This window comes from Manis pentadactyla, chromosome 14, assembly GCF_030020395.1.
Source record: "Manis pentadactyla isolate mManPen7 chromosome 14, mManPen7.hap1, whole genome shotgun sequence".
Taxonomy (NCBI): domain Eukaryota; kingdom Metazoa; phylum Chordata; class Mammalia; order Pholidota; family Manidae; genus Manis; species Manis pentadactyla.
This window is the reverse complement of record NC_080032.1, coordinates 68,687,991-68,760,079: the sequence shown is the minus strand read 5'-3', so window position 1 is coordinate 68,760,079 and position 72,089 is coordinate 68,687,991. Positions and strand designations below refer to the sequence as shown.

The following is a 72,089-nucleotide window of genomic DNA, read 5'->3' as shown; positions in this document are numbered from 1 at the left end:
TCATTGTTTACTGCCATTTTTCTTGTCTGAGAGGAAGCATAGCAGAGTCATTAAGAGAAAGAGCTCTACAGCCTTACTCTTGGTTTGAAATTCCAGCTCTGCCCTCTGCTAGCTCTGTGACCTCAGGCAGGTTATTTTCCTTTTCTGTGCCCTCAGTTTCCTCATGTACAGAATGAAGATAATTCTAGTTTCTACCTTACAATGCTGTAAGAATTAAATGAATACTTATAAAGTGCTTAAAACTGTCTCAACAAACAATACTTGCTAAATAAATGTTACTGTTATTATTATTAACATAATTTTATTATTATTGTCTATCTTCCTGTATTAGAACATAAGTTCCAGGAAAACAGGAAACTTGTCTCTTTGTTCACCTGTGTATCTTCCGCGTATAGAACAGTGCGTGGCACATAATAGGTGCTGAGTAAGTATTTGTTGAATGAATGAATGATTGATGCACTATGAAGTGGAGAAATGAAGTAATAATGACAAGGTGCTGACACCATTACAGAAAACACCCTTGGTTTTTGTTCCAGTGGCCTTTATCAGCTCTGAATTAATGACCCTGATTCATTTAACATCTAGCCCACCACCTAATCTTTTGATAACCAACCATGATTAAATAACCACTCCTGTAATTTCATTAACAGCAACGTATCATCAGTCCATGAAATTTAAAGCTTTGACTTAATGGTCTGAAAATATTAATAAGAAATAAGAAACTTAAAGTGTTAATAAGTATTAAGTAAAAAGTTTATGTAAGTGATTTTAAAGTACTAATAAGAAAACTACAAAACTTTTGGCTTAAATGTTTTGATAGTATTAGAAAAAGAAACTAAAATTAAGTTTACTAAAAACTTAAAATTCATCCTATCAGCTGCCTTTGCTGGCAAAAATCTTATATAACCTCCCAAGAATTCTCATTTTAAACCCATTAATACAATAATCTATTTGAGCCCTTAATTCTCCTGCTAATCCTTTTATACTCTTAATTTTTTATTCCCACTCTGCAATATGATTTCCCACATTCCCCTTTGCTCAAGTCCACACCCCCTTCCATCCACTTTCCCTCCTGACCCTCTTTCCCGGGAGTCGATGATGCTCTGACTTCTCTGGGAAAAGAAGCTCTTCAGCAAGGACTACTTATCTCCCCCAGGCAAACCTACCAAGCTGCCTCTGAGTTTGCTCAAACCCTTAGTTTTCCCTGTGTGGAGACCCCAAACCGTCTCCTCTGTTCTCTGGGTTCCAAGTTCTCTGGCTTTCCTAGTGACTGGCGTCTGCTGTATTTCCTGTCTTTCATTGTCTGTGAATCCATCCCCTTCAGATCATTCTTACCAGCTTTTGGATATGCTGTAGTATATCTTAGCCTTAAAAAATGCTCCTTCAAAAAGAAAAAAAGAAAAAAAAATTTTGCCTAAACATGCCTACAATGCCTTCACAAAAGAGAATGAATGAATCATTAGGCAACTGTCAAAAAAAATGCTCCTTTATTTTAGTATGACACCATTACTATTTTAATAAATGTAAAAAAGGATGTTTTATATAATAGCTGTGATTACAAAACTGATTATTCTTATGGCAGAATGTAGGAATTCCAGCTTCAGTGCTTATACAAACACTGTGTATAGTTGAATTAAACATCCAAAAGAAAAAAAAAAACTATAAAAATTTAAAAAGGAACTTTAAGAGACTATTTGTACAACCTAGGGTTTGTAAAGACCTTTCAATCAAGGCAAGACACCTAAGAGCTATAAGAGAAGTAACTTAAAATTTTTATCTATATAAAAACTTAATTTTACAGCAGAAGATCCCCAAATTAAGTCAAAAGATAAATATTCAATTAGATGAATGCTGTTATGCCTATAACATATAAAACTTTACTACTAGTAGTACTATTACTAATAGTAATACACATAACAAATACAGCCCAGTAAAAAAATAGGCAAAGAATATAAAGAAGCCATTCAGAAACAGCAATTCCAAATAGACAAGCATAAGACATTCAACTTCCCTATTATGAAAATGAAAGTAAACTAACAATGAATTACCACATTACAGCATCAAATTGGCAATAATTCTTTTAAATTAATAATATTATTGAATGGGATTGGGAGAAAGGAGGATAGAGTCAGACAGTGGGAAGGCATTGGCTCCCCATTCCCCTTACAGTAAAAGTCAAAGGACTCACACTAACCTACAAGACTCTCCCATCTAGTTGACTTCCTGTGTTGCTTGTGCCTCCTCTTGGTGGTGTCTGAACATGGCTCCTGTCTTAGGGCCTTTGCACTAGCCATTTCCTCAGCCAAGAATACTCTTACCTGTCTTACTCAAGTCTTTGTTCAAATCAGGTCAACCAACCATGACAGCCCTATTTAAAGTTTCAGCCATCCTCTACCTTGGTCCCCAACCTCCTGCACTCCTTATCTCCCTTAACCTGTTCTACTTTTCTTTTTTGTGTAGCACATATCATCCATGATCCTGTATACTATGATCCTTATTCAATCCTATATAAATTTGTTTTATTATTTCTTTCTCTGTCCCATACAGAATATAAATTCTACAAATGCAAGAATCTTTGTATTGCCCAGTGATGTAAGCCAAGCATCTGAGACAGTTGCCTGGCACCAATAGGTGCCCATAACGGTTTTCAAATGAGTGAATGAGTGAATGAATGAGTTTAACAGGAAAAAGTCACCTTTTTAAGTAAAAAGTTATTGTCTTAATCTTTTATATTATAAAGGAAATAAATAACTAACATTCTCCTAGTCTGAAATTCAGATTTGCAGTGAAGATATACCCAGACACAGAAAGAAGATTTCTTTTCAGGAAAGAATCTCTAATGAAAGTCGTGTGATTATTAGGCTCTATACATACGATCAAAATTCTAATTCAGCCAGCCCCACCCTGAATCCAGTCACAACTCTAATTTAATCCACTTCCCTCCTCTTCTAATTGAATCACTTTCTCCAATTCTGGTAAACCCTTTCATTACAAAGTTACCAGCCCACAAAATGTAAACATTTTGCTTGAGGCTTTTAGTAAGAAAATGGAGGAAAAAAACTCAATGCTCACAAGTTAGAAATTACACTTAAAGTAGTATAAATGATAGCATCTGTTCTATTTTTAACCTAAAAATGATTAATTTTCTAATATAAAAAGCTGGTGCTTTAATCTATTTTGATAAGTGATAACAATAGAAAAGTGAAGTAGCTTGCCTTCTACCAACAAATCTGTATTTTAATAGAAGATACTTTGGGAACCAGAGAGATGATTTCCTGGGAACAGCCTCAAAATGAAATTTGCTGCTGGTCCAGGCTAGATTACTAGATAATATTATGATTTAACCACCTCTTACCCAATCCAAGCACAAAGCTACCTATCACTTGCTGGCCACTCCATTATTACTAAGACATTTAAAAGCAAGCATATTAAAAAAACAGTTAAAATGAAAGAACTAAATATAGAAAATAAAGGGATAGAAAAAGACGTACCAGGCAAATACTAAAAAACAACAAAAAACTTTGTGTAGCAAATTAATTATCAAAAGTATTCTTTTAGTAGCATTAACAAGGACATTTGTGGGGCATCTTATTGCATTCCAAAGAAAAATCTAGGAAAACATTAAATCATGAACATGTATGTAACTAACTGCATGGTCTGGAAAAATTTGAAGCAATAATAAAGAATTAAAAGAATTAAAAAAAAAATTAAAAAGCAATAATAAAAGAATTAAAAAAGAATTAACAGAATTAAAACAGACAAATCTGTCATGGTGGGAAATTTTTTTAATGGCAATCTCTCCCAGATTAAACAAATTAACAACATTGATGCATTGTGTGCATAGATATGTATGCTTACTGTGTTTATATTTGCATATATATTTATATGTCACATTTATATATGTATATAAAATCCTTCAACTAAGAGAAATACACATTCTTTTAAAAAATGTTGGACATTCATAAAATTAACTGTAAAGCCCCCAAATAAATTTCAATAAATGCCTATGTATTCATTTCTAAATGATAAATAGTCTAATTTTTGAACTTTATATAAATGTTCAAAATGTTAATATAAATAAATCATATGCTTTCTTTTATGTTTTGCTTTTATATAGCTGTTGTATACTATATAGAATTTAATTGGGCAAAAATACACAGTATACTGGGCTGTTTATACTCTGCACCCTGATTCCCAACACCAAGCTACCCCCATGAGGACATCTGGGCCCAACAGCTTGGGAGGAAGAATGATTATTTATTAACTTAAAAACTATTTCCAGTTTATTCCAGAGTTGTTACTTTTTTCAATGATGTCAATTAAATTTTAAAATTTAGCTTCCTTTTAATATCATGTATTTTCCTAAAATACTATGTTACTGTACCTTTTTTCTTATTCCTGCTTTTTCACTTATTCCTACCACATATGCTTTTTCCCTCTTGACTAGCTTTGCTTTTGCAGGGGTCTATCTTTTTGGATCTATTTACCACTAAGCTTTTACAAATACTAACCAATTCATTAATTTCTAATCTTAATGTCACTTATTCCTTCCACCAGCTTTTCTTAGATTTATATTATTTGTTCTTTCTAATTCTACAATAAAGTGCTCAATTAAAACAAAATACACAGTATAATTTATTCTAATAATTATGTTTCCAGTATGGTGATATTACAAATAATGACACTAGTACATTTTTGTAAATGTGTGGAGGTGCATGGGTATACATTTCATTTATATATCCCATCAGCAGGTTGAGTTCTCCTTGTTCTGTAATCTCACCACACTTGATATTGTCCAACTTTTCAATTCTAGGTAATCTGGTGGGTTTATAGTGATACCTTATGGAGGTCTTAGTTTGCTTTTCCTTCATTGCCTATCAGTTTATTTATGTTTATTGTTCACTTGAATTTCTTCTTTTGGGTGGGATATCTGTTTAAGTCTTTCTACTGAATTATCTTCTTTTTAGATTGATTTCTATGAGTTCTTAATACTTTGGGCACCTGTTCTCTGTCACTTATTTGTACTACATATATATTTTCTACTTCTTGGTTTTTCTTTTTGGTATATTTTGATCTACAAAACCAATAATATTAGGGTAATTCAGTTTATCAGTCTTTTCCTTTTTGCTTAGTGCATGGTATTTCTTAAGAAATTCTTGCCTACTTTGAGGTTACATTGGTATTGTCAGATACTATCTTCTGAAGGGTTTATAGTCATGCCTTTCACAGGCCCATCAGAAATTCATTCTATGCATGGTGTGATGGAGGTTCTTGGAATAATCCTGTGAAGCAAGCCTGGCCTTGTCCCTCTCTTCTGAGTGCTGGGCTCTTCTTGGCCCTTTGCGCTTAAATATAAAATCTTAAAGGTCATGTTTTACAAAATTACTTTTGGGATTTTGATTGGGATAACTGAATCTCAATTTAAGAAGAAATTGACAGTTCTACAATATTGAGTCTTCAAATTATTAACAGGTTATGTCTTTACATTTATTTAGGTATTCTTCAATTGCTTCTAAGTAAATTTATATTATTATTTGTATAGAAATCTTATAAATTTTTGTTAGCTTTAGCCTTAGGTGCTGCTCAATTTTTAATGCTTTAATAAGTGGCCTCTTTCTTAATTTGATTGTCCAATTGTTTGTTGCTGATATATGTAAGTATAATTTTTTTTTATATTCTATTTTAAATGCGGAGACCTTGCTAAACTCTCTTATTAATTAAAATAGTTAATTCAGAACTCTGAATTTTTTAGGTAGACAGTCATATCTATGAATAAGGATAGCTTTCTCTCTCCTTCCCAGTCTTTTTCCCACTTCTTTTTTCCCCTTGCTGCCTTGACAGGACATCCAGTGAGATCATAGACTTCCTTGTCTTCTTCCTGATCTTAGCAGGAAAGCTCTCAAATTTTCATTGTTCAGTATGATTTTTACTGAAGGTTTTGGGTCAGTGCATTTTATTCAATTAAAATTTCCCCCCCCAAAATTTTTAGTTTGCTAAATGGATAATGAATTTTATCAAACACTTCTCGGCGTATAATGAGATTCTCTTTTAGTCTGTTTGCATGTATTATTATATTAACTGCCAACTAACCTTTCAATCCTGAAATAAACCCATCTTGATCATGATGAATATATTGCAGGAATCTGTTTCCTCAGATTCTATTTAGGACTTCTGCACCTATGTCCCTAAGTGAGATGGGCCCATTATTTTCCTTCCTCATAGTGTCTTTATTTGAGACTTCTTTAATAAAGTTTATATTATAGAACATGTTGGAAAATACTTTCTCTTCTATGAGAAAATTTGTCTAAGCTTGGAAGTATTTCTTCCTCAAATGTTTGGTTAAATTTGCTGGGCCTAGGTTTTCTTTGTTTAGAGAGTTTCGACTAGCACTTTAGTTTCCTTGATGGTTATACTCAGTGTTCTATTTTTTCTTTAGTCAATTTTGCTGTTGTTTTCTAAGAATTTACTTATTTCACCTGAATTTTAAAATATATTGGCTTAAACTTGTCACACTATACTTACTAAGTTTTTGTTTACATGTGCAGCATCTGTAGTGATGATGCTTTATCTTTTCTGGTATTAGTGTGACTTTGATCTCCGGTCTTTCCCATTTTCACCAGAAGTTTGTCAAATTTGACTTTTCAAAAAGCCAACTTTTACTTTTGTTCCTCTCTATTTCATCAATCCTGGTATTGTTTTTATTATTTTCTTTCTTCTACTTTCTTTGCTGTATTCTTTTTCTAACTTCTAGAGAAGTTAGATGCTTAATCCATATAATTTTCCAGCCTCCAATCTTTTAGATATTTATTTAAGCCTATAAATCTCTTTTACTATTACTTACCAACATCTCACAGGTTTCAGATCATAGAATTTTCACTCTCATTTAAGTATTTCCTAATTTCCATTTTTACTTCTTTCTAGTTAAAGTTTTTAGAATGCATTTTTAATTTTACAAAATTGGGGATTTTTCCAGTTATCTTTTTAAAAGTAATTTATAACTTTATTTAGTGGTCAGAGAACCTGCTTTCTAACCTCTTACATTTGTTAAAACTTGTTTTATGGCCACAGTTTTATAGTCAATTTTGTAAAATTTATGAAGTACTTGAAAAAATTCGATTCTGCAGTACAGAAATTCAATATATGTCCATTAGGTCAATTTTTATATTGCATTGCTCAAATATTCTATGTTGTTTTTCAACACAGTGCTCTAGTCCTGATTTACGTCTGATTTCCCTTGGTCCCTGTTCGTCTCAAAAGTGTGTTTTAAAGTGATAATTGATAGGATGTAACTTAATGTTAAAGTTTAGAGCCACTCTTGTTAAAGTTCGAAATGAGGATATAATTTCTACTAAGTCAACATTCAACATTTTATTGGAGATTATATCTAATCATATAAGACTGCCATTCCTGCCCAGCTACAGAAAGAAATAAAGAAAAAGAATAAGGGCTATGACTACTGGAAAAGAAGAGGTAATAATTTTTATTTTTTTTTTCAGAAAATATCATCTATATGAAAACCTTTGAATCAATGGTCAAGCTAGCAAACTAATAGGAAATAAGTATAAGGTTTGGAAAGAGATATAAGATCAACAAATAATAAAAATTAATAGAAAAAGTGTTTATTTATGAAGCACTCAAAAATTATAAAATTCCTAAGAATGTATCTAAAGAAACATACATTATTATGGGCAAAATTCTGAAACTTTATAAATACATATAAAATCTGAACAAATGGAGGAATATACCAATTAATTGATGGGCATGCCCAATATGGGAGCTATGTCCACCCCAAATTTATTTTAACTTTATGCAATTTCAATTCAGATCAACAGGATTTTTATGGAACTTAACAAATTTATTCTAAAAATGAATACTGACGTTTAGCTCTACTAATTCTAAATATGAAGACATGGGGACTTGCCTTACCAAGTACCAATACTAGTGTAAAGCTACAATAATTAAAACTATAGTTTTGGCACAGAAATGGGCAAATTAGTGGATTTAAATGGAGAGTCTAGAAAGAGATCCATGCTTATATTTGAACTTGGCATATAAGAGTGGTTTTCCAACTCGGTGGTAGACAATTAGCTTTATACCAAAAATCCTAACAACCATACAGCTCCCTACCTCCCAACAACAATACAATTCTAAATGGGTGAAACAAATAAAGATGAAATACAAAGAAAAAAATGAAAATGAATCTTTGTGACTTCATGAAAGAGTGGATTACTTAAACAGGAAGGGAACAAATCACAATGGAAAAGATGAATAAATGATTATGCTTTATTTTTCAAAATAATTAAGACACCATAAATTATTTGCTACAGTAGAATAGATAATTAGTATCCCAAATATTTAGAAAATTTTATAAATCAGAAAAAAACAATTTAACTGAAAAAAATGAGTGAAGTATATAACTAGTAATTTACAAAACTAAAATCCATAAAAGGCCATTAAATCTATGAAAAAGCACATCACCAGGAAACAGGCAACATATTAATATAAAAGGAGATAAATTATTTTGCCAATCCAATCACCAACTAAAAATTTGACATCAAGTACATCTGGGGGTGTGGAGAAAGAAACTCTCCTTCTCTGCTAGTGAATATGTTAATTAAGAAAATCACTAGGTAAAGCAACGTGACATTGAATAACAATATACAAAATGTAATTTGTATTATTCTACACTACCTAAAATATACGGTAGTATAATTTCTATACCACATAAAAATAATGCTTAGGAAGATCTACCTTAGGTAAATTATCACACATAATTACAAGGACAGATATAAAAACGTTTTTAATGCAGCATTATTTATGGTAGAACACTGGTACTAATCTAAATACTCCCCAATAGAGAAATACATCAATAAAATATATTCTTATGACAGACTACATATGTAGGTATATATAGGTATATATAAATATATCTTGAATCTGTTAGTGTTGAATTTAAAAATTGCACAAGTGTTAGCATATTTGGTATAAAATCATTTATATAAAATAAAAATAGATGCACAAAACAAGACTCTGTATTAGTATATAATGCACATGCACACAAAAACATCCACAGAAAATGCACTAAATCCACGTTGCTAGGGAGGAGAAAGAAATTAGGATTTGGGGTTTGAATCTGAAAGGGACCTCTTCACTTGAAGTATTTATTTCTTCTATTTAAAAGTACTTGCTGCAGGGACATGACCCTTCAGGACGTCTATTCTCACTAGTTCTATTAAGCATTACACTGGAGCTTCTAGTCAGGGCGGTTAGGCAACAAAAAGAAATAAAAGGCATCCAAATTAGGAAGGATAAAACTGTATTGATACATGAAATGATTTGATGTAGAGAAAACCTTAAGGAACCATGAAAAAACTATTAGACCTAATAAACAAGTTCAGTAAGGTTGCAGGATACAAGACCACACTATTCAAAAATCAATTGCTTTCTATACACAATGAAAATTCTGCAAAGTTAATTCCATTCACAATAGCATCAAAAGAATAAATGTTTAGGAATAAACAAAAAAGTACAACACTTCTACTGTAGAAATTATAACATACTGTTAAAGAAGAGCTAAATTAATGGAAAAGCATTCCATATTCATGGATCAGAAGACTTAATATTAAGATGGCAATACTCACCAAATTGATCTATGGGTTCAATGTAATCTCTATTTTCCCTCTGACTCCCCACCCCTAACCCCCAGATATTAAAAGCTGATCTTAAAATTGATATGTAAACATAAAGGACCCAGAACAACCATAACAGTCTTAAAAAAGAATTTAAAAATGTGGATGACTCACATTTCTCCGTTTCAAAACTTTAATATACAAAACTATACAAAGCTACAATAAGACACTGGTATAAGGATAGCTATGTAGTTGAATAGAATAGAATTGAGAATCTGAAATAAACCCTTATATTTGTGGGCAATTGATTTTAACAAAGGTTTCAAGACAACAGTGAAAGAATAGTCCTTTCAATGAATGTTGCTGAAACAATGCATATCTACCTACAGAAGAATTTGGATCTCTACCTCATGCCATTCACAAAAATGAAGTCAAATTGGTTATAGTCCCAAATGTAAGCTAAAACCAGAAAACTCTTAGAAGAAAACACAGGAGTATATCTACATGACCTTCAGCTAGGCAATAATTTCTTAGATAAAACACCAAGAGCACAAGCAATAAAGAAAACTGATAAATTGGACCTCATCAAAATTTAAAACTTGTGCACTTCAAAAGATATAAGAAAGTGAAAAGATTACCCACAGACTGAGAGAAAATATTTGCAAATCACATATTCAACAAAGGACTTCTAACCAGGACATATAAAGACTTCTTGCAACTCAAAAAGACAAATAACTCAAAAAAATGAGCAAAGTATTGGAATAGAAATTTCTTCAAAACATATATATGGCCAAAAAACATAGGGAAAGTGCTCAGCATCATTAGTCATTAAGGAAATGCAAATCAAAACCATAAGACTTCATGCTGACAAGAAGTGCTATAAAAAGAAAAAGACAAAAAGAGAAGTGTTCGTGAGGACATTGAAAAATTGGAACCCTCATATATATTTGCTGGTGGAAATCTAAAATGTTGCAGGCACTTTGGGAAAACGCATAACAGTTTCTCAAAATGTTAAACACACGGTTGCACAATTCCATTCCTAGGTATCTACACAGGAATAAATGTCCACTTAGAGATTTGTACATGAATGTTCATAACAGTATCATTCATAATAGCCAAAAGAAAAGCTAAGAAGGAACACAACTGTGTCCACAGACTCCAAAAGGCTTAGGACTTCATGGTACTAGCTACCTCTGGATGTGGAAGGAGGCTAAGGAAGATTTGTTGAAAGTCTAAGAAGCAGTTGGAGCCTCAGACACCCTCGCATTCTCTAGTAGCAGGATAAACTGCTCCTCTCTCATCTTGATGGAAAACCGAGTTTCATTTCCTAGAGCAAGTGGAAAAGGTAGTCTCTGAACTGAGAATTTCCAGGAACCACAGGCAGTGTAGTTGTCATCGGGAAAACAAATTGATTTGGTGAGTTTCACAAGTTGGATATTGGAAATTTCAGGATCTTTTTCCATGTGGTGGGGAAGCCAGGCCTGTCCCTTCCAGGAAGAAGATTGCAAGATCCTTCACTGTTGCATATGACCAGCTCTTAGAGATGCCAGTGTCAGCGTTTCACCCAGGACACAGCCCAGCCAGACCACCACTCAGGGAAGCATAATCACCAAACCTATCCAAACACCCAGTTTTGAATCAGCTTCTTTTTGTGCTATACTCATATGTGAACCAACTACTAAGGATCATCAGATATTTGAGGAAAGCCTTAAATCTGAAAGATAGAAAACAAAATGAAAAAAATATAAAAATAAATTTCAAAGAAACAGACCATGCAGGGGGAAAAAACACTTCAAAGCCATTGACATTTTAGTATTTTCAGAAAGATTAAAGCAGTGCACCTGTGAAACAACAGGACAATAAGACTGGGGGGAAAAGGGTGGGGGAAGGTACACATACACAAAAAAAGTGAAGGGATCAGAAATGACCTGTTGGAAATTAATTTTGATAGGGGAAATGAAAAAGACACAGTTGAAGGAGCTGGGGAAGTAAAGATGAGGTTATTTTTCAAAAGAGAGAGTGTAATGATAAAGGGATAGAAAAGTGGGAGAAGAAAAGACAAAAATTAAGGTCCAGTCCATGAGGTCCAATATCCAAGTAACAGGAGTTAATGTGCATAGGAAAAATGTAGAGGAAGTCATCAAAGAAGTAACTTAAAAAACGTCTTAAAACCAAAGCACCTGAACTTTGAGACTGAAAAAATTTAAGAACACTGGGACAGCAAAAAGCTTCTATAAACAGAGAAAACACACAGCAAATACATCATACATAGAGGCCTGTGGACCAGTTTCATCTTCCTTACTCCTCACACCATACACACAAGACAATAAAACAAAGTAATAAAATAAACCAGTTAAAATGAAAGGTATAATTAAAATCGGAATTAAAGGTAAAATTAATGTATAAAAAGGAAAACACCATGAGGTGATACTTATCTGCCTCTGGACAGGGAAGTAACTTACTGAATATGAAAGACATGAAAGACCTTACAAAGGAAAAGGTGAACAGCACCGTAAGACATTGAAATGTATGTCAAGAACATTTGAAATGAAATAGAATTAGTTATAAACTAAATGGCAAACTGGGAAAAACCTATGAGCTTATATAACAAAGGGCTTATTTTAATATGTAAAGTATTCGTATGAGCAATATTTAAATTGTTGATTATGTAAAATATGTGAAATATGCATATAAGTAATATGTAAAATGTTAGTATAAGTAGATGAGAAAAATGGGTAAAAGATATGAACCAATACATACGATGAAATCCAATGGCTGATAACCAGCATCCTTCATGTAACCCGAGAAAGGTAAATTAAAACTTGAGCTACACTTTTTCGCTTATCAAATTAGGAAAGCTTGCCCCCCTCCCCCAAGTGAAGTTACTCAGTGGTGAGAATATGAAATGACAGATTCTTTCTGAAAAGTTTTGGCAACACGTGTTAGGATCTTAACAGTATTTAAATACTAAAATGCAGTAATTTCATTCCTAATAACCAGTCTAAGGAATTTCATTCATTCAACCAATATTTTACTGTATATACTGTTTTAGGTAGTGAAATACAGGATAAATATAAGTGATTAGTAACAGTCGTGGAAAAGTAAAAACAAAATAACTGTCCAATAAGAGAGGGAAATTGAGACATTTGCCTTAATAAAATAGAATTTATTCAGCCATCAAATATTATGGCTATAAATTATTTTCAATCAATGGTTAAGTAGATTTTCTAACTCGAGAAGAAAGTTTTTGTTGAACAATTTAGATATTGTCAGCAGAGACCGTGGCCAATGCCTGAGGCATTTTGTCAAACAATCCCCATTTGAGATAATAGAATTGAAATATGTACGCAGCATGAAAGACGAAAAGGCTTTCCTGCTATCCTGAAACTGGTGTGCAATCTGGACACTGAAGTGAAAGGGACTTTTAAATTTATTCATGTCACTCCTCACCTTCTCTAGCTGAAAACACTCTCCACCCACACACACATACACACCCACACACATACACCCCCCCACATACACATACACACAAGGAAAGGTTGGAGGAATTTTTTTAAAAGACACAGAGGAAAGACTTTGTAATTTCCAGAGATTCATTAAGTTTAAGAGACCAGGTATTATTTTTTAATCATTCTGATAAGACAATACCTTTCCGCCATTGTAAGAACTGTCAAGTTTCCTTAGATAAAGAATTTCCGTGTTACTGTGGATACCATGGATAAGGATATAATGGGTATCTGCAGTGTAAGTGTATTTATTGATTCTCAACCAGTACCTGTAGCCCAGCTTGAAAGAAGCAAGCAGGCAGTCTCATGGTTACAGCAAGCAGCTGGGATCATAGCGAAGTGACACATTTGGCTGGAATACTGAAGGATGACTGTCTTTGTACCTGGCAAATTCTGAGCAATTTTTTTTTGAGTGCAGTTATATTATTATACGCAATATACACTTACATATGTTATATATACTAGTTATTATATATATATATATATTTGTATTATAACGTTTATTGCTCAATAGCTGAAGACTTATATAGACACACACACACACACACACACACACAATAGATATGAAAGCCATGCCTCATTCTTCCTAGAATCCTTAGAAATGCACAAAGGAAATAATTTAGCTTATAAAACAGATACAAAGTGCTAAACTCAAAGATTATTTCAATTGTATATTCAATATTTCAGTAAGAAATGAGGTCTTGTGTAATATTCAGTCAGCATTTATTATTTCTTAAGGGAAAGGCCCTTAGCATGGTATTTAAGCTTCTGATACTTAGCTCTCCTTCTAAATTGTTCATCCTTCCCATTTCTTTAGAGCAAGTTTTCAAATAGAATGGAAAATTTGATTACATGTTCCCAAGAAACATTTGAAGAATTTATAAAATATCATTACAGAGTTTTTTAAGATTATAAAATTAGGGTGAGTAGGGAGCCTATGACATGATACTATCACAAGGCAATCCCGGCGCAAAGCAGCCAAGGTCTGGCTTGGGTGGTGACAGCTAAGTAGGAGAGGAAAGCAAACTGGGTCCTTGGGGTCTTATACAGGGAAGGGAAGGAGAGCACAGAAGCCTCCCTGTGCTGTGCAAGTGTTCTTGGGGTCTCCCAGTAGACAATCATGGGATCCCCTGACAGCCACTGCCTATAGGCTGGGCAGGGAGATGTAATGGTTGATGAAGGTGAGTAGGATAACTGTTTTACTATTTGTAGAAATAAAGACATCTAAAGGAGGAAATTAGTTTCAGAAGAAAGATGATCAATTTGTACTAAACAAGTTAATTTCAGGGGCTTAGTGGACCTACCTTAGATAAAGAAGGAAAGCAGAAGCTTAGGAGAAAGTCAGTATTAAGGAAAGCTATAACAGTAAGTAATATTAAGGAGAGAAAGTGCAGTACTAAAGAAAGCTATCAACATAAATAGGAAATTTAAAGGGAGAAAGAAAAAGAATTTAGAAGAGAGTTGTTCCTTGTGTGTGTGTGGCAAGGAAAGGAAGTGGAACTAAGGAGGAAGAGGAAGAACCAGGAAGTTAAGGGCAGCATCAGGGAGGTCAGAGGCCTTTTAGGAGCAAGAAGGTGTCTGTGAACCAAGGATGTGCAGAGATCAAGTGTAACCCCTGGAGCGGCATTTGGGAGGAAACAGCTTGATGTTTGTAGTCATCAGTTTCAGTGGAGAAGTGGGGGCAGAACCAGGTGAGAGAGGGGAGGAAATGCGTTTGTGCACGCAAACTATTTTCATGTATGTTTTCAACATGGTTGATGAAATGAAGGTGAGAGGGAAGACGGTAGCTTAAATCAGGAAAGAGACTGATAACTGATGATTCAAGAGAGACAAAGATGACTGTGATATTTAATTGACTGTGTCCTGGAATAAGGGGTAGGTGTTGATTTAAGAAACTTAACAATAGAGATAGCCATGGAGAGAACAGAAAAAGTTCTAGAGATGGAAAGCACAAGCTGTTGAATTAAATATACATTTTTCTACATTTTATTTTCTACTCCACTGATTGGGGGTAATAATATGCCAACCTCATAAACTAGCTGTGAGGTTTCAGTGAGAAATTATATAGAAAGTGCTTAATAAAGAGCCTGGCAAAGTGCTAAGTAAAGGTGAGCTCTAGTCTCTGTAACTGGCTGTGGAAGGAAGCCATTTGTTGGAGCTTACAAGTATTTATTTTTAAAATATGATTTCAGATTTGTTGAGGGTTGGCAGTCCTTTCCCTTTTCTATTTTCTTATAAGAAATCTCAGAGAAAAAAAATCAGGCAAAACACGAATGTTTTGTGGGTTGATAACACTGAAAAGGTGACTCTTGCTGTTCATATTATATAAGGTATAAATTATAGGTGCTAAACAAGAACTACAAGAGGTGGAAGAAGAGATGGTGCTTTGTTGGGTCAGTAAGGGAAGATATGGGATCAAGTGGATGTACTTGAGAAAGGACGGAATTTAAGGACAAAGATGGAAGGGAAATATGGGAGAAATAATGGTGGAAGAGGAGGGCAGTGTAAAGTTGAATAGCATAAAGTAAAAAGGAAATTTTGAAGTCATCAATAAGATAGTTAAAAGATCTCCTTGTGGAGTTGCCAATAGTTGCCAATAAGGTACAGGGGCTGTTACTATTTTACTCTGTGACAGGCAAGCTGATCTTCTGAAATCTTACTGGGGAGACTGCAGGGTGAGGAAGATTAAATGCCTGGACCTCTAAAGGGAATGGGGTTCCCTCCTCCTGGGAGCTCCTCCTCACCCCATTTCCTTGGCCTGACTTTCATCTCCCCATGGCTCTGTGCAGACCCCAGTACCAATGGTGTTTTGTGCCCTGACAACGGTGCTATCTTTACTCCACTACTTTCCCTACCATCCTGGCAGCTTTCCCAGGGAAATCTTTCCATTCCTAAGAAGGCCCTGAAATTTGTAGTGTCTTCAGACCCCATGAAACCTGGATCTGCTCTTGGTTTCTGACAAATTTTCAGAGAATTTGTCCAGAACCAGTAACTCACAAATTCCCAATAATTCTGTAAGGTGACTCCAGGTGGATTCAGAATCTCTAGGAAGTCTCCTCTGATTTCATACACCAACTTAAGATAGGCGTAGGCATGTTTCTCCTCTTAACTGGTGTGTCTTTTATTCCAAGGTCTCTCATTCCTTTGGGGCTGCTTTCTGGGGCAAAGGAAAGGCTTGCTCTCTGTGACCCTTGCCAGTGGCTTTTGTAAGACTATCAAACCAATCCTTGCTGCAGACCTGAGCTCTAGTCTCTGTAACTCTGGCTGTGGAAGGAAGCCATTTGTTGGAGCTTACAAGTATTTATTTTTAAAATATGATTTCAGATTTGTTGAGGGTTGGCAGTCCTTTCCCTTTTCTATTTTCTTATAAGAAATCTCAGAGAAAAAAAATCAGGCAAAACACGAATGTTTTGTGGGTTGATAACACTGAAAAGGATGCCATTTACTAGAACAAGGAAGAGTAGTTCAATTGGAAGAGCTGGTTGGATAGCTGATTGGATTCAGTTGTGATTAGGGATGATGGAAATGGGGTGGGGCTGATTTGATTAGAATTTTGAAGAGACTTATAAATCCTGATCAGCAGTATGTTTCATTTGGAGAGGTTTTCTTGAGAAGAGAGTGTGTTTTCTTGAGAGAAAATAATCCCTAATTTTATCCTAACTACCAGAAGAGACCTCACTGTAAAGATCATATATATTTAAGCCCAGCCTTGAAGGGGTAGGGGAGCTGCCCATGTGTAAAGAGCATCAGGTAGGAGGAGTGCAGGCTCTTCTGAGACACAGCCAGGAAGAGGAGAAAGCCAGGGGAAGGGGTGATGGCGGCCCAGATCACACAGGGACGTTCAGAACATTGGGAGGAGTCTAAGAAGGATGCAGTAAGCATGTCCAAAGTTTAAGGTAAAACAGAATATCTGTAGAGAGGAAGAACTAGGAAATTAGAAGAAAGGACCACTTGAGATCATGCTAATGAGTTTGCTGATGTATCTGTTTTTCTACCTTAAGACAATGTTTCTCTTGTTTCACTGTTAAGGATACTTGCTATTTGTTTTTACACTGAAACATTTTGTTTTACTGTAGAAATTTTTCTGAATGGTTTTCAAGTAAAAAGTTTTCAAATCATGAATGAATGTTCAATTTTGTGAAATCCTTTATTGGTACCTATAAGATGATGTTATTTTTTCATTTCCTTCATTAATATTCTCATTATGTCATTAAATCTTGTGATGTTGAAGCATCCTTGCATTCCTGAGATACAGTCTATTTGGTCACGATGTATTATTCTTTTAGCATATTGTTTTATTGGGTAGATAATATTATATTTAGCAAGCTTTCATTTATGCTTTATTTTCTGTTGTCCTTTTCCAGTTTTGCTATCAGATAAGTATAGCCTCATCTGAGTAGCTTTACAACCTTTTCTATAGCATGAAAGATTTGTATAATCAGCTGTTTTCTTAAAAATTTGCTAGGTTCACTTATAAATGCTGTGTCTCAGGGTTTTTGGGGGGTCATACTTTGATCCAGATTCTTAATTGGGGCATTTGAGCTTTCTTGTTTTTTCTTGGATCCATTTTCTGTGTTTCCTCTCTAGAAAATTGTCTTCTTATCTGTTGAAAATGTTGATGTCAGATGCTCATAAGATTCTGAGATTTAGAAAAATTCTCTACTATATTACTAGATCTGTGCACTGTTTAATTCCTAGTATTGTTTATTTCTACTTTTTATCCTTTCTTATCAGTTATGATCATGGTTTGTTGCATTTCTTAGTCTCTTCAAAAGACATTTTTGGCCACCATCCTTCTGTTTTGTATGTATTATTTTTCATTAATTTCATCTTTATTCTTTCTTATTTACTCCTCCTTCTTCCATTTCCTAGCTTCTTCAATCAAATGTTTAGTTCATTTATCTTCATTCTTCCTTTTTCTTTTAATACAATGAAATATGTCTCTTAGTCTTCAGTGTTTCTCACTCTAAACTGTTTTTAAATAAACATATGGAAATTTGTGAAAATCATAACAGCCGGATGAGAACAATTAGTTATTCTGATAGCTGTGTAACCAGCACCAAGATTCCAAACAAAATATTAACGTTTCTCCAGAGACCCCCTCATGCTCCCACTCAAAACCTCTCTTTCTCAAAGGTAACCACTGCTCTGACTTCTAACACAGATTACTTTACCTCCTTCTTTATATATACTTATATAAAAAGATGAAATTTCATGTAAAATTGGAATAATGGATTTGATATTCTTTAAGGTCTGGATAATATTGCCCAGTATTATGTTTGCAAAATTATCCCTATATGTTCATGTAATTTGCAGTGCTCTATTGTATTCCACTGCAGGACTGTACCACAATGTATTTGTCCATTTTACTGTTGATGGGCATTTGGGTTGTCTCCAGTATTTGCTACTAGAAATAATATTGTTATGAGCATTATTGGAGGTGACTTTCCATGCACAGCTGTAAAGATTACCTAGACAGGTGGTAACAGTTGAATCACAGCACCTGCGTATGTCCTACCTTACACATGCATAAGTTCAATTTTAGTAGATACTGACCAAATAGTTTCCCAAAGTGTGATTTCCATTCCCTTTATGAGGTATGAGAATTCCCATTGTTCTACATCAACACCACATCCTATATTGTCAATCTTATAAAATTTTAGCCTTTCTTTGAGTGTGGGATAATATCCCATGGTGGGATCCCATGCTATTTTATTTGTAGCTCCTGAATAACTTTCTCCAAACATTAATGTTCAAGCTTTTGTATTCTTTCTTCTAGGTTTTAGTTTTAAACACTGTCCTAGAGACAGTACATTTGGAACACCATACACCCAGGACCGGGTGAGTCAGGAGGCCTCAGAGAACAAACCCCAGTGCCAGCTGAGGAACATCACAGAGTTGCACGTTCAGCCTCCTGTATCAGCTTCTGCCCAGAGGGCAGTCGGCTGGTGAATCAGCAAGCCCCAAAACGATCATTTGCATCAAACTCCACAGGTAGTTCTTGCTGACTCAAAGACACTCAAAAACTAATTTTGGAATAACAGCATTTTCCACCATCCTCATCTATCCAGACCATACCTGAAGACTTGAGAGTTTGTACTTCGTTATGGAAGCTATGAAGTCTCAGGCAAACTGTACCCAGAACCCAAGTTGTAGAATCATGACCTTCTACCCAACTGAAGAAGAGTTTAATGATTTTGAGAAATATATTATTTATATGGAATCTCAAGGTGCACACCGAGCAGGTGTGGCCAAGATAATCCCCCCCAAGGGGTGGGAAGCCAGGAAGACCTATGATGACATCAGTGACATCCTAATCCCCACTCTCCTCCAGCAGGCTGTCTCGGGCGGGGCTGGTGTGTTCACTCAGTACTCCAAGAAGAAGAAGGCCATGACGGTCGGGGAGTATCGCTACCTGGCGAACAGTGCTAAATATCAGGCACCACCGCACTCGGATTTTGACAATTTGGAGCGAAAATTCTGGAAAACCCGGCTCTACAGTTCACCGATCTATGGCGCTGACGTCAACGGCTCCTTATTTGATAAAAACACTAAGCCGTGGAACCTCAGACACCTGGGAACCATTCAGGACCTGATGGAGCAGGAGTGCGGGGTGGTCATCGAAGGCGTCAACATGCCCTACCTGTACTTTGGCATGTGGAAGACGTTTGCATGGCACACAGAGGACATGGACTTGTACAGTATCAACTATGTGCACTTCGGGGAGCCCAAAACATGGTACGCGGTGCCCCCAGAGCATGGCTGGTGACTTGAACGCCTGGCCAAGGAGCTCTTCCCGGCCAGTGCCCACAGCTGCGGGGCCTTCCTGCGGCACAAGGTGTCCCTCATGTGGCCCACTGTCCTCAGGGACAACAGGATCCCCTTCAGTTGGGTCACGCAGGAGGCTGGCGAGTTCATAGTGACATTTCCCTATGGCTACCACGCTGGCTTCAACCACGGCTTCAACTGTGCGGAGGCCATCAACTTCGCGATGCTGCGCTAGATTGATTATGGCAAAGCGGCCTCTCAGTGCAGCTGTGGGGAGGCCAGGGTCAGCTTTCCAATGGATGTCTTCGTGCGAACCCTGCGGCCCGAGTGCTACGAGCTCTGGAAGCGTGGGCAGGACCGGGCGGCAGTGAACCACGTTGCGCCCGCAGCCACGGGCAGCCAGGAGCTGGGCACCTGGAAGGAGTTGTGGGCGACCAGGAGAGTCACGCTGGGCTTCCGGGACCTGCCGCCCTGCCGCTTACTGAGCCCTGCTAGGCAGGTGGCCGCGCAGCAAGGGGGCCACCACCGCGCCCCTAGGCTGCCTGTGTCTCGGCACCGCGTGTGGGCCTCTGATCCTACCTTGCAGCTCAGGGTGAGGATGCCGCTTGTCGGTCCCCGGAGCGCAGCTCGGCCCTGCTGACAACCCCGGGTCCATCCGACCTGGGTCTCCACCCAACTGGCAGGCGTGGTCCTGGCCGTTGTCCTCGGGAGCAGGGGACTCAGGAGCTGACTGACGAGGCCCCAGCCAAGAAGTGCCTCTTGCTGAGCACAGCATGCACAGCTCAGGATCCCGATGCTCAGGCCCTGTCTTCGGACGGACCCTCACTAGACAACGCTGCACCGCCGAGCTCTGTGTCCCCGCATTCTGCTCAGGCTTCCGGGTGCTGCTGTGTCCCTGCACCCTAAGCCCAGGGGACGTTTTGGTAGCCCGCTACTCTGACGCATGGAGGCTCCCTAAGACTGGGCACGTGTACACCTCAGAGCCTTCCCAACATGCGGTGCTGCCACGGGACCTGCTGAGTCCGCAGTATTTACGACATACAGCTTATTCTTCCTCCGAGACACCATGACCTCTTTCGACACTGATGATTTCTCTGTTGCCAATGAGGTTTCATGCACTGGATGCTTGTCTCTGCAAATGAGAGCCCACAGACACTGCCAAAGCCTGATCTGCACCTAAACCCCCATTCTCTCAGCCAGCTCTGGGTGCTGCTGCGATTTGGATGAATCCTGGACTTTGGTTCCCCTCTGATCACTTCCCTTCCCTCTTTTCCTCTCCTCCCCACTTTCTTAGAAGACTGGGCCCTTTTGATCAGTTTGGTCTGTAGAGGCTCAGAAAATAATTATGTTTCTGAGTCATTGGTGCCTTTAAAATGTATCACCAGTATTTTTTACAAAAATACATTAAAGGTAACCAAAATGTTAAAATCTGATTTTATTGCTAGTATCGTCTATTAGTCTATAGTCTATAATGAAGGTTATTCTTTTCTGTACTCTTTTTAATAGTTATATCAAAACATTTCAAATAAAACTTATTTTTATGGGGTGGTTATATTGTGTGATGTTGGTGAATGACTTGGGGGGATGCTTGTTGGGTTCTGGCTGGCTGGCTGGAAGGGGGGATTTGGTTTGCCAGCCATATCTAAGGATGACTTGGTGGAAACCACCTGGGAAACTGTACGTGGCCGGGCAGTGCAACCCAAGTTGCCGGGAGAGATGAGCAAGCACAGAACACAAGTGCCATTGTCTTTGCTCTGAGTCTCCACTTCCTTTTGAACACTATGTATTTCACATGGTTAATTCATTGATTCATCCCAATAAGCAAGTCCACTACTAAATGAACATGACAACACCAATTGGCAACATGTGCTGTGAAGAAGTAAAGGGGACGGGATGACAGAGCAGAACGGGCAGGGCTGGCCTTCTGCAGGTGGCCAGGGAAAGTGTCATGGAGCAGGAGACCTTCCTGAGACCCAGTCGGCGAGCAGGAAGGTCCAGAGCTGACTCTCACTTAAAGGAAACAGCAAGTATAATAGACCTCATGTGGAACTTGAAGTTTTTGTTTCCTTGGGTATAGAAAGGAAGCTCGTTTGTGTCTGGGGCAGAGGAAGAGGGAGGGAGGCAGGGTCTGAGGTATATAGGCGCCTGTGGTTCATGTGAAATATTTGTATTTTTTCAACTTGAAATGAGAAGGCATTGGAAATTTAGAACAGCACTTGACATGAAGTGATTTACACATTTAAACAAACATCTTACTTCTGTGGACAAGGTGGACGCAGGAGTAATAGAATATCTTAAGGAATATCAGTGAGAGTTACTTAGACTTATGGATAAGTATTGAAATGCACTGAAGTGGCGAGCTCAGAATCAACTTTGGATATGAAAATTTCTCCTAGGAAATTATTTTTAGTGTGATCGAGGCTAGAAAACATAACCCTCCCATTAATGCAAGCTTGATTTGAGAGCTAATCCCCAATTTTTTGATCAAGCATTTGTCATTTTAAATCTTGCACTAAGAAAGAAAACAAAACCTTCTGAACTTTGCTCTGCCATTTACAGCCTAGATGGAATCACCTCGGCTTTTCAGAGGGTTCCAAAGAGTTGCTGTGAGGCAGAAAGGGGCCAAGTGTGAAACACTGATCTGGGGGTTGCAGGCCACCAATTTTATCTGACCATTAGATGCAAAAACTTCGGATCCAGAAAGGCAATAAGGAGAAAGTGATGGGTCAACTATTTGCACCAGGTTCATTTAAATTAAGAAATTGAGTGTAGCCTCCCAGCAGACAAAGTGACCAATCATCAGGCTGACAATGTTGTAACCTGCAGGAGAGGCAAGAGTGACCACGCTTGTAGAAGGGCTGGGGGTGAGCCACCACAGGCTGCCAGAGTCCTGGCCCTGTTCCCCATATTCACCCTCCTGAGGAGTGGATGCCCATACCCGAACATCTGCCTGTTCCACACCCCTGAAAGGCTGCGTAGCTTATTCCTGCGGCAAGAAGGGGCCCTAGCCCACGACCCTCTTTGCAAATGAGGAGACTGAACCCAGCTCAGAACTGTCACTTCCTTTTATCAGACGGTACAACCTTTGCCCTGAAAGGCAGCTCCAGCAATTTCACTGGACTAAGCATCGCCTTCCAGATGAGCAAAGGCAGGAGCAGGCACACCCACTGTGCAAGATTCCCAGAAGTCTGTGCAGGCCTGGCCCATGTCCAGACCTCACCTGCAGCACTCCTGCGGCCATCTGCAGACCCAGGTTCAGGCCATGGGGTCAGAGGCACTTGGGCAATAGACTCCTGGCCCAGCTCAATGCCTTTCCCTGGGCCCACACATCTTTCCTAGAGCCTCCAGCCTACCATACACTTGGTTCATTCTTTCTGCAATGCTATTCAGCTGCAAGGGAGAGAAGATTGCATGGGCCCACAGCCAGGGATTGGTGACTCAGAGGTGCCCATTCCAGGAGACAGTCTCTTGCCTCATGCCATGTTAGACACCCAGGGCCAGACCCTGGCATCTGCCAGCAGCCCACCCTCAGAGAATGGAAAGCTCTTCCACCCTCACCTCTGCTGTGTAGGTTTTATGTGACACTCGTTCATTATTTTTTTCTGCAAGACCATCTGCTCTGCAGACACTTGGGATTGGTTACAGCCCATCTTCTGGGCAACCCTGTGAAAGCCAACTGGCAGAGTTGATGGGAAATAAAGATGTAGGTATATGCTTTCCACAAGAGATTTTAGAGGTAAGGGCTCAAGAAGGTTGAATGTTATATATGGAAGATATTCCATGCAAATAGAAACCCAGAGTGACCTGGGGTAGCTATACTAGACAAAATGACATTAAGTAAAAGCTTTTATAAAGGAGAAACCAAAACATTATATGTTCGTGATGGGGTCGACTGATCGCGAAAACAAAAGTTACACATTCCCAAAACATCAGCACTCCAAAATTTGTGAGGCTAACTATGATAGCATTTAGAGAGAAACAGAAGGCTCGACAATAAAGTCTGGAGACTTAAATATCCTACTTTCAATAATGGATAGAACAGCTAGACAAAAATATAAGGAAACAGAGATGGGAACAGAGTATGTCAACAACACAATAAACCAATTGTATGGACTTGATAGGTAGAGACTCCACATGACAATAGCCAGATGCACACTTTTCCTCCAGGGGAAGTGAAATTTCTTCAAGATTGATTATATGAAAGGCCACCAAACAAGTCTTAAAATTTAAAACAATGGAATGCATTCAACAATGAAATGAAAAAAAGAAAAACTGTGCATACATCTTGGAGCTGAAAAACACTGGGGTGCACTGAAGAATTCAACAGAGAGCTTCAACAACAAAGTTGACCAAGAAGTAAACTAGAAGATAGTGAATTTGAAATTACCTGGTCATAGGAGCAAAAAGAAAAAGGAATAAAAAAGTGTGAGGAAAGCCTACAAGACTTTGGTGAAATCAACAAAAGAAACAATATATGCGCTATGGGAAACATAGAAGACAGGAAAGAGACAGGGATATAAAGTAAATTTAAAGCAATAGTAGCTAAGCCTTCCAAACACGGAGAATTCAGAAACGGACATCCAGATACATGAGGCCAACAGACCTGAATAGGTTGAAGCCATAAAGGGCCACAATGACACACATGAAATTTAATTGTAAAGAGTCAAAGACAGTAAATGCTGTGAGCCACTGCCACAGTCATCCGTGGCAGAGCTGCAGGGCCTGCCCTCCCCTGGCACCTCCCATCCCTTCCTCCCTCCTCTCCTGCTCTCACTCCTCTGGAGCCAGGACTGCAGCAAGGAGTGTGGTGATGTCCCTTTCTGTCCTTCGCTTCTGCTCTGGGTGGCCCACGATGCTCAGCTCCCCCAGCTCCAGCCCGAGATGAATGCTGAGGCAAAGGCCCAGTTCAACATCCTCCTGGCTACCAACTACTACAGTGGTGCTCACTATAAACAATACCCATCCAGCACAAGCAATGTTTATTCTTATTTTGAATGCCGTGAAAAGAAGACAGAAAACTCCACCATGAGGAAGGTGTAATTCAATGAAACAGTGTTTTATAGGCTGCAGTACATTCCTAATAAGTAATTTAAAGGCAACGTGGTGACCAAAGAGAAATTCTAGGATGCCAAGCAGGTGTGGAGAGCATTTCCAAGATAATTAATGTCTTAAATGAAAAGGGATGCAACTACATTCTTGAGAAATATGATGGTCATATTACAATAGAAATAAAAGCTGTTCCCAAGGGCTCTGTTATTCCCCAAGGAAATGCTCTTTGGGGTGGAAAACACAGATCCAGAGTGTTACTGGCCTGCTACTTGGTTAACCTCAAAGGCACAGACACAGCGGCAGAAAATGCTTGATTAAAAAATACTTTGGAATGAAAGATCCTTTTTCAGGTTATTCTGTTCCAGCAACAGAACACAGTACCATAGCAGCTTGGGGGAAAGACCAGGAAAAAGATATTTTGAACATTAGTAACACAATTTCATCAGTGCCTGTATCTGTGCTCAGATACAGCTGAGACATTTTTTAATGCCTGTGAGAAAATATGGGGTAAAGATCTAAAGACGTTTAATACTGTCAAGAAGTACAGTGGCACCATTAATAATCAGACCTGATTCCGGAAATCCTCTTGACCTCTGTGTGGGTAAAATTATAATATTTCCATAATATCTCACCAGCTTTACTGTATTTGCATATCCTCAGTGGTGGAGAGAAGTTCATCTCCATATCAATGGGTAATTACCTGAGCAACTAAGGGCTTATCTGAACCTGAAAGTTTAGGGAGAGGTCCTTGCTTGCTTGCTTGCTTTTGCCAGAGCAGGAGAAATGGCCCTGGACTGCAGTTTGTAAGCAATAAATGGATTTTAAACTTTATTTCTCCCTTTAACTGATTTCAGTTTTAGAGGTATTTTGTCCCAGGATTTCTTCTCCCTGGACTTACATCTGGCGGTAATTAATGACCACTGGTGGGTGCCTGGGAAGAGGCCGGCCACCCAAACCTCCTCAGGTCTCTCCCTAAAATGCTTCTGCAGGGTAAGCCTCCAGAGGCCACAGTGTCCCAAAGGAGAACACAGAGCCCAAGACTGTCCAACAGGAAGAGACCGCAGCCCACAACTATCCCACAGGAAGGAAACAGATCCCACGACCATCCCACAGGAGGAGCCCAAGGAGGCCATGACCATCCATCCCACAGGAGCGCATGGAGCCCACAACCGTCCCACAGGAAGAGATGGGACCACAGAGCCCACGGAGCCCATGATGGTCCCTCACAGATAGACATCAGTGCCCGAGGCTGTCCCACAGACCCAGACACCCTGCAGCCTTTTCCTGTTCCCATTCTTTGTCCCAGCTCTCTTCATGTTACCATTGCTGCTCTTGTGCATCTGGTGCTGCAAGAAGGTGAGGGAGCCACACCCACACAGCCCTGAGCCCAAGTTCTCCAGCACCCCTCAGGCACCCGGACACCTGCCCACCCCGGGATCCTGCTGTAAGGTCACCTGGCCAAATGCTTAGGTACAGGTGCTGCCCTCCCATCCCTGGGCCCACACAGCCTGGATGCTGAGGAGCTCTGTACCTCAGGCTTGCCTCAAGGACGTGGCCTGTGAGATGCCCTGGCCACTGAGGAGAAGTGACCCAGGCTCTGAGACGGGGCTGCCTCCCAGAAGCCAGTGTTCTGAGGGACTCAGGTGGACAAAGTCTGGGGAGAGACCTCTACTGTGGAGGGAAAAAGAGACCCTGAAGGGGAAAAAATGTCCCCAAAGTACAGTCAGGTGTCCCAGGATTCCTCTCCTCTGGGGCAGCTGTGCCTGTAAAACCAACGTGGTGTCTGCCCATCACTAGAGCCTTGTCATTCCTCCCCAGTCACTACACAGGGCCAGGTTGTGCAGGGCCCCGTGCTGGGCATGGGGACAGAAATGAACCGGCTGCATTCCTGCCACAGCAGCTCCAGGTCTGGTGTCCCGAATGGCCTTGGTCTCAGGGTCCTGAGGGTAAAATGTCACCTTCGTGGCGTGTGGGAAGGGCGCTGCCTGAGCAGAGCAATAACAGTCCAGAGGCTTGCCCAGGGAAGGGTGGGCGCCGAGGCTTGGCTAGCTGGGCTCCCAAGGGCACATGCGGAAGAGCTGCAGGAGGAATGACACCCCGGAGGTGTGAAAGGGCAGCCCCAGCAAGAAGCCGGCAGGTCCCAGGTCTCCAAAGTAAGGGTGCTGAGGACAGGAAGCCAGGGTGCTGGGTGGACTTCCCTGAGGGCTGTGCACTGGGGGTGCTTCAGGGTGTGGAGAGCGGAGGGGAGAGAAGAGAAGGAAGGGAAGGGGGGGTCTCTTGTCTTCATAAGATGTAAAGAATGCTGATGAAAACCACCCTGTGGGACATGTGTGCCAGGACCAGACACCCCAGCCTGAATGTCTCCCCAGGGACTGACAGGGGGATGTGGACTCAGGTCAGGCAGGTGGGGCCGGCTGGCCACAGACCCACATGAAGTAAGCACTCAGATGGACACCCAAAGCCCTGTTCTGTCCCTCTGCTACAGAGCAGGGTCCCCTGTCATGTGCATGGCTGAGCCAGAGCCCTCCACACCCCTGCTGGTCTGTTTATCTCTTGATCTTTCTGTCTTCCAGAAGCTGCCACCAAAAACAGACAAGGTAGGTCATGTTTCATTGTGATGTCGTCAGAGCCTGATGGGCACACTGGTCTTCAAAAGGAGACCTCCTGCAGCCTTGGGGTATTTCACCATCAGTCCACCTATCACTGCCTGGGCAGAGGGCTGGCAGAAGAGGGTGACAGAAGGGAACATAGAGGGGCAGAGTGGATCTCCCCCCGGGAGAATGTGGAACTCACAGTGTCACCCAGAGTACACCCTTCTCATGCTCCCATCAGAGCCTGACCAAGGGCCTCTGTCACTCAATTAGCACCTTGGGGGCCTGTTTCAGCAACTGCTATGATTTCCCTGAAACAAAGGGGCTTTTGTCACAGCCACATCTGCTTTTCAGGGCAAACTGGACATGTGGGGTGACTTTGTTCAGACCTGTACCCAGACGCCACTGATATGCCATCAGCCGAGGAACAAGGGAAGTGGGGCACAAGACGCTCCCCCTGGGCCAGGGCCTTTGCTCTTTGCCCCTGCCCATTGCCCTCAGGGACTGTTGGTCAGAGGGCCCTGTGCAGGCCAAAACAGAAAAGACTAGGAGCAACAAATGCTGGCAAGGATGCGGAGAAAGGGGAACCCTCCTACACTGCTGGTGGGAATGTAAACTAGTTCAACCATTGTGGAAAGCAGTATGGAGGTTCCTCAAAAAACTAAGAATAGAAATACCATTTGACCCAGGAATTCCACTCCTAGGAATTTACCCTAACAATGCAGGAGCCCAGTTTGAAAAAGACAGATGCACTCCTATGTTTATCGCAGCACTATTTACAATAGCCAAGAAATGGAGGCAACCTAAGTGTCCATCAGTAGATGAATGGATAAAGATGTGGTACATATACACAATGGAAAATTATTCAGCCATAAGAAGAAAACAAATCTTACCATTTGCAACAACATGGATGGAACTAGAGGGTATTATGCTCAGTGAAATAAGCCAGGTGGAGAAAGACAAGCACCAAATGCTTTCACTCATCTGTGGAGTATAAGAACAAAGAAAAAACTGAAGGAACAAAACAGCAGCAGAATCACAGAACCCAAGAATGGACCAACAGTTATCAAAGGGAAAGGGACTGGGGAGGATGGGTGGGAAGGGAGGGATAAGTGGGGGGTGGGGGGACAAAGGGGACATTATGTTTAGCATGTATAATGGGGTGGGCAGGCACGGGGAGGGCCGTGCAACACAGAGAAGACAAGTAGTGATTCTACATCATCTTACTACGCTGATGAACAGTGACTGTGAAGGGTTTGTCAGGGGACTTGGTGATGGGGGGTGTCTAGTAAACATAATGTTCCTCATGTAATTGTAGACTGATACCTGAATGAATGAATGAATGAATGAGGTAAAAAAACATAGTGAGAAAAAGTCTCTTCAGTAAATCATGTTGGTTATACTGGACAGCTACATGCAAAACATGGACCACTTCCCCAAAGCATATACAAACAAACTCAATGTGAATTAAAGACTTAAATGTAGGACCTGAAACAAAATTTCCAGAGAAAAACATAGGCAGCAAGCTCTCTGACTCTGGCCTTAGCAATATTTTTTTGATCTTCCTCCTCAGTCAAGTACAACAAAGGCTAAAACAAAAACATGGCACCTACATCAAACTAAAATGCTCTGTACAGCGAAGGAAACCATTAACCATGCAGAAGAATAACCTACTGAATGGGAGATGTTCGAACATGACATATTCAATATAAGGTTAACATCCAAAACTTATAAAGTACTCATACAACTCACTATCAAAAAGGCAATCCAATTTAAAAAAATGGACAGAGGACCTGAATAGGCATTTTTCTAAAAAAGACATACAGATAGCCAACAGACACATGCAAAGATTCTCAGTATCACTAATCATCAGGAAAATGCAAATCAAAACCAAAATGAGATCCCAATTCAAATGTTAGAATGGCAAGTTCAAACTGAAGACAAAAAATAACAACTGTTGGCAAGGATGTAGAGAGAAGGAAACCCTCATATACTATTGTTGGGAATGTGAACTGGTGTTATCCACTATGGGAAACAGTACATGGGTTCCTCCAACAATTAAAAATAATATGATACCATATAATCCAGCAATTCTGCTTTAGGAGTTTACCCAAGGAAAATGAAAATACTTATCTGAAAAGACATATGTATCTCTATGTTCACTGCAGCATTATTTACAATAGGCAAGATACAGACAGAAGCAGCTTAAATTTTCATATATACATGAATAGATAAAGATGTGTAATACACACACACACACACACGTGGCATATTACTCAGCCATAAGAAAATAAATCCTGCCATGTAGGCCATCAACAATTTAAGTCGCCTTTGGAGCATGTGCCATTGACAGGAGGTGCTGTGAACAGTACTTGCCGTCTATGGCCTCTTCCCCAGTAAAACACAACTCCAAGTAATCACAAGAGAAACATCAGGTTAAATCCAACTGAAGAAAAATTCTACAAAATTGGTGGTGAGGAATCATGAAAATGGAAAAGATCATCCAAAACAAAGAATGTCTCAGAGACTCTAGCAAAGAGTGTCCTAGGGAGATGAGATCACTAAATGTAATGAGGTACACTGAGTGGGATCTTAGGGGAGAAAGGGCACAACTAGGGAAATCTGAGAAAAAGAATGGATGGTGGATGGTTACAAGGCAGCAACACTGTTTCCTTAATTGTAACAAGGAACTATAATGACGTGGGAGTGGAAGTGGTCTGAGCAACTGTGAAATTGTGCACAACCTTTGCAAATTTTCTGTAAACCTGAAACCGTCTTAACAGAAAACTGTATTAACACTTTTCATATTTTAACACATAGTATTTCTAAACTACTAGAAATTACTATTAATTTTGATTGTCACCTAGTTCTACTGTTTTGTTTCTTAAAGATAGTGTTCATGACACAGAGAAGTAAATAACCCAGGAAGATACAAAATTTCCAAAACAACTATGCTATAGTTTTCATTTTCAGTGGATAATGAATGTGCATATTTACTTATTATATATTATGTTAATTGGGAGGGTTTTTAAAGTTGTTTCACTGGTATGGCTGTGTGTGGGTCACTCTCAAAAAGTCATGTCATCATAAATGTATGTAGAGATTCAGACACTATCGTGTCTATTTCACCTCACGGTTGAACATTCAAAAGACTGCTGTAGAAACAAAAAATAAAATGCCTCAGTGACTGGCTCACATGTATTCCAAGAATACTTGTACATTTCAGCAGTAATGGAACAGAATAAAAATCTCTAACTCAGGAGGTGGAGCCAAGATGGCGGCGTGAGTAGAGCAGTGGAAATCTCCTCCCAAAACCACATATATCTATGAAAAGACAACTCTTCCTACAATAAAGACAAGAGGACACAGGACAACATCCAGACCACATCCACACCTGTGAGAACCCAGGGTCTCGCAAAGGGGGTAAGATAAAAGCCACAGCCTGGCGGGACCCGAGTGCCCCTCTCCCCAGCTCCCGGTGGGAGGATTCAGAGCGGGTAGGGAGAGGGAGACCAGGACTGCTGAACACCCAGCCCTAGGCATCGGGACCAGAGCGCAGACACAGTGCATGCGTGGGATCCTGGATACTAGGGAAACAGGGCAGCAAGACCAGTAAGCGGGTACCGGAGGCTGGCGCCGGAGGACAAAAGAAAAGCGAGTGGCCATTTTTGTTGTTGTTGTTGTTGTTGTTGTTTTGCTTTGGCGAGGGCTTTATGGAAGTCTTAAAGGGACAGGGACCCCAAGACTAGGGAAACAGGGCAGCAAGACCAGTGAGCAGTTGCCTGAGGCTGGTGCCAGAGAATAAAGAAAAACGAACGGCCTTTTTTTTTTTGGTCATTGTTTTGTTTTGGCAGAGGCTTTTTGGAAGTCTTAAAGGGGAAGGGCGGGACACTTGGTCCAGAGATAGGGAATCCGGGGATCTCTGGGCACTCTAATCCGCTGGGCAGTAGTAAGCACAGAGGCCCCTTACAGAGATAAATAGACTCCCGGCCGCTCACCCTCCAATGCGACTCCACCACTTTGGAGCAGAGGCCCGAACCAGGCCACGACCACAGCAACAGTGGAGAAAACTCCATAGCAGCCGGGCAGGAAGCAGAAGCCCTGTCTGAGTAACGCTGCCCAGCACAAGCCACTAGAGGTCGCTGTTCTCCCAGGAGAGGAGGGCGACAAACCAACAAGAAGGGAAGTTCTTCCAGCCGTCACTCGTCCCAGCTCTGCAAACTATTTCTATCACCATGAAAAGACAAAATTACAGGCAAACCAAGATCACAGAGACACCAGAGAAGGAGACAGACCTAACCAGTCTTCCTGACAAAGAATTCAAAATAAAAATCATAAACATGCTGACAGAGATGCAGAGAAATATGCAAGAAAAATGGGATGAAGTCCAGAGGGAGATCACAGATGCCAGGAAGGAGATTACAAAAATTAAACACACTCTGGAAATATTTATAAGCAGAATGGATAAGATGCAAGAGGCCATTGATGGAATAGAAACCAGAGAACAGGAACGCATAGAAGCTGACATAGAGAGAGATAAAAAGATCTCCAAGAATGAAACAATATTAAGTGAACTGTGTGACCAAACCAAAAGTAACAATATCCGTATTATAGGGGTACCAGAAGAAGAAGAGAGAGGAAAAGGGATGGAAAGTATCTTGGAAGAAATAATAGCTGAAAACTTCCCCAAACTGGGGGAGGAAATAATCGAACAGACCACAGAAATACACACAACCCCCAACAGAAAGGATCCAAGGAGGACAACACCAAGACACATAATAATTAAAATGGCAAAGATCAAGGACAAAGAAAGAGGTTTAAAGGCAGCTAGAGAGAAAAAGGTCACCTATAAAGGAAAACCCATCAGGCTAACATCAGACTTCTCAACAGAAACCCTACAGGCAAGAAGACAATGGCATGATATATTTAATGCAATGAAACAGAAGGGCCTTGAATCAAGGATACTGTATCCAGCATGACTATCATTTAAATATGATGGTGGGATTAAACAATTCCCAGACGAGCAAAAGCTGATGGAATTTGCTTCCCACAAACCACCTCTACAGGGTATCTTACAGGGACTGCTTTAGATGGGAGCACTCCTAAAAAGAGCACAGAAAAAAACACCCAACATATGAAGAATGGAGGAGGAGGAATAAGAAGGGAGAGAAGAAAAGAATCTCCAGACAGTGTACATAACAGCACAATAAGCGAGCTAAGTTAGGCAGTAAGATACTAAAGAGGCTAACCTCGAACCTTTGGTAACCACGAATTTAAAGCCTGCAATGGCAATCAGTACATATCTTTCAATAGTCACCCTAAATGTTAATGGGTTGAATGTACCAATCAAAAGACACAGAGTAACAGAATGGATAAAAAAGCAAGACCCATCTATATGCTGCTTACAAGAAACTCACCTCAAACCCAAAGACATGTACAGACTAAAAGTCAAGGGATGGAAAAACATATTTCAAGCAAACAACAGCAAGAAGAAAGCAGGGGTTGCAGTACTAATATCAGACTAAATAGACTTCAAAACAAAGAAAGTAACAAGAGATAAAGAAGGACACTACATAATGATAAAGGGCTCAGTCAAACAAGAGGATATAACCATTCTAAATATATATGCACCCAACACAGGAGCCCCAGCATATGTGAAACAAATACTAACAGAACTAAAGGAGGATATAGACTGCAATGCATTCATTCTAGGAGACTTCAACACACCACTCACCCCAAAGGATAGATCCATCGGGCAGAAAATAAGTAAGGACATGGAAGCACTGAACAACACAGTAGAGCAGATGGACCTAATAGACATCTATAGAACTCTACATCCAAAAGCAACAGGATACATATTCTTCTCAAGTGCACATGGAACATTCTCCAGAATAGACCACATACTAGCCCACAAAAAGAGCCTCAGCAAAATCCAAAATATTGAAATTCTACCAACCAATTTTTCAGACAACAAAGTTATAAAACTAGAAATAAATTCTACAAAGAAGACAAAAAGGCTCACAAACACATGGAGGCTTAACAACATGCTCCTAAATAATCAATGGATCAATGAACAAATTAAAATAGAGACCAAGGAATATATAGAAACAAATGACAAGAACAACACAAAGCCCCAACTTCTGTGGGACGCAGCGAAAGCAGTCTTAAGAGGAAAGTATATAGCGATCCAGGCACACTTGAAGAAGGAAGAACAATCTCTAATGAACAGTCTAACATCACAAATATCGAAATTGGAAAAAGAAGAACAAATGAGGCCTAAAGTCAGCAGGAGGGACATAATAAAGATCAGATAAGAAATAAACAAAATAGAGAAGGATAAAACAATAGCAAAAATCAATGAAACCAAGAGCAGGTTCTTTGAGAAAATAAACAAAATAGATAAGCCTCTAGCCAAACTTATTAAGAGAAAAAGAGAATCAACACAAATCAACAGAATCAGAAATGAGAACAGAAAAATCATGACAGACTCCACAGAAATACAAAGAATTATTAAAGACTACTATGAAAACCTATATGCCAACAAGCTGGAAAACCTAGAAGAAATGGACAACTTCCTAGAAAAATACAACCTTCCAAGACTGACCAAGGAAGAAACACAAAAGTTAAACAAACCAATTGCGAGCAAAGAAATTGAAATGGTAATCAAAAAACTACCCAAGAACAAAACCCCGGGGCCGGACGAATTTACCTCGGAATTTTATCAGACACACAGAGAAGACATAATACCCATTCTCCTTAAAGTTTTCCAAAAAATAGAAGAGGAGGGAATACTCCCAAACTCATTCTATGAAGCCAACATCACCCTAATACCAAAACCAGGCAAAGACCCCACCAAAAAAGAAAATTACAGAACAATATACCTGATGAATGTACATGCAAAAATACTTAATAAAATATTAGCAAACCGAATTCAAAAGTATATCAAAAGGATCATACACCATGACCAAGTGGGATTCATCCCAGGGATGCAAGGATGGTACAACATTCGAAAATCCATCAACATCATCCACCACATCAACAAAAAGAAAGACAAAAACACATGATCATCTCCATAGATGCTGAAAAAGCATTTGACAAAGTTCAACATCCATTCATGATAAAAACTCTCAGCAAAATGGGAATAGAGGGCAAGTACTTCAACATAATAAAGGCCATATATCATAAACACACAGCCAACATTATACTGAACAGCGAGAAGCTGAAAGCTTTTCCTCTGAGATCAGGAACCAGACAAGGATGCCCACTCTACCCACTGCTATTTAATATAGTACTGGAGGACCTAGCCATGGCAATCAGACAAAACAAAGAAATACAAGGAATCCAGATTGGTAAATAAGAAGTTAAACTGTCACTATTTTCAGATGACATGATATTGTACATAAAAAACCCTAAAGACTCCACCCCAAAACTACCAGAACTGATATCGGAATACAGCAAAGTTGCAGGATACAAAATCAACACACAGAATTCTGTAGCTTTCCAATACACTAACAATGAACCAACAGAAAGAGAAATCAGGAAAACAACTCCATTCACAATTGCATCAAAAAAAATAAAATACCTAGGAATAAACCTAACCAAAGAAGTGAAAGACTTATACTCTGAAAACTACAAGTCACTCCTAAGAGAAATTAAAGGGGACACTAACAGATGGAAACGCATCCCATGCTCATGGCTAGGAAGAATTAATATCGTCAAAATGGCCATCCTGCCCAAAGTAATATACAGATTTGATGCAATCCCTATGAAACTACCAGAAACATTCTTCAATGAACTGGAACAAATAATTCAAAAATTCATATGGAAACACCAAACACCCCGAATAGCCAAAGCAATCCTGAGAAAGAAGAATAAAGTAGGGGGGAATCTCACTCCCCAACTTCAAGCTCTACTATAAAGCCATAGTAATCAAGACAATTTAGTACTGGCACAAGAACAGAGCCACAGACCAGTGGAACAGGCTAGAGACTCCAGACATTAACCCAAACATATATGGTCAATTAATATTTGAAAAAGGAGCCATGAACATACAATGGCGAAATGACAGTCTCTTCAACAGATGGTGCTGGCAAAACTGGACAGCTACATGTAGGAGAATGAAACTGGACCATTGTCTAACCCCATATACAAAAGTAAACTCAAAATGGATCAAAGACCTGAATGTAAGTCATGAAACCATTAAACTCTTGGAACAAAACTTAGGCAAAAACCTCTTAGACATAAACATGAGTGACCTCTTCTTGAACGTATCTCCCCGGGCAAGGAAAACGACAGCAAAAATGAACAAGTGGGACTATATTAATCTGAAAAGCTTCTGTACAGCAAAAGACACCATCAATAGAAAAGGAACCCTACAGTATGGGAGAATATATTTGTAAATGACAGATCCGATAAAGGCTTGACGTCCAAAATATATAAAGAGCTCACATGCCTCAACAAAAAAAAACAAATAACCCAATTAAAAAATGGGCAGAGGAACTGAACAGACTGTTCTCCAAAAAAGAAATACAGATGGCCAACAGACACATGAAAAGATGCTCCACATCGCTAATTCTCAGAGAAATGCAAATTAAAACTACAATGAGGTATCACCTCACACCAGTAAGGATGGCTACCATCCAAAAGACAAACAACAACAAATGTTGGCGAGGCTGTGGAGAAAGGGGAACCCTCCTACACTGCTGGTGGGAATGTAAATTAGTTCAACCATTGTGGAAAGCACTATGGAGGTTCATCAAAATGCTCAAAACAGACTTACCATTTGACCCAGGAATTCCACTCCTAGGAATTTACCCTAAGAATGCAGCAATCAAGTTTGAGAAAGACAGATGCACCCCTATGTTTATCGCAGCACTATTTACAATAGCCAAGAATTGGAAGCAACCTAAATGTCCATCGATAGATGAATGGATAAAGAAGAAGTGGTACATATACACAATGGAATACTACTCAGCCATAAGAAAAGGGCAAATCCAACCATTTGCAGCAACATGGATGGAGCTGGAGGGTATTATGCTCAGTGAAATAAGCCAAGCAGAGAAAGAAAAATACCGAATGATTTCACTCATCTGTGGAGTATAAGAACAAAGGAAAAACTGAAAGAACAAAACAGCAGCAGAATCACAGAACCCAAGAATGGACTAACAGGTATGAAAGGTATAGGGACTGGGGAGAATGGGTTGTTAGGGAGGGATAAGCGGGGGGAAAAAGAAGGGGGGTATTAAGATTAGCATGCATGGGGGGGAGAAAGGGGAGGGCTGTACAACACAGAGAAGACAAGTAGTGATTCTACAACATTTTGCTATGCTGATGGACAGTGACTGTAAAAGGGTTTATAGGGGGGACCTGGTATAAGGGAGAGCCTAGTAAACATAATATTCTTCATGTAAGTGTAGATTAAAGATAGCAAAAAAAGAAAAAAAGAAAGAAAAGGGGGATTACTCCCTGATAGGATAAAACTAACTGTAAATCAATGATTAATGCATGCTTTAAATATCCTTAATTTTGATCACTTAAAGGGTGTCAGATGATCGGCTATGGAGGTACATTTTTCTGATAATATTCCTTTCTCTTAAAAAAAAAAAGCAGTTCCTGTGTGGTGACCTCCAATGAGTTCTACACAGTGGTATAAAGGGCATATCAAAGTGTGGGCAAAGGGTCTGTTTGTGTTTATACAGAGTATCAAAGCCTAATTTGGCTACCCAGAAAATGAACTAAGATACGATATGAAGAAGAACTTCCAACATCAGCACTCTCTGGAAGAGTCATACCAGAAGATGATCATCAAAAAACCGCAACAAAGATCCAGGCGATGCTGCAGTTGTAGCTGCATTCATCCCACTGGTTCCTGGACATGCCATTGGAATGAAGAAGGAGGTATCTAGGCTGGCCTGTGCATACTCAACCAAGAATTAGGAGAAGTGCAAGTTGTAGCGCTCCAAAATCTTATGACTACAGACTATCTACTGTTAAAAGAACATAGGGGATGTGAACAGTCCCCAAGAATGGGTTGTTTTAATTTGTCTGATTTCTCTCAGACTGTTCAAGTTCAGTGGGACAATATCCACCATATCATAGATAAGTTTTCACAAACGCCTAAGGTGCCTAACTGGTTTTCTTGGTTTCACTGGAGATGGCTGGTAATTATAGGTCTGCTTTGGTTATGTAACTGTATTCCTATTATGTTAATGTGTGTAGGCAATTTAATTAGTGGTTTAAAACCTATACATGCTTAAGTTACTCTACAAGAAGATATGTCAAAGAAATAATCAATCTTCCCATGTTTTCTTCCGTCTGCTACTCCTATAGCTTTTCTTCTTCCTTCCAAATTACAACCCTTAATTAGAATTCGTGCCTCAAATCGAATTTACCGAGTATCATAATTCTTCCAAGTGATAAAGATACCTCAAGACAAATACTGGGCATAAAAGCCACAGGGCATAAATCTGCAAATAAGTAAAAAGCTAACCTTTTCAAACAATATTGCCTCTTTCTCACTTACCAACTTTACATTTCCCTGTATGGCCACGGAAGATGACTGGTTAGCCAGAAACGGGTAAGATTCCTCAAGGGAGGAACAGCCTAAGACAGGCACAGTCGCAGGGGGGTCACCAGGTGAAAAATTGGGGATCAACAGAGGTGAGGCTTAGAACCTCACCCCCCCCTTTTTGAGAAAAATCTGCATCCATGGATGTTTTATTGCCCTTGTCTAGCTTGGATTCACACTTAGTCTACAGGCACACACCTGATCATCTACATTTGCTCTCTTACAGCACTAAACTATGTTTCCTACCTTTATCTTGCATCTACCTACCACTTCAGCATTTTATTGAAAATAATAATAATAAGGGAGAAATGTGGGATTCACATATAAATCAAGTATAAAAATCAAATGAATATCCATATTTGACCTGATTGTTTATTGTTCATAACGTGTGATCAAAACCAAAAGTTTCTGTGATGACTCTCCTTGTACTGTTCGCCATGTAAGAACTTATTTACTATGTAAGAATTTGTTCACCATGTAACAACTTGTTCATTATGCTTCAGAAGATTGGAGACTGATGAGAATTAGGCTTGGGGTGGATTAATGACTGTGCATTGAGCATTGAGTCCCCTATACAGAATTTTATTGTTGTTAACAATAGATCAATAAATATGAAAGATGCCCTCTCAAAGAAAAACAAGTCTCTAACTCAAATGTTCAGATTAGTTATGAGAACAGAAGGTATGACCATTAAGAGATTCAATGTTTTGTCTTGATATTATCTGATCAGAAAATGTCTAAAAAGTATTCAAACATCATGTCCCCGGTGATAGTGAGCAAACAGTGACAAAATCAAAGAATTACAGGTGTCCAACTATACTCCAAGTGATGGTAGATGTTGCTATGTTGTGTGCCAGAAATGATACTTAAGAGACCACACAGAATTATTCAAAGCTAAAATGCCGGTATGCTCCCCAATTTACTTCAACTTACATGTTGATAGAATTCCTTTAGCTAATGATGTAGGTAAAGATAAAAACTGATTTGTTCCTCTGTGCTTACAATTCAAAAGGAATATATAATGCACCTAAGAAATCAGGTTAGATCCAAAATACAACTGAATATAAAAAGCTAATACTTTTCAACACTTCTGATTGTACAAGAGAAGTAGCCCAGCATGAGTATGTCAGAGGACAAGGTATGTTCATGTAACAACACTGCCATCACCATAGATGCTGTACTGACTGCACTGAAAGCAAAGAAAACATGGACAGGGTGTACCTGCAGTAATTTTTAGTAAATAGTAAAAGGATAATGTTAACAGAAAAACACTCATGGTCACAGTTATTACACATGAGCAACTATGGAGTTTGCACTAAAAGTCAGAGGCCATTACTCCTCTACTGTGTATGTCATCATGCCCAATTTGTATCTTTTTCGGTTGATCATCTGAAGACACAAACTATGATAAGCTTAAGAACATTACACAATGGATAAACAGGTTTTGTGAATTGAATCGCCAGATGGGATATTTTCAGCTTTGTCCTTGAAAGTACTTTAAGTATACTTACAAACACCCAATGGTCATCAAGATCAAATGCATCAGCCATCGCCCAATGCAAAATATACAATGAACAGATACTAAAAGTACATGTATGTAAGTGTATGTGAATCAGGAGCACACATTTTAAAATTCCAATAGTATAAGTTGAAAATGATATGGAATCGAAAACCAAACTGAAAATACACAATACCGACATCAGAAGCATCTCGGTGCACAGGGATAGCACCTTTTTAGGCAGTTATCATGATGGGATGATACTGCAAACAAAGTGGACAGTGTTATGAGGCCCTCCAACAAAACATCCTGACTTTATGTAAAGATGTCTACCTTTAGAAGGCCTCCTTCCCACCTTGGTTACAACTCAAGTGAGGAGGTAATTTTTATATTGGAGAAATGGAAAGCTTTTAACAGGACACAGGATACTTGGATTTAGAAATAATCGGAAATTACAGAAGTGACAAATGAAAAACCTCCCACTAAACATATCAATTCTTAATAGAAAGAGGATCATAACCAACAGCAAGGAGACTACAGATACCATCATGTTATCGCTTGAATGGAATTACAAAATTCAACTAAATGCCATCAGATTTGCATTTTTAACAGGCAAAAAATACATGTGCAATGAAGGTATCTCATTGTCAAAGGAGTCGTGATCTTGGTTCTTCACTGTTCTGAAGGTTTACGTTCTCAGGTATTCCATTCTCAGTGGTTTCCAGCAGTACGCAATGGTTGGTATTTAAGAATAACCACTGGGTTTTGATCATCTCAATCTAACTGAGGATGCTATATTACACTCAAAACAATTGGGTAGCAACCTGGGTTCATCAGCTTTTAATAATACTAATCACACTGGAATCCAGGAGGAAATGTTCAATGAGCCAGTATTTTTCAGTATTTCATATTGTCACCGCATTATTAGAAAGATAAGCATATTTTAAAGACATTACAGATCACTTATCTTCTTTGAAAGTCAGGAAAGTGAAATTATAATGAATTCTGCATTTCAGAAACTTAGAATATTGAAGCTTAAGATAATGTATTTTACTACAACCCCTCTTGGTCCACAGTTTCTCAAACACTTTCACATTATAGCAAATATCAACTATCAAAAATTAATCAAGCTGTGTACAGACTACTTAAATTTGCCTTTTCACTGGGGTTCCTGTCCTGACCCGCGGGTAAGTCAACGTGGACCTGAGGAGGGGAGTGGGAATGGATGGGACAAGGGACACGAGAAAAGGAGACAAGACTGTTCTGATCAAGTCTCATTTATTCTTGAGATACGTGGGGTTTTATCGGGTAAGAAACAGGAAAAGGGAGGGGCATGCAGCTGCACAGGAACAAAAGGGAGGCGTATGCAGCTGCAGTTAGATCAAAGCAGGGTGTTTTCACACAGATATGCTTATTTTGGCAAGGAGCTCTAACTGCCATATGTTCCGAGCTGGTAACAGGAAAGCACACAAGAGTTTCTTTCTCCCAGAAGTCTTATGATTTAATTATTGGCCAGCTCCCCATAGGTCCCCCTTCTTTATTTAAAATTAAAAAGGAGAAGAGACTGCGTGATGGGACCTCCATGCGACTGTGCCTGTCTTAGGTTGTTCCTTCCTCTAGGAATCTTACCCATCTTTGGCTAACCAGTCGTGAGATCACTTGCAGAGCAATATACTGGCATCTACTACATCTTACCCGTCATTGGCTGCCAAGACAGTTAGGTCTTGCGCCTGTCTTAGGTTGTGTAGTAATGCGCAGGAAGGTGGCACCATATTGTATGGCACAAGCTCATGTGGAGAACATACACGCATTTTCTTCTTGTTCTAGGCGGTGATAATGGACTTGAATGGGGTGAGCCAGGATTGCGTTTACTTATTTTTTACAAAGGACATAAGCTTCTGGAACAAAAAAGGGCCAAGAGATAGGAGGAGAAGCAAGCTGACAAGGGTCCTAGTATGGGGAGAAGGTAGGGGAGGAGCCCATTTAACCCAGTCCACAGGGGGTTCTCAAACAATTCTTTTTTCCTTTTTATAAGGTCTTCTTGTAGCTTCTTAATTTTGTCTCGAACTATTCCGGATTTATTAGCATAAAAACAACACTTTTCTTTTAGGGCTAAGCAGATTCCGCCTTGTTCAGCGGTAACTAGATCTAGGCCACGCCTGTTTTGTAGGACTACTTCTGCTAGTGAATCGATTTGGTCTTGAAGATCTTGTAGAGTACCTGAAATAGCTTGAACATCATCAATTAACTGAAGAGATAATTGGTTATACTTATGTAGAGATATGCCCAGTCTTGCAGTTCCTGTAGCAAATGCTCCAGTGACACCTAAACTGATTAGCAAGGGGATGAAAGTAACTGCTCGCTTGTGTCTTTTAGGAAGATAATAAAAAGAGGGTAGTGGAACTGTGTCATTTCCAGACACAATATTTATATCTGGGAGGAGGATTGCAGTAGAGCACTGCCCTGTCCAATTGCTGGGCAGTGCGGTGTAGGCTAAATTATTTCCACACACAAATACTTGTTCTTTAGGGGGGCACAGGAAACAATGGTCAGAAGTGTTGTAATTGGTGGTACAGTTGGCGAATGTGATATTCCCCACATCTATATCATGAGAGTTATTTTGATAGCTCTGGTATAAGCAGGTTAAATTTTCATTTGAAAGAGGTTAAACTTTAAAAGGGAGGCTCAAAGAACAGTTGTCTGAGGAGGACACGTTGGATGAGACTGAGGATATATTAGCGGTTAAGATGGCTAGGGGCATAGGTGTCCCCCAAGGCATACAGAGCCAGCAATCTGCTGCGAGGGTGGGATTAGTCTGGTTGAGTAATTGGTGGGTATTTTCAAGTAGAATAGCTGTTTGAGTATCTAAATTTATTCCTCTGGGTTTAGGGAGAGCTAAAGGGTGTTATTTTAAGGAAGGATACATATACTCTATGAGTTGCTCTATACGCTGTTGCACGAGTTGTTCACAGGCCCTATCCGATGGACCTCCTCCATCGGACACATGAATAGGTGACAAGACCTTCCAACAAACAGGTTTTCCTGGAATCCCTGCACAACTAGCTGAAAGTGGTGAGTTATGGGAATGGGTCTGTACAGCACCCCGGCGGGTTGTCTTCAGAATGGCTGTCAGATAAGTCTGGTTTTTATGATGATAGCTCTGGACAGAGTCATAGCAACTACTATGCATTTGATCTTGGACTGTAAAGGTGCCGGTGGCATTGCAATTACAGGGTATTGATTTCTTGTCAGCAGTTGGTGTTATGGAAGGCTTTTTAACACATTTCCAAGAGACTTACTTCCATCCTCTGCTAGAGGAATATCCTCCTGCAGAGATATCTGCTGTGAGATATGCTGTCTTATCCTGACAATCTATGGGTCCTCGGGTGGTCAATTGGGATCCAGTTAAGTATTTTGTCCCTTGAGATGTTACTTGTTTATGTCCTTCTATATTGGGTTCTAAATCCTGTATTCCTCCCTTACAATCACATGGTTGTCCAAATAGCTGCACATAGATCTGTTCTTTGTTAGGGGGTGATTGAAACCCCCCCGACAATAGAGAGGGAATAGTATACTTACTGCGAAGAAGGTGAAAACGCGAGAGTTGATGGGCTTCATCCCTTTATAAGGTGCAGTTAAGAAGTGCAAAGATGCCAACAAGGATCCAGTAAGTGGTAACAAGAATAGTCTGCTGTACAAGGGTCCACTGGGGAGGGGTGGAGGCGGCAAGCCCGATGCCTGAGATGAAGGCAATGACTAAGGCTGTGGTTAAGAGCCAGGGTTCACAGTCTGTCATCACTCTGTAAAGGTGAAGTTTGGGGGATGTAATGATCTACTTGTTTAACAAGTCGTTCTGGTAGCCATCTGGCTGAACTCATGTCTTTAGAATATATACAGACAGATCCTCGTCCCCATATGAGCACGGGGTCTGGGCCATGCCAAGAGTTGGTCAGGGGATCTTTCCGTTTTACTTGAGCAAACTGTTTCTGTGTATTTGCATGCCAGAACCTTTGTGCTGCTGATTGCCCTGTGCTGTCTAAAGATAAAAAATTTAAAATAAAGAGGGCATGGTGTAGAATGTTCCTGGGGGATCCTTTGACTGGATACCATTCCCCCTTTTTTATTTTGTTAGTGGTAGTTTTAAGGGTGAGATTAGCTCATTCTACAATTCCTTGTCTTTGAGGATTGTATGGTATACCGGTTATGTGAGATATGTGGAGATTTTGGCAAAATTGTTCAAAGTTGTGGCTACTGTAACTGGGCCCATTATCAGTCTTAATTTGCTGGGGCGTTCCCATGTTGGCTATGGCAGTTAGTACATGAGCTATTACATGTTTTGTGGCTTCCCCTGTTTATAGTGTGGTGAAAATAAAACCACTATAGGTGTCAATAGAGACATGAACATATTTAAGAGGGCCAAATTCTGGGATGTGTGTCACGTCCATTTGCCAAAGGGTGTTGGGCATTCGTCCACAAGGGTTTACACCGAGTTGTGGCACTGGAAGGTGGAGGGAGCAAGAAGGACAAGACTTGGTGATGTCTCTAGCTTGCTCTCCGGTGATTTTGAACATAAGCCGAAGAGTATGGGCATTCAAATGATGTAGCTCGTGGGCTTTTCTTGCTGAAATGATAGGATCTTTAGAATGGATCAGATAGCAAATTTTCGTGGCTATGTCTGCTCTCTGGTTGCCTTCTGCTAGAGGACTGGGTAAATTGGAATGAGCGCATAAATGGCCTACGAAAAAAGGTTCTACTCTGCGTCTTATTAGTGTTTGCAATTGCAGGAAGAGCGTTTCAACAGTTGAAGTTGATTTCAGTTGGCTACAAGTCTCTAATTGCGGGATAGGGTAAAAAACATAGGCACTGTCAGTGTAAAGATTAAAAGCATTGTTTGGAAAAGTGGAAAAAAGAGCAACAACTGCATTGAGTTCCACAATTTGAGCAGAGGAATTGGGAACAGGGAATGTTACTCGGTTTGAGCTATGAATATACGCAGCGGTACCATTAGAAGATCCGTCTGTAAAAATTAAGAGAGCATCTTGCAAGGGTTTACTTGAGGTTATTTTGGGAAAAACGAATTCATGTTTTTGAGCAAAATCAATTAGCTTACTTGGAGGGTAATGATTGTCGCAGTGTCCTGAAAACACTGCAAGGAAAATAGGCCATGTCTCAGTGGTTTGCATGAGCCAATCAACTTGTTCCTTTGTATAGGGTTGAATAATCGTGTCAGGGTCTTTGCCAAAATATTGCGCACTCTGAGATCTGCCTAGGATAATTAAGTCCGCAACGGCTTCATAATAAGGCGTTATGACCTTTTTGGGGGAGACAGGGAGGTGGACCCAAAGGAGTGGGGCGGTCTGCCAAAAGACAGCTGTAGGAGTAAGTTTAGTTTTGCAGATGATATAGATAAGTGGCTTACTATAATCTATAAAGGTAATGGTCTGATTACTAATAGCTTGTTGAACAATATTAATGGCTTCTCGGCTGTTCGGGGTAAGGTATCGGGGAGATGTGGGTTGGCTGTCTCCTTTGAGAATATCATATAAGGGTTTCAAGTCACTTTTAGATATCTTTAGATATGGTACAAGCCAATTTATATCTCCTAACAATTTCTGAAAATCATTAAGTGTGGTGAGGTGATCAAGATGTAGGAGGGGCTTAGGAGATGTAATAAAAGCTCCTTTCATCTGAAAACCTAAATAGGTATAAGGATCTTGTAATTGAACCTTTTCAGGTGCTATTTGTAAACCTGCTTCGTGAAGTGCAATGCTCAGGTGAGAATAACATTGCAGGACTTCATCTTCCTTTTCTCCTGCTAACAGTATATCATCCATATAATGTACTAAATACATTTGTTGCCATTTAGAGTGAAATTCTTGTAAGGTTGCATCAACAAAGGATTGACAAAGAGTTGGACTATTCGACATCCCTTGAGGCAAAACTCTCCATTGAAATCTTTTCATCGGGGCTTTAAAGTTAATGGAGGGGAGGCTGAAGGCAAATCTTTTTTGATCATCAGGATGGAGCGGGATGGTAAAGAAACAATCTTTTAGGTCTATGACAGTTTTGTAGTGACCGAGGGGGATAGCAGTGGGTGAGGGAAGCCCTGGCTGTAAGGCTCCCATGACTACCATAGTTTTATTTACCGCTCTTAAATCTTGCAATAACCTCCATCTTCCTGATTTTTTCTTTATAACAAATATAGGTGTATTCCATGGCAAATTGCTAGGGACAATATGGCCTGCCTGAAGTTGTTCCTGCACCAACTGCTCGGCAGCTTGTAGTTTTTCTTTCGTAAGGGGCCACTGGTCCACCCATACTGGATCATCTGTAATCCAGGTGATTTTGTCAGCATGGGTGGCAGGACAGCCAATGGCCTTCACGAAAAATGTCCTAGTCCTTTTCGGGCAAGGTTAATTGGGGGTTGTAACGGTTGGGTAATTCCACTGGAAGCTTTCCCTAAGCCTTGTCCTGGAAGGTATCCCTGCTTAAACATCTGTAGGGTCACTACTTCATTAGGACTACCGATGACCATGCTTATCTGAGACAATAAATCTCTGCCCCACAAATTAATGGGTAGTCCAGGTATAACAAATGGTTGAATAGTTCCACTGTTACCTTCCTTATCTCTCCAAGAGAGAAGCTTAGTACTTCTTTGGGGATTATTGCTTTGTCCTATACCCTATACCTTTCAAATGAGTTAGGGAGTCTTCAAGTGGCCAAGACTGAGGCCAATCATCCTTCTTAATTATGGTAACATCTGCACCGGTGTCTACTAGCACTTGAAATTGTTTTTCATCTAACCATAGTGTTAAAAGCGGCTTGTCATTTGTGATTTCTTTAACCCAAAATGCGTCTGAGGACCCGAATCCTTGGCTTCCTCGATGGGGATTAAGGGATTCATTATTGGTATTTAGTAAAGGGAGGAGCAACAACTGAGCAAAGCGCTTCCCATTAGGGATGGTATTTATATTTTTTGGTGAAGAAGACATGACTTTGATTTCTCCAGTATAGTCACTGTCTATAACACCGGGGTAGATCATCAGTCCTTCCATTGTACTACTGCTACGTCCTACAATTAATCCAAAAGTATCTGCAGGTAGGGGGCCATAAATGCCTGTGGGCAAGGCTTGAACTCCCATGTCGGGGGTCAATACTGTGTAGGCGGTGGAACTGAGGTCCAATCCTGCACTCCCTGCTGTGGCTCTGAGGAGTGTTGAGATGGATTGTCACTGCTGGCAGCTTGTGCTAAAAAATGGACTCTCTGGCCCCATTTTTCCGGGGCCTGGGGCGGGCCCCGTTTCCCATTTCCCATTTCCCTGGTTCTGAGTAAGGTTGGTATTCAGGGGATGGCCAGCATAATCTGTTTTAGATCGGCATTCATTTGCCCAATGGTTGCCTCTCTTGCATTTGGGACAGAGCCCAGGGACTTTTTTAGTTTCTCTCTTAGGGGCTTCGCTACAATTTCTGGCATAATGTCCTGTCTGTCCACAATTAAAACATTTGATCTTGTTTGTTTGAGTGGATAGAAAGTCTCTGACAGTGCGGCCTTGCATAGCAGCTGCCATGGCTAAGCCCTGCTGATATGCAGAGCCAACGTCCGAACAAAGGCGAATGTACCCTGAGAGGTCAGTCTTTTTCCTATAAGGGCGTATGGCTGCCTGGCAGGCTGCATTAGCATTCTCGTATGCAAGTTGTTTGACAAAATCTGTGCCCGCCTCTGTACTCCCAAATATCCTTCCTGCTGCAGTAAGGAGGCGATGGACAAAATCAGCAAATGGCTCATCTGGACCTTGTTTTATGCCTGTGAGCGAGGCACTAGCATCTCCTTTCACTGGTATCTTTCTCCAAGCCTTAGTAGCTGCTACTTGAATCTGAGCGTACAATCCTGCATCATATTGCATCTGTTGGTCATTGGTGGAAAAATTGCCTTCACCTGCTAACATATCATAAGTCCACCCATTATTTGCCTGTGCATTGCGTCGCGCAGTATCGCGACAATTCTCAACGAATTCTGATTTCCACAAGAGATAGTCACTGCCTGACAGTGTAGCGTGGGCAGAGAGATCTCCAATCTCCGGGAGTAAGACAATTTTCCACTACTGATTCTACTATGGCCATGCTGTGGGGGGCAGTAGCACCACACTGTGCAACGGCTAATTTGATTTCTTTGATGACTTTAAAATCAAAGCCATTATGGTGCCTCCATGCCTCTCCTTGGGCGTCTTTGAAGGGACAGACAGATTATCTTGTCTAATTTGGGCTTTCAGAGCAGCTCCCTTTATTGGAGGTTTAAGTTGCTCTGGTGGTGTGGTCTGATTTTCAGGTTTAATTTCGGAGCTACTTTTCTCTACTTTTCCTATTTTCAATGCTTCCAATTGTCGAATTTAATCTTGATGCTCTTTTTCTAATTTTATTTGCTCTTTTATCGACTGTATTTTGTTCAATAATTACTGATGAGGATTGGTAATTAATGCAGTAAAAGGAGGTGCACTAGGCAAGGCTCGATAAGGGGGAGGCAGAAATTTTGGCCAGTCATCTTTATTATATTTAGCCATCTCTTCTTCTAAATCACTCTCATCACTGTCATTCAAATCTTTTGAGACAGCCTTAACAACAGTTTTTATGCTCCTTTTATGGGTGTCTTTCAATGGCGGGCTTTTGCCTATCTGATTAGTGTTTTTCTCCTCTTTGTGTCCTTTTTTGGGGATTTCAGATCTAGAGGCTTTGTCAGAGCCCCTTTTTGTTTTACTAGTGAACTTAATATCAAGGGCATGGTGACTTTCGTCACTACTATCTAAGGACATTAGGTCTTCTTCCAGGACTGGTTTTTCCTCCTCTAAAACTGGGCTTAAGGTGGCTTTACTTTCTTTTTGCAGGACCTGTTCTCTGGCTCAAACGGCTTCTGCTACTATAGGGTCTCTATGTCTCTGGGATAGGATCTCATTTATGAGATTCTAATAAGAGAAAACGGTTATGGGGACTTTTTTGGGGCCAAATGTGTCATAGTAATCCTTAAGAGCGTCACCCACGAGCTTCCACCGGGACTCATTAATAGTTCCTTCTTTAGGAAACCAAGGACAGACACCTTTTATATGGTCAAAAAATTTTAACAAGTCTTTGACTGAAACCCTTACTCCTCGTGCCTTTAAAGTCCTTTTCAATCCACAAATAAACAGCTCTTGCTGACTAACTGCTTGTCCCATGATCGCGTGTGCACTTACCGAGGTTCAGGCGAGCACCGGGTGGATGTCCTCCTGCCTCTATATGCTTCGTCGGCCGACACGCTGCACAGCGTTCCTCACGGCGTCCCCCATACTCGGGCCCCACGTTGGGCGCCACTTGTCCCGACCCGCGGGTAAGTCAACGTGGACCTGAGGAGGGGAGTGGGAGTGGATGGGACAAGAGACACGAGAAAAGGAGACAAGACAGTGTTCTGATCAAGTCTCGTTTATTCTTGAGATACGTGGGGTTTTATCGGGTAAGAAACAGGAAAAGGGAGGGGCATGCAGCTGCACAGGAACAAAAGGGAGGCGTATGCAGCTGCAGTTAGATCAAAGCAGGGTGTTTTCACACAGATATGCTTATTTTGGCAAGGAGCTCTAACCGCCATATGTTCCGAGCTGGTAACAGGAAAGCACACAAGAGTTTCTTTCTCCCAGAAGTCTTATGATTTAATTATTGGCTGGCTCCCCACAGGTTCCTATGTCCAGGCCAGGGACGCCCCACGTCCCCACCCTAAACATCTGTAAGTCCCAGTATCATGTGTGATCGCTACAAGACTGTCCTTGATTCCCTCCCTCTGAAGCTCTGCAGGGATTTCTCCCACAAAACCATCCTCAGTACCTAATGAACACGACAGCACCCTGGGAGTCTGACCCACTGAGCCCCTGCCTTATGGAACCTGCCAGAAAACAGAAAAACTTTCACCTGTTGTGAAAGTCTCCTTACCTGAAGACGTAGAGAGTCAGCCACGGGGGATGGCACAGAAGGGAAGGCTCTGGTCTGCAGCTGAAGGTCAAAGGCCCGGAGAAGCGGCAGCCCAGCCTCCTCCTCTGCTCGGGGAACAAAGGGAGTTCACAGGGACCCTGCCGCATGCTGTCCCGTCCCGGAGCCAAGGCCCTGCAGGCGCCTCCGCACTGGGTCCTTCTGAAATGAAGAGAAAGCCTTGAAGGAAGGTGCCATGCGCTCTACCTGCCCCACAAAGACTGGATTTTTGCTCCCAGTCCTGCCACAGGATAAACTGCAGGACTCCAGACATCACTCTGGTTGTCCATGGGCGCTCCCCTGCCGGCAGTCAAGGTCAGCGCAGCATTATAGGAGGGAAAAACAGAACCACCTCTTCTAAAAACATCCTTTCTGCAACTAGCAAAACTTGCAGTCAACACACAGTGTGAGTTCTATGAACCCTCATCAACATCCAGGCAAGAAGTTTTTTAGAATCCAAAACAGTGTATGTAATGAAAATACTGATGCCTAAAAATGATGACAGTGCTGATCAAATGTTACTACTACGACTGCTACTAATGAAAACAACAAAATTAGCAACATGGGAGGTTAGAGTGCACACTCCCATATTCAGTCAGCACCTGTGCCCTGAGTGCTCAGATGCACTAGGGCAGGAAGACCCAACAAGGCCCCAGCCTGCAGGAGCTCCAGGGAGAATTCACGGGGGAAGATGGACAAAAGCCACAAAAACACCATGTGCATGAAAAGAGCAAGTGCTCTGTAGGGAAACAGCAGAGCACCACGTCCCGAGCTCCACTAGGTGGAGCTGAGCAGGCTAAGCTGAGGTGCCATTCTGATTTTAGCAGTGGGACAAGCAGCAGCCCTGCACAAATCCTGGTGTGGCAGGAGGCACAACCTGCAGACACGTGGAGACAGAGGCAGTTTTGCCAGAGTGGAGGTGACAAGGAGGGGGCTGGCAGGGGAGCAGGGGCGGGAGGGGTGGGCCGGGGCCTGTTGTGGGACCACAGCATGAGCGACCGACTGCTGTTGCTGTGGGACTTTTCCCCAAATTCAGTGGCTCAACCAACATTTACCCTCCCAGTTTCAATGGACCAGGAATCTGGCAGCTCTCAGCCGGGAGCTTCCGCCAGACTCTCGGGAGCTGGGGCTGCAGGCCAAACCCAGACAGGACCTGGTTCCCTCAGTGCCCGAGCTCATGCAGGGGTGTAAGCAGGTGTGAGTCTGGAAGGGGGGCCTGTGTTCTTGTGTCTGTTCGGCTCCCTCAGTGCTTGGCCACGTGGGCCTGTATATCACAGTTCTTAACATGGAAGCTTGGTCCCATGAGAGGGAAGGACAGAGAACACGGGTCAGGGTGAGCAGGTAGGGCAGCACTCACATTTTATGACCAGATCTTTCAAGTAGTGCGCGGTCACATGTATTTCAAGGCCCAAAGCTAAAAGAAAAGTTCATGCCAGCTCCAGTCCAGGGAGAGAGCAGGCTCACGCCACAGCTCTCACCACTGCAGCTCACGTGCCAAAACAAGTAACCCACCAGCCCCACTTCAGAGCCAGGGCCCCTCCAAGTCACCTCTCCTGTGACACACGAGGCTCAGAACAGGCACCTATACAACAGGCCCCTGAAGCAGCTCCAGACTCAGACCCAGAGCAGGCTCAGTACATGGCTTCCACGCAGGCTCCAGGGCCAGAACGCCGGCCCACAGCAGCTCAGCAGCAGCCCAGCCCCTGGGGCAGCAGGGGGTGCAGGCGCAGCACCAGGGCAGCCCCTTCCCGCCCTGTGCACGCAGCCTCCTCCTCTGTGTTCTCATAGGACAGACAGCACAGGCTTACTCCATTTCGTCTTAGAATGTGCACCTCACATGACATTTAACTCTCGGATTCTGGTACACTGTCCCTTTCAGTGGCAGGAAGTACAGCCACAGTAAATCCTGTCCTTATGAATCAGGAACTCCTCGCTCCCCACAACACTGTCCCTGGCAACCACTGATCATCCTGTCTCCACTGATTTCGTTCTTCTAAATTGTTCGGAAAAGTGGAATCATACAGTATGTGGCCATTGGTGTCTGGCCATAAAAGCTATGGGGAGAGTAAGTTAAAAACTCTTCCATTTTTAATACAAATAACAGAGTTCACTAAGAAAGATTCCTGATGGATCAAAGAGGATGGATAGAAAATGAAGCCCCAATATTAAATTAAGATTTCATTAACTTGGAATAAGGACCGCTTTTCTATGTATGAAATGGAGGTCAGAAAATGAAAGGGAAATGTCTGGGTTAGTGAAACACCTTTAAAGGCTTTTATTTTCCTGCATATACAATGTTTAAATTTTCCTCATTTACATATTAAAATTAAAATCAGAAATGTTTCCACTGATTTCTAATATGTTATGCTTAGTTGTTTTTTTTAACTTTATAGCAGTTAATTTTAATTTAGTGAAATAGTGATTTAAATGAGAATAAGAAAAGATACATTCTTTCTACCAAAATCCTACCAGCAAATAACAAATGATACCGATCATTCCAGGCGTTTGCCTTTAAGTGCACTCATGCCTGATGAGTGTGCGCGATGGGGGTGAGGGAATGCGCTCTTCCACCCTGAGGCCCCACAGGTGGCACATGCAGTCAGTCTTGTTCCACTCGCTCCTTCCCCGGGGACACACCCATTTACCCAGCAGTCCCGCTGTCAACTCTTGAGCCATTTCCAATGTTTCACTCATAATTACAGGGCGGGTACATCTGTGCCCATCCACCTCTGTACTTTTCACTCTGGTCACTATGAGGGGAACACCAGGAACACAACTTATACACACTTTTTAAGGTGTTGGCTCAGTTTCAATTATCTAGGGTGTCCACTAAGTCTCAACCTTGTTTGGGAAACAGGGCCCACAGCCACACTGCCGCTAGCTGAGATCCGAGATGGTGAGGTGGCCATGCCAGGAGTGAGGCCATCAGGGCACCTGGAGGGACCTGTGGAGCAGGGAAGAACCTACCCAGGCCCCTCCTGCAGGACCTCTCAGAGGTACCTTGCTCCATGTCTTGGAAAACACCTCACCCAGGCCCCTTCCCATGACACAGCCCAGTCATGCCCTGGCCATGGCCCAGGCCACCGTAGGCCCTTCTGCTCATACCTCAGCTTCTAGACACAGCAGCCAGGTCCTGCTTCCAGGCCAGTGGAGGGTGCAGGACAACCCCCTGCTTGCTCCCCAGCACCTGGCTTAGGTCCCCTTCTCTCAGGAAGGAACCTGGAAGGGCAGGTCGGTAATTATACATATGACCATGAATGTGTTCATCCAGGTGATGGCTCTGAGCTGCAATGACAAGGACCCCTTGAGCTTGAGGGAGCAAAAGAGCCCTTAACAAAGCACATCAGGCATTCATGAAACCTGCGGGATGAACAGAGCATCAGCCAGAGGCTCGGCATGGGGCACAGCCCCTGAAGAGTCTGCAGCTCTTCCAGCAGTGACCCCTCTGCTGTACTTGTCAGCCTACAGTCACAGGAAACACAAAGATAAAAAAGGAACACATGCTGAAGAAAACAAACAACTTCCAAGTAAACAGTGTCTACAAACAGTAATTGTCAACCAGCCTCTGAGAATAGCCTGACAAGTGTTTCTATGCAATTTCAGCTGGGTTTTGCTTGAAACGTGGTTTGGACTACTCTGAACCGAGAAGTTAATTAAGGCAATAAACCCAGACAGGGAAGCAAATAACCACAAATGGTGCGTCTCCTACACATCAGGCCAAGGAATAGGGTCTTTATTTACTACATCATTTCATCTCAACATGATTAATTTGACCTTACTCACCACCTTCATACATAAGTAAAAAATTACTTCAGAATCACTCCACCAAACAGAAATGCAAAGATGTCACTATTCCTAGAATTCCTGCCACCATCACCCAACTCTTTTCTGTTCAGCACCTTTTTCATATAAATAGAAGCAGCTCTAAAAGCTACTGTTATTTCAAATAGAGCCACTCACATCCAAACAACGAAATGCACTGGAACTTCATCTCCACCTTTAAAGCAGAGAGGGGAACAGTTTCCCAGCAACCTAGCTGGCCTGCCACCTCAGCAACCCCAGAGACCACTGGCTCACTCCAGCAACAGATGTCCCCAAAAGGTGACTCCCTTGCCTGTGAGTATACATGCTCTGTGGAGACCCAGCAGGGCCACCAAGGCAACATGAGTGCACAGACACAAACTGGGCCTGCACCTGCATTGGCTCCAGCAGACCAGCCAGGGTGCACCCTGTGGTGCCTCGGAACCCCCTGCACCATAGGCAGCCACCCCAGGAGAGCAGCCGCAGGGCGGAGCACCCAGCGGGCCCCAGCCTGCACCTGTTGGAGCTCCAGTCTGCCATCCAAACCCACCACATGAAAGGAAGGAGCGACACACAGCAGCAATTCACCGGAGAGTTCCACTTTATTGGGGGAAATTACTAGGTTATATAGGAAGGGACATAAGCTGATTGAGGTGTCACTTCAACAGGACTGGTGGCTATTGGCCAGGTGCTGGGATTGGGAGGGGGGCGAGAGGTGATTGGGCCTCAGGTGGTGCCAGCGGGAACCGAAGACCCAGAAGAGAAGCAGGAAGTTCGCCATCTTATGGGTGGGGGCCCTTCATTCCCCCCTTTCTCCTCTATGGGGTTGTGGACGTTGCTTTCTTTCTGACTGCTTCCTGCTGAACAGGGTCGGAGAAGGGAGTGAGGGCTTGAAGATTGGGGGGAAAGGGTTGATAGGACTCCCCACAGTAAGGATGAGTAGATGTGGACTTCTTCAGGTTGGAAATCAATGAAGGTTCCCTGTAACCATAGGTCGAGGACTTGTTGATTCCAATGGTGCCAGGAGGATACGGGTGCCAGAAGCCAGGCGTCTGCAGCCATTGTTTCCAGGAACAATTTTCAGTGGAGAGAGGGGTCCATCTCAGTGTGTGGTGGGGAGGTCATGTGAGGGTGAGGGATCTTCTGTGGCCAGAAGCTGATAGTTCCTGAGTAAAAGCTGGTTGAAAGTTTGATTAGAGATTTTTCTGACTTGGGATTTGATGAACTTTATTATACAGGGTAAGAAAAGACAGGCGAGAAGAATGATTATTATGGGGCCTGCAATGGGCCACAGCCAGGTAAGGAGGGGGTTTGTTAGTATTGAAGAGAATGGGTTGGAATTGGAAGCAGAGTAGAGGCTGGAGGCAAGGTCGGTGAGTTTGGTAATGTCAGTTTCTACAGTGCCGGATTCATTGATGTAATAGCAGCACTCTTCCCAAAGGAAGATGCAGGTGCCGCCGTTCTCGGCTGTAAGCAGATCTAAGCCCTGCCAGTTTTGAAGGGTGACTCTAGCCAGCGAAGTGACCTGTCTTTGGAGAGAGGCCAGGGAATCAGCAGTGGATGTCAGTGCTCCCTCAAGTTTGGCATTGAGATCTTTAATTGCCCACAGAGAGTGACCCAAGGCCCCTCCTGAAAACCCTGCCCCAATGGCTGAGGTGGTCAAAGAGATACTGACCATGATGGGAAGGAAAGCAGCCCCTTTTGTGTACGAGGGCAAGGGAGGTTGGAGCTCAAGAAATTCTGCCATGCTGTAAAGTGTAAGCTGTGGGATTAGGGTGATGAGAATGCAGGGTATATTGGAGTTGGGAGGCAGTGAGTTGAAAAGACTGCCATTACACCAAAAGAAGTGTCCTGGTTGTGTAAAAGTTTTAGAGTCGGAGGTAGGGGTGTAGATAGAGAGGCAGTGAAGTGCACTGGAGGGGGGTGGAGTTGGGCCTACACAGTGGTGGATGGTGAGATTATCTGCGTATTCTGGTTCCCATAGGGGTATGTCTGCCAGGGGGTGGAGGGGTTGTCCTGCATGGAAGGAGTAGTTGGAAATATTAAGGGGCACAGCGGCCAGCAGTGGGTGCTGTAGTGATGCTCACAAGAAACAATTGGCGGTGTTGAGGGTGTGGTTGAGAAAGATGGTGGTGTCTTGAATGAGCTGTAACCAAGAGTAGGAGAAATTAGAAGAGGGGCGGGGATAGGAAGATGAAATGGCACCATCAAATGTTTGAATAATGACTTTTTTCGGAATGTCCGATATCTGATGCAACTTGAGAGATCTGGGAATGAGATGGAACATACTCTCGAGAGATATGAAGGGTACTGTGGGGGGTTGAGGACCCCCCGTAGTAAACTGAGGCTGTGACTCCGGTGGCCCATTGAGGGCCCCAGGGATCAGGGATTGATAAGGAGAATGAGCTGTTGGGATATTTTATGAAACGGTCGGAGGAATAATACTGTGGGTACCGAGAGTCACCCATGTAGTGAATGGCACAAGACCAGTAGGGACATCCCCCATAGGTGTCTGGCCACTGCCTGCATGAGACTTGTTTTTGGTCATAGAGGAAGCAGAGGTAGGGAATGAAAAGGGGGCTGCTAGTGAACACTTCAGTGGAGGGAGGAAAGTGAAGGTATAAAGGCTCGGAGCAGCCTTTTAGAGGGCAGTCTGATGTGGTAATGAGGGCAGGGTTTTTTGTTTGATGCTGTGTGTAAGTCTGTCTGACCTTGAATCGCCATACAAAGGAGGCTGAGGTGACGAGGAAGATGATAGAAATGAGGAACGAGAGCTTGAGAGCAGTAAAGGAAGAAAAGATCATGATTCGGGTATGGATGGCAAAGGGGGTGAACGGGAGATGCGGAGTTTCAAGGGATCATAGGGATGAAGCGTGGAAGAGTAGACAGCGTCTTGGGCTGTATCCGAAGGACTCTGGGTTGGGTCTTGGGTATCCAGAGGAGGTGGGTCCTGGGTGTTTGGTTTCAACCTGGAGATATGAATCCAAGGGGTGACAGAGTTATCAAGCAGTGACAGCTTAGCGGCTGAGGGGGTGCAGAGAATGACTGGGTGTGGACCTTCCCATTTTGGGGTGAGAGGGGGCTTATTTTCTGGAGGCTTATAAAACACTAGTTGACCGGGTCGTAAGACAGGAGGGTTTTGGGAAGCGGATGGATCCGAGAGGAGCCAATCCTGATATTTCCATAATTCGGTGTGGAGGAGAAAGAGTAGCGGAAGGGCCATGTTGGGAGGAATTGGTCCTTTGTGGGGAGGGAGCCCCGGGGGTAAAATTGGGCAGCCGTACATGATCTCAAAGGGTGACAAGAAGGAAGGATTTTTTGGGAGGGCCCGAATGCAGAGTAGAGCTAAGGGAAGTAAGCAAACCCAGTCAAGGTGTAATTCTAGAGATAGTTTGGTCAGGATGCCTTTTAGAGTCCTACTGGCTCTTTCTACTTTTCCCGAAGCCTGTGGTCGATAAGGACAGTGTAGATGCCAGAGGAGTGAGAGCGACTTGGAGAGGTTCTGAATGATTTGGGCAGTGAACTCAGGGCCGTTATCTGATTGGAGGGAAGTGGGCATCCCGAACCTAGGAAAGATCTGGGTGAGGAGGATAGAGGCAACCACGGAAGCTCATTTGTTAGTGGTGGGGAAAGCTTCGACCCATCCTAAAAATGTATCTACCAAAACGAGTAGGTATCTGGTACGCCATACAGGGAGCATGTTAGTGAAGTCTATTTGCCAATCTGCTGCGGGGACATTACCCCTTGCTTGATGAGCCGGGAAGAGTCGGGCCTTGAGGGGGTATTAGGGTTAGTGCGTTGGCAGATGGTGCACCTGCGGGTGATTTGGTTAAGTAAGGTTTTGTCTGCAGGAGAGAGAGAGAAAAAGGATTTTAAAAAATGGATCAAGGATTGGGGGCTAGGATGGAACAGATTGTGTAAGAAGTGAAAGAGGGACTCTTTGTCCTGGGAACAGAGGGTGTCTTGTGATAAGGCTAAAACCGCAAGGGCAGACGGATCGTTGTCTGGTGCGTCTACTGATAGGGCAACCGACTGGGCTACTCTGTCAGCTTTGTTGTTACCCCTTGTAATGCGGGAGTCATCCTTTTTATGTGCTTTGCAGTGGACTATGCCCAGTTAGTGTGGGAGTTGTGAAGCCTCTATAAATTTGGTAATTAAGGCTGAATTACTGATGGAATTCTTTTTGTGGTGAGGAGGCCTTGTTCTTTTCATACTGCTGCATGGGACAAGAGAATGTGGAATACATATTTGGAATCAGTGTACAGTGTGAGAGACATGTCCCAGGCTAGAGTGCAAGCTCTGGTGGCCGCAATGAGTTCTGCCTGTTGATTGGTTGTACCGGGGGGTAGGGCTTGTGCTTCAATGACGTCTTTGAGGGAGACTACTGCATATCCTGCGTAGTGGGTGCCCTCATGTTTAAAGGAGGACCCATCAGTAAACCAGATGAGGTCGGAGTGTGAGAGGGCTCCTTCGGAGATCGTGGAGTGGCACGGAAGGAAGTTGTGAAAGGCTTCCAGGCAATCATGCAAGGGAGTATGAGGAGAGTAGTGTAGAGGAAGAAGAGTGGCCGGATTCAGGGGCGGGCCAGGGAGGAAAGAAATGTCTGGATTTTGGAGGAAAGAGGACAGTAAGGTCAGGAGTCTGGAGGGAGGGAGAGTCTGTAAACTTTTGTAGGTTAAGAGATCCTTTAGGTGATGTGGGAACAGAATGGTAAGGGGCGCCCCGAATGTCAGTTTATGAGCTTCCCTCTGCAAGAGCTGGACAGCTGCTAATGTCTGTAGGCAGGGGGCCCATCCCCAAACTGTGGGGTCTAATTGCTTGGAAAGATAAGCTACTGGGGCAAAGGATGGGCCATAATGTTGGCCTAGGACTCCTAGAGCTTGACTGGACCTCTCATGAATGTATAATGAGAAGGGCTTCGACAAATCAGGAAGATGGAGAGCTGGGGCTTCCACAAGGGCTTGACGGAGCTTAATGAAGAAGTCTCGGGGTGAGGAGGATAATGGTTCTTCAGGGGGGCCCTTGCTGAGGTCGTATAGGGGGTCTTGCCAACAGGGAGAAGTTAGGGATCCATGCTCTAAAATAGCCAGCCAGGCCTAGAAAGGAAAGGATTTCTGTCTTGGTTTTGGGAATGGGCAGGTCAGAGAGGAGTCTTTTTCTGTCCAAGGTAATGGACTTTCTTTGTTGAGATAGAAGGAATCCGAGGTAAGTGACAGAAGGGGAAGAGATTTGAGCCTTGACGGGGGATACCCAGTAACCTGTGGAAGCTAGAAAGTTAAGTAGGGAGGCAGTGTCAAGTTGAGACTGTTCCCACGAGGGACTGCAGAGTAGAAGATCGTCCACGTATTGTAATAAGGTGGACTCGGAGTGATCATGATGAAACTGTTTGAGGTCCTGAGCTAGGACCTGTCCAAAAATATGGGGACTATCTCGGAAACCTTGTGGCAAAACTGTCCAAGTGAGTTGTTCAGAATGTCTTGTGTATGGGTCCGTCCAGGTGAAGGCGAAAAAATCTTGGGAAGAGGGGTCCAGAGGGATAGAAAAAAATGCGTCCTTGAGATCTAGGACTGAGAAGTGGGAGGCCGAGGCAGGGATCCGTGATGAAAGGGTGTATGGATTTGGAACTAAGGGATGGATAGGGACGATGGCCATGTTAATGAGGCAGAGATCTTGGACTAGGCGGAAATATCCGTTGGTTTTTTTAACAGCTAATATGGGGGTATTAAATGGAGAGTGAGTGGGTCTGAGGTAATTTTTGTTTAAAAGGTCCTGAATGATGGGTTGGAGGCCTATGAGGGCTGAAGTGGTTAGGGGGTATTGGGCCTGACAGATATACTGTGAGGGGTCCCGTAATTTAATTGAGGCAGGAGGACATAGAGCCATGGAGGGACTTGTAATGTTCCAGACCTTGGGATCTACAGGGTATATGAGGGTGAAACTGGAGCTTTCATTGGATAGAGGGGGGTCATCGGCTATGAGGGCCATCAGAAAGGGGGTACTGGGGACTGTGGGAGTGGATATAGTTATGGAAACATGGAGGAGAGAAAGGATGTCCCATCCTAGTAAAGGGATGGGACACTGGGGCATAACCAGGAAGGAGTGGGAAAAAGGTATGGGATTGTCCTGGATTGTGCATAAAAGGGGAGGGGTTTTCAATGGAAAGATCTGTTTTCCTCCTACCGCAACTATAGGAGTAATGGCTGGTGTGGTGGGGCCCCGGTATTCTCGCAAGACTGAGAAGGTGGCTCCTGTATCTAGGAGGAAGGAGATGGGCCGACCGTCTACTGTTAAAGTAACCCTGGGATCCTGTTTGGTGATGGAAATGGTCGGGCGAGAAGACCCCGGGCCCCATCAATCCTCCTCCGCCAGTCCCACTACGGCGGGCTTAGGATGGGGATTGTTCGTCCAGTCTCCCCTTCGGGTGGTTGGGCAATCAGACCCCCAGTGGCCCTTTTTGTGGCATCTGGGGCATGGGGTGGTAGGAAGTCTGGGGGAGGGGCACGCCCTTGACCAATGTCCTTCTTTTCCGCACTTGAAACAAGCTCCTGGGGGGGGGGGCTTGTTTGTGGAGGGGCACCCAGGTTGTGGTTTTATCAGCTGGGCCAACATCTGAAAGTTGGCCTGATCAGCCTTTTGTTTACGGCATTCTTTCTCCTCTTTGCAGTTATGGAAGACTTTAAAGGCCACTGTTAGGATCTCAGTCTGTGGGGTAGCGGGGCCCTGTTCTAACTTTTTGAGTTTAGCTTTAATGTCGGGGTAGCTTTGAGCCAGGAAGTATGTCATAAGGACATGTCTTCTGTCTGGTGTTTCTGGGTCTAGGCTGGTATACTGTAATAGGGCTTGGGTGAGTCTATCTAGGAATTCGGAGGGAGTTTCTTCCTTTTTTTGAATTATGTCCTGGAGCTTTTGAAAATCGACTATTTTACGAGCTGCCTTTTTCAGACCTGCTATTAAGCAGGAGGCAAAAATATCCCAAGAGTGGAGACCTACAGCGGTGTTATAATCTCAGTGCGGGTCTTGTTCGGGGACAGCAGTGGGGCCAGTGGGACAGGTGGGGTCAGTCCTGTGGGTTTTGGTAGCGTGTGTTTGGGTGAAGTCCCAAACTCGTCTACGCTCTTCAGGAAGGAGGGTATTGGCTAGGAGCATGAAAATGTCATGATGTGTGAGGCTGTAAGACTGGAGGGTCCATTGAAACTCCCTGATTTATGTTGTGGGATCAGTGAAAAGGAACCAAGGCGTTTTTCAAGTTGGGCTAAATCCCCTAAGGAGAAAGGTACGTGAACTCGCACGATGCCTTTGGGTCCCGCCACCTCTCAAGGGGGGCGGTAATTTGGGGAGGCCCCCGGGATCGAGTCTAAGGGGGACTGAAGGGTTCTGGCTCAGTGTGTGTGGGAGAAACAGGCGATGAGGGCAAAGACGGAGGAGGCCCCAGGGACCTAGTTAAAGGGGGGCTGAAAAGCTCAGGCTCAATCTGCAGGGGAGGGGCAGGTGAGGGGACGAAGGTGGAGGTGAGATGGGGGAGGAGATGGTGGGAGAGGAAGGGGGAAGGGCTGTTGTAGGAGAAGAAGGGGAAGGGAGTGGGCGGGAGGCCTCTGCGGGGGAGGAGGGGAAGCGGCAGCGAAGGCGGAAGAGGGCGGAGGGGTTGTAGGAGTGGGAGGGGCTGAAGGAGGAAGCCTGTATGGTGGAGGTTCGTCAGCCGGGTAAAAGGTAATCGAAGAGGGACTGGGAGTGTGTGGAGCAGAGGGAGGCGGCCTGCAGCCTAGGAGAACTTGGGGTGGGAAACAGGTGGTGCAGAGGCCGGGATTTTGGGCTAGGAGGCGAAAAGCCTCGATATAGGGAATCTCCTTCCATTTATTCAGGCGCTGGCAGTAGTTAAAAAGATCGCGAGTGATGTTAGGATCAAGAGTTCCCCTGTGGGCCATTGGTTGTGATTGTCTAGGGGGTATGTCGGCCAATCTTCGGAGCAGTATTTACGGAGAAGTTTTGGTTTTATATCAGGCATCAGGGAGAGGGTGGCTAGATGCTTGAGCAGGCATTCAAGAGGTGAATCTTTAGGGAGGGATGAGGAGGCTCCCATGGCTAAAGGACAGAGAATGAGACAAACAGGGGAAGACGAACGGAGATCCTTGGACTGGGAACAGACCGCAAGGAGACAAAGGGCGTCCCCGATGATCCTTGGTGGTCTGCGGAAACTCGTATAAGAGTCGGAATTTCTTAGGAAGTGTGGGTCATCACCCAGACTTCTCTAAGAAGGCAGAGTGCCGGAGTCACGAGGAACCTAGTACTAGGAATTTTCGGCAGAAGGAGGTGGGGGGGAAGGGAGCGTTCTCATCCGCAAAGGAGTCACCTCGTTTATGGCTGTTGGAGGAGGGGCCTGAGGGTCCGCCGCAGCCGTGAAGGCCTGAGGCGGGGAGAGTTCCCTCCTCATCCCCGAGCATCAGGGCCTTGCTGGACGATCACAGTCAATGGCACTGCAAAAGCTCAGGGAAGAGTGGCCCACCCTGGGGAAACTTTACCTGAAGAGTTTCGGCACTAATGAAAGGCAGGGGCGGTGAGTGCATTTATGACTGTCGGAGGAGGGGCCTGAGGGTCCGCTGCAGCCGTGAAGGCCTGAGGCTTGGAGAGTTCCCTCCCTGTCTCCGAGCGTCAGGGCCTTGCCGGACGATCACGGTCAATGGCGCTATGATAGCTCGGAGAAGAGCGGCCTGCTCCAGGGGGAAAACTTACCCAAAGGCCAAAGAGGAGTGGTGAGTGTGAGGTGCCAGCGCCAGAAAAAGAGGACAAGGGCAAGCTGCCGCTGGTGTTGGGGGAAGACAGGGCCCGTCTCCCGAGTTTCGGCACCAAAATGAAAGGAAGGAGCGACACACAGCAGCAATTCACCGGAGAGTTCCACTTTATTGGGGAAAAGTACTAGGTTACATAGGGAGGGACATAAGCTGATTGAGGTGTCACTTCAACAGGACTGGTGGCTATTGGCCAGGTGCTTGGATGGGGGGCGGGGCGAGAGGTGATTGGGCCTCGGGTGGTGCTGGCAGGAACCGAAGACCCAGAAAAGAAGCAGGAAGTTTGCCGTCTTATGGGTGGGGGCCCTTCACCAGGCACATGCAGTCTACCCGGGAGACACTCCCTCCCAAGGCCACTCCTTCAAGACTGGGAGAGGCAGCTAATTCACAGAAACTGAGGAAATCAAGAAGGGGAGGAGACAGAGAAACATGCTCCTAATGACAGAACAAGACAAAACAGGAGAAAAAGCCTAGACAAAATGGAATTAAGCCATCTATCTGATGCAGAGTCCAAGGTGACGGTGACTTAGATACTCAAGAAACCTGAAGGGAGAGTGGCCGAGCTTGGTGAGAACTTCAACAAAGAGAGAGGAAATAGGAAAAACAACCAGTCAAAGCCGAAGAGGAAAGTAACTGAGAAGGAAACTACATTGGAGGGAATCAATGGCAGATTAGCGGGGGCAGTGGTGCAGCAGCCGGAGGACAGGGTGGAGGGGAGCACGCACGCTGGCCGCAGACAGGAAAGGAGATCTCATGGCACGAGGACAGCCTCAGTGACCTCAACCAGAACATCAAGCCCACCGACATCCACATGACAGGAGTCCTGGAAGGAGAAGAGACAGAAACTCATTTGAAGAAAGAACAGCTGAAATCCACATGACAAGAGTCCTGGGAAGAAAGAATAGCTGGAAACCTCCTGACCTGGGAAAGGAAACAGACGTGTAGGCCCAGCAATCACAGACAACAGACAACCCCCAAACAAGAGAAACCAAGGAGGCCACAGCAAGACCCTGAGAATGAAAATGTGTGAAAGTTTCAAGATAGAGTCATAAAAGCAGCAAGAGAAAAGATGCTGGTGACCCGCGAGGGGAACCCCATCATGCTCTCCCATGGGAGCTCCAGTCAAAGACCCTCTAGCCAGGAGGGTCACCCAGACCTGAAGAAGAGATCAAGAGTCTCCCAGAAAAACAAAGTTGAACAAGTTCACCACCACTGAAATGAAACTTTAAATAAATTTAAATGGACTTGTTTAAACACAAAAGGAAAAGAGGTGTTTTGGAACACTATCACAGCATACTAATTTCACTCTCCACACCAATCACAGTGCAAAGGTAGTCAAACAGTAACTTGAAAGCTAGGATGAAAGTAAAAAGACAAAACTAGTAAGATTCAATTTATTTAAAAAATTTGTTAAGGGAATCATCACGAATACATGCTATCATATGCATGAAGCATGGAGAAGGGAGAGTAAAAACTTAATACCACCAGAATGCATCTGAAATTAATTTCACATAGGCTGCTGTACACTTAGGATATTACAGGTGAACCTCAAGGTATTCACAAGCTAAAAACCTAGAGCTGATGCAGAGAAAAGAAAAGAATCCAGGCGCAATACTAAAAAAATCTATACTCATCACCGAGAGTAATGAACAGAGAAAGACTACAAAAAAATAAAACAATTAACAAAGTGAAAATAAGGATGGAGCTATCAATAATCACTATAAATATAAGAATCTAAAGACTCCAATCAAAAGACACTGGATGACTGATTGGATGAAAAAACAAGACCATCTGTATGCTCCCAGAAAGAGACTCACTTCATTGAAGGACACAGACAGACTAAAGTGAATGAACAGGAAAAGATACCCTATACAAGTGAAACTAAAAAAAAAAGATGAGAAGCAATACTACTATCAGACATGGGAAGACTTTAAGACAAAGGACATACAACAAACAGAAAAGGCATTACATAACAATAAAGCTATCAATGTAGCAAGAAGACAGAAACTATAAATATCTACACACCCAACAGAGTACCTAAACATATAAAACAAATATGAACAAACAAAGGGAGAAAAACAGTGTAATGCAATAAGAGCAGGGAATTATAACACCCTACAGATGGACATCAAAGAATTGACCATCTATACAGAAAATTGAAAATGAAACAGGAGCTTTGAACAAGTAATTAAACTAGATGGACTTAACCAACATATACACAAGAATCCATCCCCAAACAAACAATACATATTTTTTAATGTGCACTTTCCAAGAGATATCACACATCAGGCAGAAACCAAATCTCAATAAACTTGAGTCAAATCCTATAAAGCATCTTTTCCAACCACAGTGGAAGATAAGCTAGTAATCAGTTACAGGAAAAAACTAGAAAAAAACACAAATACATGAAGGCAAAACAGCATGATGCTAAACAACCAATGCTGCAACAGGTACATCTAAGAGGAAAACCGAAAGTACCTGAAAACTGAATAAAGATAGAAAAAGAACAGGCGAACATCTTTAGGACACAGCAAAAGCCCTTCTGAGAGAGACATTTCTAGCAATACAGGACTACCTCCTGAAACAAGAAAAATTTCAAATAGGCAGTCTAAAATTACCTCTAAAGTCATCAGAAAAAGAAGAACAAAGCACCAAGTGAGAAGGAAGAAAACAATAAAGGCAGGAGGATTTAATGATACATAGTATTACAAAAAAAAATTTTTTTAAGTTTCTTCTCCAGAGACAAAAATGATAAACTTCTAGTGAGACTCATTAGAAAAAGATAGAACCCGGAGAGGGGCGGAAGATGGTGGTGTGAGTAGAGCAGCGGAAATCTCCTCCCAAAACCACATATATCTATGAAAATATAACAAAGACAACCCTTCCTAGAATAAAGACCAGAGGACACAGGACAATATCCAGACCACATACGCACCTGAGAGAACCCAGCGCCTCACGAAGGGGGTAAGATACAAGCCCCAGCCCGGCGGGAGCTGAGCGCCCATTCCCAAAGCTCCTGGTGGGAGAAGAATAGGCAGAGTGGGAGGGAGACGGAGCACAGGACTGCCAAACACCCAGCCCCAGCCATCCGGGCCAGAGTGCAGACACAGTACGCGCCCAGGGGGCCCTAGATGCTAGGAAAACAGGGCAGCAAGAACAGTTAGCAGGCACCGGAGGACGGAGGACATAAGAAAAGCACGCGACCATTTATTTATTTATTTATTATTATTTTTTTAATCTAATTTTTTTTTTTCTTGTTGTCATTGTTTTGCTTTGGCGGATGTTTTTTGGAAGTATTAAAGGGGAAGGGCGGGACACTTAATCCAGAGGTAGAGAATCTGGGGAATCTCTGGGAACCCTAACCCCTGGGCTGCAGGGAGCTCAGAGGCCCCTTACGGAGATAAATAGCCTCCAGGCTCCTTCCCCTCCAACACGACTCCACCATTTTGGAGGAGGAGCACAAGCCGGGCGATGCCCACAGCAACAGCGGAGATAAACTCCATAGCAGCCAAGCAGGAAGCAGAAACCCTGTCTGCGCGCAGCTGCCCAGCACAAGCCACTAGAGGTCGCTGTTCTCCCAGGAGAGGAGGGCCACAAACCAACAAGAAAGGAAGTCCTTCCAGCTGTCACTCGTCCCAGTTCTGCAGACTATTCCTATCACCATGAAAAGGCAAAACTACAGGCAGACAAAGATCTCAGAGACAACATCAGAGAAGGAGAAAGACCTAACCAGTCTTCCTGACAAAGAATTCAAAATAAAAATCATAAACATGCTGACAGAGATGCAGAGAAATACCCAAGAGAAATGGGATGAAGTCCGGAGGGAGATAACAGATGCCAGAGAGGAGATTGCAGAAATGAAACAAACTCTGGAAGGGTTTATAAGCAGAATGGATAGGATGCAAGAGGCCATTGATGGAATTGAAATCAGAGAACAGGAACACATAGAAGCTGACATAAAGAGAGATAAAAGGATCTACAGGAATGAAACAATGTTAAGAGAACTGTGTGACCAATCCAAAAGGAATAATATCTGTATTACAGGGGTTCCAGAAGAAGAAGAGAGAGGAAAAGGGATGGAAAGTATTTTGGAAGAAATAATTGCTGAAAACTTCCCCAAACTGGGGGAGGAAATAATCGAACAGACCATGGAAATACACAGAACCCCCAACAGAAAGGATCCAAAGAGGACAACACCAAGACACATAATAATTAAAATGGCAAAGATCAAGGACAAAGAAAGAGGTTTAAAGGCAGCTAGAGAGAAAAGGTCACCTATAAAAGAAAACCCATCAGGCTAACATCAGACTTCTCGACAGAAACCATACAGGACAGAAGAGAATGGCATGATATATTTAATACAATGAAACAGAAGGGCCTTGAACCAAGGATACTGTATCCAGCACAACTATCATTCAAATATGATGGTGGGATTAAACAATTCCCAGACAAACAAAAGCTGAGGGAATTTGCTTCCCACAAACCACCTCTACAGGACATCTTACAGGGACTGCTCTAGATGGGAGCACTCCTAAAAAGAGCACAGCACAAAACACCCAACATATGAAGAATGGAGGAGGAGGAATAAGAAGGGAGAGAAGAAAAGAATCTCCAGACAGTGTATATAACAGCTCAATAAGCGAGCTAAGTTAGGCAGTAAGATACTAAAGAGGCTAACCTTGAACCTTTGGTAACCACGAATTTAAAGCCTGCAATGGCAATAAGTACATATCCTTCAATAGTCACCCTAAATGTTAATGGACTGAATGCACCAATCAAAAGACACAGAGTAATAGAATGGATAAAAAAGCAAGACCCATTTATAGGATGCTTACAAGAAACTCACCTCAAACCCAAACATATGTCCAGACTAAAAGTCAAGGGATGGAAAAACATATTTCAGGCAAACAACAGCGAGAAGAAAGCAGGGGTTGTAGTACTAATATCAGACAAAATAGACTTCAAAACAAAGAAAGTAACAAGAGATAAAGAAGGACACTACATAATGATAAAGGGCTCAGTCCAACAAGAGGATATAACCATTCTAAATATATATGCACCCAACACAGGAGCACCAGCATATGTGAAACAAATACTAACAGAACTAAAGGGGGAAATAGACTGCAATGCATTCATTCTAGGGACTTCAACACACCACTCACCTCAAAGGATAGATCCACCGGGCAGATAATAAGTAAGGACACGGAAGCACTGAACAACACAGTAGAGCAGATGGACCTAATAGACATCTATAGAACTCTACATCCAAAAGCAGCAGAATATACATTCTTCTCAAGTGCACATGGAACATTCTCCAGAATAGACCACATACTATGCCACAGAAAGAGCCTCAGTAAATTCCAAAAGATTGAAATCCTACCAACCAACTTCTCAGACCACAAAGGCATAAAACTAGAAATAAACTGTACAAAGAAAGCAAAAAGGCTCACAAACACATGGAGGCTTAACAACACGCTCCTAAATAATCAATGGATCAATGACCAAATCAAAATGGAGATCCAGCAATATATGGAAACAAATGACAACAACAACACTAAGCCCCAACTTCTGTGGGACACAGCAAAAGCAGTCTTAAGAGCAAAGTATATAGCAATCCAAGCATATTTAAAAAAGGAAGAACAAGCCCAAATGAATGGTATAATGTCACAATTACCAAAATTGGAAAAAGAAGAACAAATGAGTCCTAAGGTCAGCAGAAGGAGGGACATAATAAAGATCAGAGAAGAAATAAATAAAATTGAGAAGAATAAAACAATAGCAAAAATCAATGAAACCAAGAGCTGGTTCTTCGAGAAAATAAACAAAATAGATAAGCCTCTAGCCAGACTTATTAAGAGGAATAGAGAGTCAAAACAAATCAACAGTATCAGAAACGAGAAAGGAAAAATCACGACGGACCCCACAGAAATACAAAGAATTATTAGAGAATACTATGAAAACCTATATGCTAACAAGCTGGGAAACCTAGGAGAAATGGACAGCTTCCTAGTAAAATACAACCTTCCAAGACTCACCCAGAAAGAAACAGAAAATCTAAACAGACCAATTAACAGCAACGAAATTGAAGCACTAATCAAAAAACTACCAAAGAAGAAAACCCCCGGGCCAGATGGATTTACCTCGGAATTTTATCAGACATACAGGGAAGACATAATACCCATTCTCCTTAAAGTTTTCCAAAAAATAGAGGAGGAGGGGATACTCCCAAACTCATTCTATGAAGCTAACATCACCCTAATACCAAAACCAGGCAAAGACCCCACCAAAAAAGAAAACTACAGACCAATATCCCTGATGAACATAGATGCAAAAATACTCAACAAAATATTAGCAAACCGAATTCAAAAATACATCAAAAGTATCATACACCATGACCAAGTGGGATTCATCCCAGGGATGCAAGGATGGTACAACATTCAAAAGTCCATCAACATCATCCACCACATCAACAAAAAAAAGACAGAAACCACATGATCATCTCCATAGATGCTGAAAAAGCATTTGACAAAGTTCAACATGCATTCATGATAAAAACTCTCAGCAAAATGGGAATAGAGGGCAAGTACCTCAACATAATAAAGGCCATCTATGATAAACCCACAGCCAACATTATATTGAACAGCGAGAAGCTGAAAGCATTTCCTCTGAGATCGGGAACTAGACAGGGATGCCCACTCTCCCCACTGTTATTTAACATATTACTGGAGGTCCTAGCCATGGCAATCAGAAAAAACAAAAACATACAAGGAATCCAGATTGGTAAAGAAGAAGTTAAACTGTCACTATTTGCAGATGACATGATACTGTACATAAAAAACCCTAAAGACTCCACTCCAAAACTACTAGAACTGAAATCGGAATACAGCAAAGTTGCAGGATACAAAATTAACACACAGAAAACTGTGGCTTTCCCATACACTAACAATGAACCAACAGAAAGAGAAATCAAGAAAACAACTCCATCCACAATTGCATCAAAAAAATATAAAATACCTAGGAATATACCTAACCAAAGAAGTGAAAAACTTATACTCTGAAAACTACAAGTCACTCTTAAGAGAAATTAAAGGGGACACTAACAGATGGAAACGCATCCCATGCTTGTGGCTAGGAAGAATTAATATCGTCAAAATGGCCATCCTGCCCTAAGCAATATACAGATTTGATGCAATCCCTATGAAACTACCAGCAACATTCTTCAATGAACTGGAACAAATAATTCAAAAATTCATATGGAAACACCAAAGACCCCAAATAGCCAAAGCAATCCTGAGAAAGAAGAATAAAGTAGGGGGGATCTCACTCCCCAATTTCAAGCTCTACTATAAAGCCATAGTAATCAAGACAATTTGGTACTTCCACAAGAACAGAGCCACAGACCAGTGGAACAGACTAGAGACTCCAGACATTAACCCAAACATATATGGTCAATTAATATTTGATAAATTAGCCATGGACATACAATGGTGAAATGACAGTCTCTTGAACAGATGGTGCTGGCAAAACTGGACAGCTACATGTAGGAGAATGAAACTGGACCATTGTCTAACCCCATATACAAAAGTAAATTCAAAATGGATCAAAGACCTGAATATAAGTCATGAAACCATTAAACTCTTGGAAGAAAAAACATAGGCAAAAACCTCTTAGACATAAACATGAGTGACCTCTTCTTGAAAATATCTCCCCGGGCAAGGAAAACAACAGCAAAAATGAACAAGTGGGACTATATTAAGCTGAAAAGCTTCTGTACAGCAAAAGACACCATCAATAGAACAAAAAGGAACCCTACAGTATGGGAGCATATATTTGAAAATGACAGATCCGATAAAGGCTTGACGTCCAGAATATATAAAGTGCTCACACGTCCCAACAAACAAAAAACAAACAACCCAATTAAAAAATGGGCAGAGGAACTGAACAGACAGTTCTCCAAAACAGAAACACAGATGGCCAACAGACACATGAAAAGATGCTCCACATCGCTAATTATCAGAGAAATGCAAATTAAAACTACAATGAGGTATCACCTCACACCAGTAAAGATGGCTGCCATCATCCAAAAGACAAAGAACAACAAGTGTTGGTGAGGCTGTGGAGAAAGGGGAACCCTCCTACACTTCTGGTGGGAATGTAAATTAGTTCAAACATTGTGCAAAGCAGTATGGAGGTACATCATAATGCTCAAAACAGACTTACCATTTGACCCAGGAATTGCACTCTTAGGAATTTACCCTAAGAATGCAGCAATCAAGTATGAGAAAGACCAATGCACCCCTATGTTTATCGCAGCACTATTTACAATAGCCAAGAATTGGAAGCAACCTAAATGTCCATCGATAGATGAATGGATAAAGAAGATGTGGTAATATACACAATGGAATACTACTCAGCCATAAGAAAATTGCAAATCCTACCATTTGCAGCAGCATGGATGGAGCTGGAGGGTATTATGCTCAGTGAAACAAGCCAAGTGGAGAAAGAGAAATACCAAATGATTTCACTCATCTGTGGAATATAAGAACAAAGGAAAAACTGAAGGAATAAAAACAGCAGCAGAATCACAGAACTCAAGAATGCCTAACAGGTACCAAAGGGAAGGGGACTGGGGTGGATGGGTGGGAAGGGAGGGATGGGGGGGAGAATAAGGTAGGTATTAAGATTAGCATGCATGGGGGGTGGGAGTAAGGGGAGGGCTGTACAACACAGAGAAGGCAAGTAGTGATTCTACAACATTTGCTATGCTGATGGACAGTGACTGTAAAGAGGTTTATAGGGGGGACCTGGTATAGGGGAGAGCCTAGTAAACATAATATTCATCATGTAAGTGTAGATTAATGATACCAAAAAAAAAGACAGTTCCTGTGTGGAGACCTCCAATGAGTCCTACACAAGGGTATAAAGGGCATATTAAAGTGTAGGCAAAGGGGCTGTTTGTGTTTATACAGAGGATCAAAGCCTAATTGGGCTACCCCAAAAATGAACTAAGATACAATATGAAAAAGAACTGCCAACATCAGCACTCTCAGGAAGACTCATGCCAGAAGATGATCATCAAAAAACCCCAACAAAGATCCATGCACTGCTACAGCTGTAGATGCACTCATCCCACCAGTTCCTGGACTTGCCATGGGAATGAAGAAGGAGATATCTAAACTGGCCTGTGCATACAGTAAACCAACAAATTTGACTGGATCTGTACTGTTGGAACTCAACCAAGAATTAGGAGAAGTGCAAATTTTAGTGCTCCAAAATCTTACAACTACAGACTATTTACTGTTAAAAGAACATATGGGATGTGAACATTCCCCAGGAATGGGTTGTTTTAATTTGTCTGATTTCTCTCAGACTGTTCAAGCTCAGTTGGACAATAGCCACCATATCATAGATAAGTTTTCACAAATGCCTAAGGTGCCTAACTGGTTTTCTTGGTTTCACTGGAGATGGCTGGTAATTACAGGTATGCTTTGGTTATGTAACTATACTCCTATTATGTTAATGTTTGTGCACAATTTAATTAGTAGTTTAAAACCTATACATGCTGAAGTTACTCTACAAGAAGATATGTCAAAGAAATAATCAATCTTCCCATGTTTTCTTCCACCTGCTACTTCTATAGCTTTTCTTCTTCCTTCCTAATTACAACCCTTAAATAGAATTCGTGCCTCATATCAAATTTACTGAGTATCATAATTCTTCCAAGTTGCAAGGATACCTCAAGACAAATGCTGGGCATAGAAGCCACAGGGCATAAATATACAAAGAAGTAAAAAGCTAACCTTTTCAAACAATAAGGCCTCTCTCTCACTTACCAACTTTACATTTCCCTGTATGGCCCCGGAAGATGACTGGTTAGCCAGAGACGGGTAAGATTCCTCAAGGGAGGAAC

The 72,089-nt window shown here is 42.1% G+C and overlaps 1 long non-coding RNA gene and 1 pseudogene across 1 annotated transcript; one reads left to right on the top strand and one right to left on the bottom strand.

The window, feature by feature from the left end:
- The first annotated feature begins 19,241 nt into the window (after window positions 1–19,241).
- LOC130680555 (lysine-specific demethylase 4D-like) lies at window positions 19,242–20,543 on the top strand (annotated as a pseudogene).
- A 20,334-nt stretch (window positions 20,544–40,877) lies between these two features.
- Window positions 40,878–49,527, bottom strand: LOC130680624 (uncharacterized). Its single transcript, XR_008993660.1, has 3 exons — window positions 48,833–49,527; window positions 43,188–43,408; window positions 40,878–41,837 (listed from the first exon to the last, which is right to left on the bottom strand). It is a non-coding gene; the product is annotated as an uncharacterized LOC130680624 (long non-coding RNA).
- Between the last annotated feature and the right edge of the window lie 22,562 nt (window positions 49,528–72,089).